This window comes from Bos javanicus, chromosome X, assembly GCF_032452875.1.
Source record: "Bos javanicus breed banteng chromosome X, ARS-OSU_banteng_1.0, whole genome shotgun sequence".
In the NCBI taxonomy this organism is placed as follows: domain Eukaryota; kingdom Metazoa; phylum Chordata; class Mammalia; order Artiodactyla; family Bovidae; genus Bos; species Bos javanicus.
This window is the reverse complement of record NC_083897.1, coordinates 18,374,829-18,446,917: the sequence shown is the minus strand read 5'-3', so window position 1 is coordinate 18,446,917 and position 72,089 is coordinate 18,374,829. Positions and strand designations below refer to the sequence as shown.

At 42.3% G+C, this 72,089-nt stretch overlaps 1 protein-coding gene and 1 non-coding gene across 3 annotated transcripts; both read left to right on the top strand.

Moving 5' to 3' along the window:
• Positions 1-34,515: 34,515 nt before the first annotated feature.
• Positions 34,516-71,224, top strand: PLAC1 (placenta enriched 1). 2 transcript variants are annotated; one of them, XM_061409533.1, is made up of 3 exons: positions 34,516-34,652; positions 36,740-36,811; positions 70,485-71,224. In XM_061409533.1, exon 3 carries the CDS (start codon positions 70,543-70,545, stop codon positions 71,080-71,082), a length of 540 nt encoding a protein of 179 aa, XP_061265517.1. In that variant the 5' UTR covers positions 34,516-34,652; positions 36,740-36,811; positions 70,485-70,542; the 3' UTR covers positions 71,083-71,224. The 2 variants fall into 2 exon arrangements, with proteins under 2 accessions (XP_061265517.1, XP_061265516.1); XM_061409532.1 differs by lacking the exon at positions 36,740-36,811.
• On the top strand, positions 56,166-56,239 carry TRNAE-UUC (transfer RNA glutamic acid (anticodon UUC)). The gene has a single exon. It is a non-coding gene; the product is annotated as a tRNA-Glu (tRNA).
• Positions 71,225-72,089: the final 865 nt, after the last annotated feature.

The window sequence follows — 72,089 nt, the reverse complement described above, 5'->3', positions numbered from 1 at the left end:
CACTCTCCCCTGGCTCCCCCAAAGCCCTTCACTTTCAGAATCAGAATCCTTTGAACCCAAACTTTGTCTCTTACAAAAGTCTCTTCTTTTACCTCCAACTTTATTCCAACCTAGACTCCTAAATTCTCTTGAGGCTTCCAACACTTGAATTCGGGGGAATTTGGTCTTTCCAGGGGAAACAGAAGTGTTCCTTATTTATTTATTAACATCCAGGGGCTGCTATCATATATAGATGATCCACAGGAGATAGCAACCTGAGTGTGTTTTTCCCTCATCACTTGCTCTTGACCTTGGAGAGAGGTTTGAAAGCTAAATGTAAACCATTAGCAAAATACTGTCTTTTCAATGCACCAAAAGGAGGGAAAGTTAGCTTATCTTTCAGAAGCCCCCAGAGTATTGTGGACTAGCTGAGTAAGTGTAATTAGAAAAAGGAAAAGGGAAGTCAAGGATAAATTCACATGGAGCTGAAGGAGCCTCATGATAAAGTGGATTTTCCCAAGAATTGCCGGAAAGCAAAGCTGTTCAGCCTTTGGGAAATGGTGAGTCCAAGAATTTCTGAAGCGCCCCCACCCTTCACCTGGCCATGGCCTTGATATCACCAAAGAGTTCTGCTTGCTCTGCTCCAGGCTCAAGCAGCAAGCTGTTTTCATTGCTACTTTCCAAACTGTGCTCATATCCATTATCTCACTTGATTCTTGCCAGGACCCTGTGAGGTAGGTAGGACAACTATTAGTTTTCCCTGGGCTCACTTTTGGAAGATGCCCAGGACTCAGATTTTGCACAATTGTAACTTGACAGATTTGGCTCCATTTTCACATGCTAACAAAACCTGGCCCAGCCTAATCCTTATGTAAAGGGGAGATTTTTCCTGCAACATTGAACTAAACTAGGCAGAGAGATTCCTGACCATCAGGGGTGACATGATGGGGCGGGGGGCAATCTCAAAAAAATTTAGTAATTCTACCCCTCCCCTCCCTTTCTAGAGCACAGGCTTTTGAATGGGGAGGGCTTGTGTTATCCTCAAGCTACTCAAACCTTCTTTCTTGAAGACTCGATGCTAGCTATATTTGATCAAACAATTGATCAAGTGCCGATTGTGGAGGCACAGAGAAGTATGAGATGTGGACCCCGACTTCCAGGAACTTACAGTTTGCTGGGAGCTAAACTTGTATGCTGGAGAAGGCAATGGCACCCCACTCCAGTACTCTTGCCTGGAAAACCCCATGGACCGAGGAGCCTGGTAGGCTGCAGCCCATGGGGTCGCTAAGAGTTGGACACGACTCAGCGACTTCACTTTCACTTTTCACTTTCATGCATTGGAGAAGGAAGTGGCAACCCACTCCAGTGTTCTTGCCTGGAGAATCGCAGGGACGAGGTAGCCTGGTGGGCTGTCATCTCTGGGGTCGCACAGAGTCAGACATGACTGAAGCAACTTAGCAGCAGCAGCAAACTTGTACACACGAGACAACAGTACATATCAGGCAAAACAGTGAATGTCAGGGAGAGTTGATGCAGCCAGGGGAGGCATCTCAGAGAGTCAGAACACAGGAGGGTGGTTAAAAGCATGAGCTCTGGGGTTGTGCAATGAACATGGCTTTGCAGTCCAGATCCACCATTACTAATGGAAACTTTGAACAAATCACTATACCCTATCTGTAAAATGGGATGAAAATTAATAAACAGCTATCACATTAAGTTGCTGAGATTAAATGAACACAGTACCCAGCACATAGTTAAGTGTTTAACAAATGGCATCATTCAGGCACTATTTAAGCTGATCGCTGAATGGGTGGTTTGGAGACACTCATAGAGAGAGTCAGAACAATACAAGGCATGGAATTAAACAAAGTCACTGAATTTAAAAATAAAGGAGGTGTGTGAGGATGCTGAGGATAATGGTCTTACCAAAGCAGAGGATACACGTTAAAGGACTAGGAAAAAAATACACTTTGTTAAGTTAGGTGCAGCTAGATGGTGAAAAGCCTTGACAACCAAGCAGAGGAGACAGACTGGATATAACAGGAAGTGAGAAGCCAGCAGAGACTCTGAAGCAAGAGGATGATTTGGGGATAGTGGTCTTAGAGTAAGATTGGCCTGGAGGTGTGTTTAGTGACTTAGGCAGGGACTGAGGGATATCTACTATATCAGGTGTGTGTTCATATGGACTTGAACTAGAGACTTGAGAGTGAGATTACAAAGCATTTGAAAATATTGGGAGGGGGTTAGCTGGATAGAATTGGCAATTGGATATGGGAAATGAAAGAGAAGGAAAAGACCAAAAGAGTTCCAAAGTTTTGAGTCTAGATGACTTGGAAAGCGGTGGTGCAATTGACAGAAAAACGGGAGTCAAAAGGAAAAGCAGGCATGGAGGAAAGGAAATGGATTCAATGTTCAATGTTCAATTTGAGATGATGGTAACACTTGCAAATAGAAATGTCTAGCAGAAAATAGTGACTGATGCAAAGAGCCAACTCATTAGAAAAGACCCTGATGCTGGGAAAGATTGAAGGCAGGAGGAGGGGGGATGGCAAAGGATGAGATGGTTGCATGGCATCACCAACTCAATGGACATGAGTTTGTGCAAACTCTGGCAGATAGTGAAGGACAGGGAAGCCTGGCATGCTGTCCATGGGGTTTCAAATAGTCAGACATGACTGAGCGACTGAACTGAACTGAGCAAAGTTATGAGATAGGTATTATTATTATTTCCCTTTTATAGATGAGGAAACTGAAGCGCAAAGAAGGTAAATAGCTTACCCCAGGCCACACAGTTAGTAAGTGGCAGAACGGAGAGTCAAACCTCCACTCTAGCTTCAGAGACTGTTTTGAATAACTGCTATGTTTGTTACCTCTTTAAGAAAGGAATTTTCTGTAGGTTTCTGGTAGATAGCCTTCATCAAATTAAAGTTTCTTTTTATTTCTAGTTTTCTTAGAGCTTTCTAAGAGCAAATGAGTGCTGTGTTTGTCAAATATTCTAGCTGTATCTATTGAAATGATCATATCATTTTTTCATTTAACATGCAAATATAATGAATTACATTGATATTATTTCTAATGTGAAACAACCTTGCATTTCTGGGATTAAACCCTAATTGATTCTATTATATTCTTCTTTTTCAAAAGTGCAGGATTTGATTTGCTAATAATTTATTTAGGGCTTTTGTATAGTGTCATTTTTCTGTCTTCGTACAGTTTGGTATTTGTATAATGATAGTTGGGCTTCCCTGATAGCTCAGTTGGTGAAGAATCCACCTGCAATGCAGGAGACCCTGGTTCAATTCCTGTGTCAGGAAAATCCACTGGAGAAGGGACAGGCTACCCACTCCAGTATTCTTGAGCTTCCCTTGTGGCTCAGCTGGTAAAGAATCCACCTGCAATGTGGGAGACCTGGGTTCGTTCGATCCCTGGGTTGGGGAGATCCCCTGGAGAAGGGAAAGGTTACCCACTCCAGTTTCCTGGCCTGGAGAATTCCAGGCACTGTATAGACCATGGGGTCACAAAGAGTCAGACACAGCTAAGCGAGCCACTTACTATAATGATAGTTTGGGGAAATAAATTGGAAGCTTTCCATCTTTTTCAATGTTCTGAAGCAGTTTGTTTATTGATAAGAGGATGTCCCGTCAAAGTTTGGTACAATTTACCTTTAAAATCTTTGTGTGTCAAGAAGGTTGAGGTGTATGCTTTTTTTTTTTTTTTTTGGCATTTTTTATTCTATTTCAATTTCTTCTCTAGTTTATTGGCACAGTCTGATTTTCACCTTCTCAAACCAAGTTTGGTCATTTATATTCCCCTAGAAAACAATCCATTTCATCTAGGTTCCACATTTATTGCCATAAATATTAATACAAAATGCCAATTATTTATAACTTTATACATATACCAAGACTGACACAATTACTAAGAATATTTAAGTTTTCCTACAGTTTTTAATGCATTTGAAATGTAGTTCTCTTTTTTGTTTCCCCGTCTTTTTTTCTTTCCCTCTCCCTCTATCTCTTTTTTACTCCTGAGTGGTTTATTTTTTTTTTAACAAACTTGCTAACGTTGCCTATTTTAATGGTGTTTTCAAAGAGCCAGCTTTTGTTTGTATAGATCAACTTTCCATTTTTTGTGATTGTGTATTTTGTAAATTTTTACTTTAATCTCTATTAACAAGCCTTATTCCTGTCAAGCCCATCTGTCTGGACTATCTTTCCTCCTTCCCTTCACTTGGCTGACTCCTACTCATTCTTCAGTTTATGCATCATTTCTTTCAAGAAACCTTCCCTGACCCTGCAGCATGATTTAAATGCTCATCCTCTGTCCTCCCCCAGAAACTTCCAGCGCTCATCATTCTACATTATAATTAGCTGTCTGCTTATGTCTCTTCCCTATTAGACTGCAAATTCCTTGAGGGCAGGGACCGTATCTGGTTCATAATTGTACCTCCAAGTGCTTAACACAGTACTTGGCTTCCCTGGTAGGAATTCAAATGGAAGGTTTATTGGAGGTACCACTCCATGAGTCTGCAGGCAGATCTAACAGAGAGGTTCCCCCCAGTCTGGTACATGAGGTCTGGGATCTTTGTTTGTTTTGATTGAAATATAATTGATATACAATGTCCTGTTAGTTTCAGATGTACTGCATAGTGATTTGGCATTTGCATGCATTATTAAATGATCACCACAATAAGTCTACTAACTCTCAGCCCCATACAAAGTTATTAGAATGTTATTGACTATATTCCTTATGCTGATGATATATATTGCCTCCCCATGGCTTATTTATTTTATAACTAGAGGTTTGTACATCTTCATCCCCTGCACCTTCTTCACCTACCCTCTCAGGTATTAAAAAAAGGAAAAACAATTAATTTTGATAGAACTTCCTTTCCTGATTTTTGAAGAATCAAAACCCTTCAAATGTGTAATTCCAATGGTCATCACCTAGGAAGGAGTCTTCCCCCCAACCCACCCTCCCCTTTCAGCCCTGCATTCCAGCATGGATATAGAAGGTTTAACCCCAAAGGAGACAAGGCCAAGAGTTACCCATTAAAGGAGCTGAGGCTAACTGAAGTTAAAGGTCTACAGGCTGCCCCAGGGCTTTTCCATTTAAAAGCAGTTTTCCTGCACAGGGTCCCTTTCCTTCTCCGCAGTGAGTATGGGTGGGGGGGATCTCATCCCACACTTCCATTTTCTTGTTTCCAATCTGGTTTGAAATACCTTTCCCTCTTTTTCTTCTTTCCCCTCGATTCCCTCCTTTTATTTAGCATTGATCTTGCAGTTTTTTAATTACTTGTGTCCAGGAGGTGTTTCGACAATATGCACTGAAGTAGTAGTTTATGAAATTGGCAACATCCATGCATTGCTGCCCTAGGTTTTCTTCTGGAAACTTCTGTGGTTAGCAGTCAGATCCAAAGAAAGCAGAACATAAGCCGAACTGAAAGAGATGCATACCAAAATTATGGAATACCGTGAACATGAGAGCCAGCTCTTGCCCACCTCTCAGCCCCCACTTCCACCCTAAGCTACAGTCTGATAGAAGACGATTTCTAGAAACAAAAATCAAAGTGGTGATACAGCGTGTTCCTGCTCACCGTGAATTTACTCCCTGAGAAAGATGGTCTCACTTCCTTGCATAATCTGGGTTCCTCTTCGAAGAAGGGATCATGAAGCTAAAAATATACAGACATTTTTGAAACAGAACTCATTCTGAAATTGAAGGGAAGTCAGAGGAAGCAGGACTCAAAGTACACCCACTCTGTGCCACCTATCAAAGATAGAACTCAATGAAGAGAGATATCCCACAGGGCACAATGTGGGACCTGGGCTGCTGAGAAAAGGTTGCCAGGCAGGCTACTTCAGACCTTTCTGAGGTGGCTTTGCTGACAGCACATGTGTTACAGGCACCATGTTAGGCTCTAGGAATGTAGCAAAGAACAGGACACAGCTCTGCCCTTGAGGAGCTTCTAGGCTGATGTCTATATGGGACACTCTGTCCGCATTTGGAACTCTCCTGGCTATGACACATGGCACCTTGACCTGAACATGCCCCATCTCCTCAGCATTTTCAGTGGCCTCAAAGACAGGAACTGCATGTCTTTTATCTCTGTACCCCCAATATCTAGAACACTACTTCAAAGATGGTAGGCATTCAAGTAATATTTGTTAAATGAATGAATGAAGGAAGGAAGGAGAGGAGGAATGATGAAAGAAAAGAGGATTAGGTGTCAACATTAGTAACAGTACTTTAGAATCCTGAGGCAGCCCCCAGAATCATGGGCCAAAAACCCAGAGATCCTTAGGTCAGCTTCACAGATGCTGGTGACTTTGAATTGGTCGCTTTTATTGTTGTGTTTACTCATCCTTGAAGGTATTAAAATAATAGAGCAGGAAAACAGTTTGGTGGCTCCTCAAAAAGTTAAACATTACCTTTTTAGTAACAAAGTTACCATATGACCCCACAACTCCATTCCTAGATATACACTGAAAAGAACTGGAAACAAGGATTCAAACTAGTACATGTACACACATATTCAGAGGCTTTGGCCTCACTACTCATGATCGCTAGAAGGTGAAAACAACCCAAAGTCCATCAATCGATGAATGAATTTTAAAAGTGTGATGTACCCATACAATAGAATGTCATTCAACCATAAAAAGGAATGAGGTATTGATACACGCTACAACTTGGATGAATCTTGAAAACATTGTGCTAGGTGAAAGAAGACATAGGTCAGTTTAAGAAGATGGCCTTTTGAAGAAAGTCTTGAGAAAATGTTGGTGTAGCTAAGGAGATGGGTGAGCACAAAGTGTTGGGTACCTGGGTGGGGCAGTGCTAGGAAATGCTTATTGACTGATTTCTTGATTGAATAAAAAAAAAGATATTTACATAAAGGATCTCACTTCAGGGATGCCCTATCTTGGGTCTTGTCTTCAGGCCACATTTTGTGTCAATGCTCTCATTCCTCCATTCTTTCACTCAACAAACATCTATTGAGCACTTCCTGTGCTCTAGGAAGCACAGTGCTAGGGATTCATAATCATACACATGGACAAGAAAAATTCACATACAATTGCAAACATTATTTTTAAACCGAGTTTCAACCTTTTACTTCTCCAAACTTTGAGCTTGATTAAACAGATTGGCAAGAGCAGGACAAGTTATGGTGACAGTGATGGTGTTTCCACAACTGGACTATGTGGTGCAAGAAGCATGGTTAAGGAGCAGAGTACTTGAAAATGAGGCCAGCTCAGGAAATGGCCCTGTGACAAAGGAAGTAGAAGAGACTGTCTTCCCGTGTGTCCTGTCCTCTCTATCCCCTGCCTGGACCACCTGGAGACAGTGGATTGAAGCAGTGTTCTCACCCTGTGTGCAGCAAACGTTTTCTCTCACCCCCAGCATAACTCACGAGGGGCCGTGTGTGAGCACTAGGTCGCCCAAAATTGAGGGGAGGCAATCTGATCAGAATGAAGAAGGGTCTGCTTCTTGCTGCCTATGCTACAGTTAATCCATTGCCATCTGTCTTTATTTTGCTGACTCACTGCTTTCATTTGGGTTGGCAGTTCTTTTGCTGTTGGCTGCAGTCTTTAACTGTTTACAGAGGGCTGAGATGGATGGAGAATTAGGGGCTTTGCATTCATTCCCTGGATGAAATCCTACCCAGGTACTGTGGGCCTCTTGTCGAGGGCTGAGGCCAAGGCCTCTGGATTTTGATGGATGGTGGAGATTAAGTGTAGGGTAACACATCATTTAGTCTGATTGCAAGGCCAGATTTCTCCCAAGTGCTGCCAAATGAGCTGGGAGGTCATGTGAATTGTCTGCCCAAGCACAAGGGAGCACGGCGCCTTTTAATTAGAACAAGGATGAAGGCTATTCGGGACCTTGGTCTGTCAGGGAACTTGGAGCACCCACATCCTATACCTCATTCAAGGTTCTCTTTAAGCTTCACCTCATCCATGGACACCTCCGCTATATTAACTTCCATCCCCACCAAACATCCCACCCCTCCTCCAAAATGCACTTTTCTACACTTTGAATCTCATCAGCATTTGTTTTTTATTGTGTACAGTCCTGGCTCACTCTGTCATTTTGGAGCCTACCTTCAGCCTAGTGAGAGACTCTTTATCATTGTGAGATATAAGCTCATCAAGATGTGAAATTCTAGCCGTTATAACTCTGAATGTGATTCTGGGCATTACATGTTTGTGATCTAAACCTGAGGTGACATACAGCTTATTGTCACACTTTGAAGGGTGAAGCACAGTGCTATTCATAATACTGGGATACCAGGTGTAAACTGGGACCACCCTGGGCAAGCCAGTGCATATCTTCACTCCACCTAAAGCACTGGGCTCCTGTTTGACTTATTTGGTTCCTGCCCCAACTCCCAGGTAGGATAGGTTGACACTGAAACTGAGTAGGCAGATAGACCAAAAGTCCCTCAACTCCCTCTACCCTCAAATGATCTAACACAGAAAGTATCCTTTAAAGGGTTAAAACTGATATAAGCCCACTGCAAACCCATGGCGTCTTATTACAAGTCATTCTATCAGATATCCTGGAAGTGTTTCCACTGAATTCCTATAGATTTCAAAGGCCAACAATGGCTTCCCCAAAATCATCTTCTCCTAGGATCCAGCTACCATATAACAAAATGGAGGTGACTTGCTTATTGGAATTATCCCTTTGAAAGCTTAACATTACATGGTCTAACTATCCCAGGGTCATCTGTGTTGGAAGGTATTCTCTACCAATAGGTCAAGATTAAAAAGTAGCCTCCAGAAATTGGAGCCCTCATACACAGCTGGTGGGATTGTAAAATGGTACAGCCACTTTGCAAAACAGTCTGGGAATTCTCAAGCAATTAAACACAGAGTCACCATATGACCCAACGGTTCTACTCCTAAGTATATTATATACCCAAAACAATTGAAAACAAATGTCTACACAAAAACTTGTGCATGAAGGTTCATAGCAGTCCAATAATATTGGACTTTGCATAATAACCAAGAAGTGGAAACCATTCAAATGTCCATCAGCTGACGAATAGATAAACAAAATGTGGTATATCCTTACAATGGAATATTATTCAGCCATAAAACTAATGAAGGACTGACATGCTACAACACAGATGAACCTTGAAAACATTTTGCTAAGTGAAAGAAGCCAGACACAAAAGACTACATCATATGATTTCATGTCTATAAAGTATCCAGAACAGATTAATCCATAGAAACATAAATATTAGTGGTTGCCTAGGACTGGACAAGGTGGGGCATTTGAGATGGGAAGTGACAACTAAAGGTTACAGGGCTTCTGGTATCAGGGGCTGTTGAAAATGTTCTAAAACTGATTGCGGTGATGTTTGTATAATTCTGTGACTATACTAAAAAATCAGTGAATGATACATTGTACATGGGTGAATTGTATGGTATGTGAATTATATCTCAATAAAGCTGTTTTAAAAAGTAGCCAGGACTCAGTACCAGCTATCCAGGCTAGACTTGGCGTTGCTTTAGTAAGAACATGGGTGCCTTCTTCCAGATCATTCTTCTCAGTCTTCTCAGGTTGCCCAAGCACCAGCTTTGGCAAATGCCTCCTACGGGCAGACCCGATTGGGGATAGGGGGAGAGAAGCCTTGTTAATACCCACAAGGCCTTGGCATTTTCTTACTAGGCTTTACAGTAGCATCCATCACAAAGTCACAGGATCCAATAATATTGGACAGGAAAGAACTTTGGAGCTTATCCACTCCAACCCTCCCCATGGAGACGCTCAAAAGGGGGAAGTGATTTGCCCGAACCACACATTTAGTCAGTGGTAGAGCAGGAACCAGAACCGGACACTCCAGACTCCTTCTCCAGTGCTCTTTCTCCTGCCCAGCTTCTCCACTGCCTCTCTTGTCCCTGTCCTACCCAAAGCAGCCCCTTGGACACTTCCTGCTGAAATCCAGGAGAAGTCAGTCTGAGAATCCAAGCTCAAAATCAGGGTGAATTTACAATTTTGGAAACATAGTTCAAGTCTGGAAATGTGGTTGACTAAAGAGCGGGTCAGGAAATGTGCAGTATAGGTCTCCCAACATCAGGATGTGGATAGAGTACAGGATTTGACCCCTGGTGCAGCTAAATTTGTGGAATGATCACATGCTTCTCTTTATACTGTATTTGGCAGTATTAGAAGAGAAAAATAATATTCATCTTAGGAAAACCTTGGTAACTGCAAATTTTCTGGCAACCTTATTTCCTCTCGCTTTCTTGGAAGAAACCAAACGAAAAAGCAGCTGTACAAATTAGCCCTGACCAACAGGCCCGGGACCAAAACAAAAAAAAAAAAATGAAGCCCAAAACAAATCAGGCTAAATATTTAAATCAGAATAGAAAATACATCCAACTCTACGCCTACTGAAGCTTTTCAAACTGCTAATCTCCACTTGATTATCGATAACATTCTCTTTTCTAGGAGGTCAAGACAAAGCTGGGGACAGTGTGACCGAAACTTATCAGCAGTTTTCTAAACCCCTTCATCTGCATTCACAGATTTTTCTGATAGCCCTGTTTAATAGAGGTCAAATCATGTATCCTGCTTGTGAGAATCAGATTAGTACCCTGGTGAAAAGAAAGTGTGCTTAGTAAGTCACCAGTCATCAGACACTGTGGGCCAGGCACCGTGATATTGCTGGAGGGAAGACGAAGACACAATGCCAGTTCAACAGGAGCCATCCAGCCCCAAATAAGACAAATCATAGCCAAGGGCAGGGGCAAAGCTAAGGAGGTAGCAGAGTTTATATATGTTGAATAACAGTCAGGGAACCAGCCTTTCTGGAATAGAGATTTCTTTTAAGGGAGTCATGGCATATTTGATTGACAAAGGAAGTTGGAGACAGATTGTGACAGCAGTGCAGGGTTTTGAGGAGGTGAGTGGCCAAATGAAAACCAGGTCAGGGATGTCTTCTCTTCACCCTCCCCTCAATGCTGGTTGAAGTGTGCTCCTCTAGGCTCCCATAATCCCCTGGGCCCTATCCTAACACTTTTCACACTTTCCTATGATTCCCTGCTTCCTTAGAGTTCTCCCCTTCAAACTGATTTTCTTGTGGGAAGAGCTTATGTCTGGTTGATGTGTTTTTCCCTAAGGCCCAGCAAAGAGTTTAACCCATGGTCGGCACTCAGGAAATGTTTCTTGATGGAATGAGATGGGAACTGGACAAGATAGGCTGGGATACAAGGCTAGATATTTGGAAGAGCCATCAGGAGAAGGCTGGGGAGAGATTTGTTTAGAAAGATGTTGCCCTGGTGCAGACATGAGGAAATATGGCCCTGACCCCAAACAGTAGCAATGGTGACTGAAAAGGGAGGATGTCAGATGTATTTCAAAGGAAGAATGCACAGGACTTGGAAATCTTAACAATGATGGAGGAAATAAAACAAAATGGCTATTGAGTTGAATTGGACTAGTTTCCTCACGAGGTGGTGTGGTAGGTCCTATAGACCCCCGTAGTATTAACCAGCCCCTGCTCCCATTCTGTGGGCAATTGGTCATGGATCCAGCTGTTTATAGAGACCCTGGTCTTCTGCTCTTTTCATAGTTAGAATGAAGAGGACTAGACCATTGCTGAGGGGACTTTGCCCAGCTGTCTCCATGCCAGCTGTGCTGAGTCCCTAGGGAGCTCGTGCTGACCCAATAAGACTATGCTGCAGAGTGATGGCCTGACTTTTGGTCATCTTAATCCTACGGTCTCAACTCAGCCCCCACCACCTGGAGGTGTCAAACAAAGAAGTCCCAAACAAAGAAAAGCGTTAGCCTGAGAAACAAGAGTCCTCTTTTCCTAGCTGTGCCTGTTTCGTTCCACCTCAGTCTTTCTGCAGTCCAGGAAGGGAGGGGCAAGAGAAAACCACGGAACTTTTTAAAATCCCATTTTCCAAAAGCTAAATCAGATTCATTCTGTGTCTCCTACACAGACTGCATTCGTCTGGGTAATGTAAACACTGTGAGGCCACAGCTGTCTGCCAGCTGCAACGTTGAAGCCCATTTTGGGGGGCATGAAAAAACCTGTCTGTAACTATCACAGATGAGAAGTGTTAGCTAATGAATGGTCCCTGCTGAGTCCAGAGCCCAGCTGAGTTATTTCAGTCCTGGGCTTTAGCAGAGATTTTTATTGGGTAACAAATCTCAAATGCAACCGGTCACCCTCTAGACCCTGAATTGGAACTGGTCCCTCAATCCCCCCCCAGATGAACTCACTCCAGGGACATTCCTGGTAGTAGCTCAAGGATCTTGGCATTCAGAGCATTGGATGACTGCTCAAGGAGGGTACAGTGCAGGCTTAATAATCCCATGACCCCCTTGGGCTCCCCACAGCCGTGTGGACAGTGGTCTTTTCCGAGAGCAGAGTTGCCAATGGCTCCCACCGGGGCTGCTCAGCTTTGAGTGGCCTGAGAAACAGTTGGCTTTGAGTTGGACACCACTATTTCTGCTGGGCCTCAGCCTAATCCTCTGGTTCTTGCTGGCACCTTTCCTACTGTTCTTACTCCTCTTACATGGGCTCAGGTCAGGGGCAGGCAAGGCCAACAGAGCCACCAGACCAACCAGCTGGCATGAGATGAGTGCAAGGGCCCAGCACCTTGTGGGATGTCTGCCTAGAGTGTGTGCACACCAGAGCCATGCCTCCAGCCTGCTGTGGGGTAGAAGCAGGTACTGATGATCAGCCTCTGTGTGTGTACTGGCTCAGAGCTGTCTTCGAATTAGAGACCCACAAAAGAGAGGAAAGTGCTAAATCCAAGCCAGTGAATTTTTTGTGGTAAAATCCAAATAACAGAAAATGTAACCATTTTAATGTGCACGATTCAGTGGCATTGAGTGCATTCACAATGTTGTGCAATCATCACCTCTGTCTAGTTCTGGAACATTTTCATGACCCCCAAAGGTGACCCCATACCCACTAAGTAAGTAGTCACTCCCCATCCCCCCACCCCCAGCTCCTGGAAACCACTAATCTGCTTTCTGTCTCTATGGATTTACCTATTCTGGCTATTTCATAGAAGTGGACTCATACAATACGTGGCCCTTTGTGTCAAGCCATCATTTTTTTAGTACCTCCATGTGCTAGTTGCTATAATAGGCATGAGCCTCCAACCTCAGATGCATGCCAGGTAGCAGCAGCTGCTATATTTTTTGGAATACAGTACTTAGCTCACTCAAGTCACACACTGGGTGATTTATTTGCACCACCCTGTGTAATCCTCACAACTTCCTGAAGTAGATAATAGTTATGTCCCATTTTAAAGGTGAGTAGTCTGGAGCACAGAGAAATTAAGTGACTTAGGCAAGGTCATACTAGTAGATTAAAGTTAAGATTCCAACTTAAGTCCTCCCATTATTCATCATGAATTTAGCCCGACTTTGAGCCAATCTGCTTAGTTAGAGCCAGCCTACTGCCTTTGTGGTATGTGCTGCCTGCCCCATCTTGCTTGCCTTTAAGACCCCATAGGCAAGGGAATAATCTCATGAGGCCCTTGTTAAAATACCCTTGTGCTGCCAGGGATAGGAGCCTGGCATGAGCGCCCCTTATGTTCACATGCCCTTGGGCATACCCAGAGTTTTCTCAGAATATGACCCCACCCCTTTCTCTCCTACTCATGACAGCATATGGGAATGTTAGTGACAGTTATTTATAAAGAAACTCTTGAATCCGCTTGAGTTTATTTTCTTAAGTAAATCAGATACAAGCTTTGGTATGTGATTATTAGAAACAAATACTAACTGATTATCAGACACCAGAGTGCCCTGACATCAAAGATGCGAACCTGTGGTCCAAAGACTTTCTCCTTCATGACCCATCTGGAGGTGTCAGAGAGGTGTAACTCAGCTCAATCAAGCTTCCCCTGGGACTGAAGATCAGATTACTGTAAACAAAGGTCTTGGGTGGCCTTCATGAGGCAGCCTCGAAGGCTGTGCACCTGATGTCTGGACTTTTGAACATGACTCTGGCTACATTTGACACAGACTCCCATGCCCAATCACATATGTAAGAGATAGTCAGGGCCTGACTCAAGTTCACTAGCCAAAGTTGGGGGAAAGGGAAAGGAAAACGGGTATTGTCCCACTGTTTTCTAGACTCCAGGATGTATGTTTCAAAGCTCCACCAATGGGAGTGGCACTCCAGAAAGTTCAATGGAACTGAAAGAGACAAATATTGATACTCGACAGTCAGCTTCTATAATAATAACGGTGCCGCCTGAATGCAAATAAGCAGAACAGATGTTCCTCATGTGTTATGAGTTGAAAATCATTCCTTCATGTGGGATCAGTTAAAATCAAGCTTGAGACTTAGTGTATGTTTAATATAAAAATTCTCAATAAAAAGACTTTGGAGGCAAAATCCGAGTGAGGGCATACTAAAATCATCTGGGCAAATAATCAACCATTCAGCATTCGCCTGGAAAATATCAAGGGATGTAAGCATAGGAGGATGGCAATCCTGGGAACAGAGGTGTTGATGAGAGAAATGTCCTTTGTAATCAGATCTAATCAGAGGTCAGTGTGTTCAGTTCTTCTCAGCGTAAGTGTGGGTTAGAGCTTGCTGTTCCAAGGTGAGGCCTGGAGGAAAGGAAAACCCAATTCTTTTGACATTTAATATACAATAGAAAAATTTTCAAAAGCTGGGTTCTTAGAAGAGCTAACTTCAACTTGAACCGTCTCAGCCCAGTCACTGGCATGGGAATTAATGAGAGAACTTCAGCCTTGTTCACTGCCTTCAGGACCCCATCCACACCGTAGAAGAACTTCATATCTGAGCTGGCAGACACACTAGGAACCATGATCCAACACTCTCAGCTCACTGACGAGACAGGTACAGGAGTGTTTTTGATATGCCCAAGGTCAGCAGTGAAATGAAACCCTGGCAGAGCTGAGACATGACTCTGCTCTGGGAGCCCAGCTGAAAGAGGCAGAAGTCAAAATGGAATATAAAAGCATGACTGCCCTTTCACAATAACAGCATAAAACTAGCATTCTACAAGAAAAAAAAAAAAAAACAGAACTGGCATGCTCTTTCATTCCATAGCAACAGCTAACAGACCTTTTGGTTTTAAAGAATTTGCATGGTGTAAAATAGTCACCTGATCCCAAGGAAGAGAAACAAAACAGGCAACCATTAAGAAAATCTTAAAGAAGCCGAGAAAGGGCCAAAGGCACTGAGAGGCTGCCCTATGAGGCCAGGCAGGAAATATTAGAGCAAAATAGCTAGGGAAGATGAAGGCATAGAAGGGATGTCATATGATCAAAGTTTATAGAGAAACTCCAGAAGGCCATGGATCCAAAGGACTTAAACATGTCCTCCAGATTCTAGAGTACGAGATGGGCAGCCTTTTTAGTGCATATCAGGAAAAATGGATGAAAGGCAGCCTTACTGTACACAGTGAGTACTAGTGTTAGCTGTGTCCAACTCCTTGTGACCCCATGGACTGTAGCCCACCAGGCTCCTTGAGTACTAGATGCCCAGTAAACATGAAGGAAATGCACAAACCTTCTCCACCTGAAAGGTGTTACACAGTTACAAAGCATTTCTCAGAGAACTTCAAATAACCCAATTTTTGGTGTAACAATAATAACAGGTACCATCTATTGAGTGCTTACTATGTGCCAGGCACCATGCTGAGCTCTTCACATGATTTTCTCATTTCATCCTCACAACTACCCTGTCACTACTTTTCAGATGAGAAAACTGAGGCTCAGAGAGGTTGATTCATTTACTCTAAGTCACACAGCTAGTCAGCAGTGAAACCTACCCTCAAATCCAGGTCTCCCTTCATTCCAGAGCGTGGAAACACTCCACCATCCTGCCTCTGACATCATAAGGGTTTGGTTTCTTGGGACTCTCCCTCTGGCAGTAGAGAGCTGACAAAAGTGATGTTCTAGAACACTCATTCCAGTTGGTGGGAAAGATGAACTGGAAAGAGAAACCCTGGGATTAGGGATCCAATTAGGAGCCTAAACCAGTAAGAGGAGATGAAAAGCAAAGACTTGGTGAAATAACTGGGAGGAGGGACTGACAGACTCTAAAGACAGACATATGGATCCTACTGCACTGAACTTTGCTGGTTTCCTTTAGGACATCCTGGAGATCTCTCCGTGACCATACATGTAGATCTGTCTTACCCTTTTGGTGACTGCTCAGGGTTCCATTCTATTGGAGCACCACTATTACAAACAGTTTCAGTGAACACTCTGGATGTGCATACATCTTTGCATCCTGGTATATGCTGCTGCTGCTGCTGCTGCTAAGTCGCTTCAGTCGTGTCCGACTCTGTGCGACTCCATAGACAGCAGCCCACCAGGCTCCCCCATCCCTGGGATTCTCCAGGCAAGAACACTGGAGTGGGTTGCCATTTCCTTCTCCAATGCATGAAAGTGAGAAGTGAAAGTGAAGTCACTCAATCATGTCCGACTCTTAGCGACCCCATGGACTGCAGCCTACCAGGCTCCTCCATCCATGGGATTTTCCAGGCAAGAGTACTGGAGTGGGGTGCCATTGCCTTCTCCGATCCTGGCATATATGTGGGATCAATTCCAAGCAATAGAATTTCCAGGCTAAAAGAAACACATTTGAAATTGTGATAGACTTTTTTGAAAAGACTTCCAGCGTTGAGATGATTAATATTTTAAACTAGGGATAAGGGAAAACCTTTCTTGGTACCATTAGGGAATGGTATATTACAGCAGAAATAAGTGGATTGGTCACCATTCAATCATATAATCAAAAAGCACAGGGCCTTCCATTCCTTTCTAAAACAAATGAACACCCATATTGTCACATCTAGTGACAGGTAGAAAGGGAACTGAAGGCCTGGAAACCCTTTGGGAATCATTTTCAAATGTTGGAAAACTGGTAACTCATCTCTCTTCATTACTTAATTTCAAAGGAGGAGGAACTTAGCTGGAGTGTGTAACAACAGGACAGCTGTGGCCATTATTTAATAAAGGATACATTGGCTCCCAGAAGGAAGGCTGGCAAACTGAAATGAGGGAAGTCTTCAGACATCATAGGAATTTGACTTTATTTGTAGCTTCGAGAACATTGGCCATTGTTTTCAGACTTCTTAAAAGTAACACCCAAAGGGAAGGGAGGGTAAACTCAAGTATTATTATTAAGCATCATAGTCTGGTCCCCAGGTGACATTTTGTTACACTGCTATTAGAGTCAGTTCCACCTGCAAATCCCCAGCCTCTGACCAAAAAACTACCTGATCGTGGGCATCAATCAGTCAACAAAAATGGAGGAAGCGGACAGGGAAAGGAGGTAGCTGAGAGATAGCTAGCTGTCTCTCCCCAGAGAGACAAGTGGTCAAATGTAAGAAATTTTAGCAAGAGACCTGTGCATGAAGACAGTAGGTGTGTTTTTTTAAATTTCCACCGAATGGACTAGTGAGCAGAATCCCAGCGTTCTTTTCATTCACGCAACAAGTATTTATTGAGCATCTACTATGTGCCAGGCACTGTGGGAGGCATTTGGGAAGTACAGCATTGAACAAAATGAAGGTGGCCCCTGCCTTCATGGAGCTTACTGTGTCAGAGGATAGATAAGCATTAAGCAAGCAAACACACAAATAAATCCATAGTTATAAACAGTCATAAGTGCTGTGAGCAGGTAAAAAAAATAGATCCTCGGAAAGAGAACATTCAAATGGGGCCCAGCCTGAGGAGTCAGGATGGTCTTGCCAAGGTAGCCTAGCGTTTAGAACGAGTCCTGAGTGGCTTAAAAAGCCAGGCAGAGAGCCTTTAAGGCTGAGGGAAACGTGTGAAAGGATTTTGTGCAATCAGACCCGTAGAGTTGCTGAGCAGGCAGGAGGCTACCTGGGAGCTGCTCCCTCTCTGGACAAACCAAAGTGCTCTAGGCCTTACGGTGGCTCCAGGACCCAAGTGAGTTCCAGAGACCAACCTGGAAGTTACCCAGTGAGGATCCATAGTGACAGGCTGCTTGGAGGTTCAGCCAATTCGATATGGTGAGCTTCCAAAGGATTCCTAGTCTCCCCGACCTCAGAGAATCACGTCCCAGTGATTTCCATCTCTGCTCATTGCTTGCCATGGGCGGGAAATGGCTGCTTGCCAAAGCACTGAGCCTCACCTTGGTTAGGGTTAACGATGGATTGAGGCAGCTCTGGCCTTCAGGAAAAGCGCAAGCAGCAATGGGGAGTGAGAGCAACAGCCGGAGCCAAGGAGGCAGCCCCTGCCAACAACTTCCACTCCTTCCCTTCCCTCCGGCATGGCTGCCCAAGGAGCCCCGGTGACTGTGTATGGTGATCTGTTTGTTTTGCAACTGACAAAGAAGGAGGGAGCCCTTTCTGACATTTTTGCCCAGAGGCCCCAGATTTCTCAAGTATGAAACTGCCAAATACGCAACTTTGGGTGGATATTTGGCTGAATCACTTTGAAGGGCCTGTCAGTGCCTAAAATGGAAATTGTTAGAAAGCAGAGGAGAGTGGTTGCCAGCAACCATGAAATGGTAATGACCAAATCATTTATTTTTGCAATGAAATGTCATCCCCTAACACTACAAAGGCCGGGTTTTTTTTTTCCCCCCATCTTAGAAGTACTGAATACCTATAAGAAATCTTCAAAAGTGACTCTGTGTGCCATGTACACGTCCACATGTGCCCTATCCCTCCCTCTCCCACCCTCTGCCTTCCCTCCTGAACCAAAGCTCCTCCATGCTTCTGAAGCCCAACTGCAACCTGGGATGAATTAAGAAGTTGGCTGATTGTGAAAGGTAATCAGGCTTTAGCTACCCTATAAAATGAAGGGGAGTTCATTTGGTTATTTATAAGATGGTGTGTGGCCAACTTTACCACGTGGGAAAGTCAGTGGGTAGTACTAGACTATACCCCAAAGCATGACGTGGGTCTTTGAAAGATCTGTTCCAGTGCGGCTGTAGTCGCACCTGGGAGACAAGACACTTCAGAAGGTTTTACCAGACGTAAGATTCAGTAGCAGGCAAATTAGGCCAAATCTCCAATTCTGTGCCTTTTATTTTTAAACTCTGGTACTTTTTTTTTTCTTTTTTGAGTTTACGAGGAAGAAACTGGAAAGTACATTGTGGGTTAACACTGGGGAATGGAAGAAGATCTACTATTTCTTTGAAAACAGCTATTAAGATACCATTCCCTCTGGCCAATTCCTGGGCGGCTTAACCAAAGACAAAGCCTCAGGTCCTTTCTGTTTTTCCACATTGACTCCCAGTTAGGATCAGTGAAATTTTATATGGCCATAAAATTCATTTTAAAATAATACTTTACAAGCCTTTTGGCCTGAAAAATATTTCAATAATGTCTGCACATTCAATACGGAAAAGTAAGCTAGTTCTCTTGAGCTCTCATTATGATAAGCTTTGAGAGGGATCCTTGGATCACAATCATCACTCTAAACTCTTTGATCACCTGTTTTTTTCAACAGGGGTGGTTTTCCCCAAAGTTGTTTGTGACTGTCACTATGAGATCCATTTTGTAAGCAGGTCTGGTGTTAAGACAGGTAACAGAGACATTACAATTTAGCTGTGGCCCATGGCCAACTGAATGTGGCAGTGGCATGATGTCTCGCTGCATTTGAAGCCCACACTGCATGGAATCCCCGTTATGCCAGGGGTTGGGGCAGCACACAGGAAGAAGTGGCTCTGTTGTGGGTGAATCCCTCCTTCTGATTCCCTTGGAGGGTTGATTCAAAGAGGAATTATAAACTAGGCCAACTCTGTCATTTCGGTCACTTTCCCAACCTTTGAAGAACCCTCTAACCCTCAGTCCCCGTGAGTCTAATCCCACTCTCTCAGCTTTGGCTTCCTTACCTATAACATGAAGGACTTTGACCAGACAAGCTGTCAGTTCTTCCCAAACTCTGACACTTGACAAATCTAATGGACTTACCAGCACAGAGCAATGTGGCCATTTTCCAGCACTTTCTGTAGTTTGGGAATATCCATTTTCTATAGTGTTCTTTCCCTCTGTGACCCTTTTAAGAGGGAAACACAACCCATATCCAGTGTCATAAAGTCAACATTTGGCATCACTGCCTGAGAAAGCTTTATTCTCTGTAGAAGGGACACAGAATGCTATAGAAGCCAGGGCAAGCCCCTGTGACTGACAAGGGATGCAGGCATATAAGGAAGGTGGGGCGGGCAGCCCTCACAAAAGCCAGAAACATAGTTACCAGCTTAGTCCTCTCATGGTGCTTGTCGCACTCAGAAGTACGATGGCTCAGGGCAGACCCCCAGGCTAGCAGTCCTGGGTTAGAATGTGTGTCTGCGTGCTCAGCTGCTTTAGTCGTGTCTGACTCTGTGCGACCCTATGGACTGTAGCCTGCCAGGCTCCTCTGTCCATGGGATTCTCCAAGGCAAGAATACTGGAGTGGGTTGCCATGCCCTCCTCCAGGGGATCTACCCGACCCAAGGATCGAACCCATGGCATCTCCTGCATCTTCTGCATCACAGGCAGGTTCTTTACCACTGAGCCACCCAGGAAGCACCATGGGTTAGAATAGCAGCTACTTAACCTTGAGCTGGCTGATGAACCTCTTTGTGGTTCAGTTTCCTAGTCTGTAAAATATTAATAATCATACTGTTGTGAGGATTAAATGAGATCAGAGGAGCATGTTAAAGTGCTTAGAACAATGTACAACACATTGTTCATTGAACATTATTAAGTTCAGTAAATGCCAACCATTTTCATCATCCGGCATCCATGTCCAGGTATGGAGCCAGGAGTGGCAAGGGTCACACTACACAGAGCTACCCTTTCTCATGTGTCATGTGTCTCTGGGGTCTAGGTCACCTTTTGTGACGTGTCTGCTCTGGATGAGGTGAATTTCTTCCATCCGCAGAGCTAACTGCTCACTGGATAGTTCATCTACCCCAGTCTTAGTCTCTCTAGATTCACAAGCCAGTGATAGTGACCCCAAAAAAGGGTGAGAATCTATTCCATGAGAGGGAAACTGTGGTCATTTAAACCAAGCAATTGTCTCCCCAGTTTGTAGAGGACTTAACAGAACTCTGACTTGAAGGCTCTTGGAGTTGACAAAGCATCTTTAGAAAAGAATGTTCCCTGGGGGTACTCCATGTCCACAGAGGTCCAAACAAGAGAAAACAGATTGTGGTTAGACCCAGGGAAGATATTTTTACCACAGATGGATAAAATACTGGGCTAGATTCCCAAAACAGGTTATATAGTGTCTTTCCCTGGTAAATTGCGCAAAGAGTAGCTGGCCATCTGTCCTAGATTGTGTTATAGACCATCCAAGCAGGAAAAGCCCTTAGAGGCCATTTTATCCAAGGCTTGATTATAAGAATGAGAATGCTAAGATCCAGAGAGAGGGGACAATTGCCCTATAGCCAGAGAGCTACTTACTAGCAGACCCAGGATTTAAATCCTAGGCCAGAAGCTTAGGCCATTACACCACGTTGTTGTTGTTCAACTGCTAAGTGGTGCCCAACTCTTTGCCACCCCATGGACTGCAGCGCACCAGGCTTCCCTGTCCTTCACCATCTCCTGGAGCTTGTTCAAACCCATGTCCATTGAGTCAGTGATGCCATCCAACCGTCTCGTCCTCTGCCGTCCCCTTCTCCTCCTGCCCTCAATCTTTCCCAGCATCAGGGTCTTTTCTAATGAGTCAGCTCTCCACATCAGGTGGCCAAAGTATTAGAGCTTCAGCTTCAGCACCAGTCCTTCCAAAGAATATTCACGGTTGATTTCCTTTAGGATGGACTGGTTTGATCTCCTTGCAATCCAAGAGACTCTCTGGTTCTGTAGTACCAACATACTAAAAAGTAATTGAGGCCCACCCAGAAGGACTCAAAGGTAATGAGCAGGGCCAAACTTGCCAGTCCACCCATGTATCCATCTGATTTTGAAGCTCCGGCTGTCCAAGTGTTTCAGCCAAGCCTCCTCACCCGGCTAACTGGTCTTCTTAGCTTACTATTTGAAAGCAGCTGTGGTTAAAGCAGAGCTTGCTGACTCAGCCCATGTAGTAAGGATGACTAAACACAAGAATTTCCTGTGGGGGGGTAAGGGGGATGGAAAATATCTTTCGAACGCATTTGTTTCAGGGAACCATTCTGATCAGTCAGGAGCTGGCCCACCATGGGCCCATGAGGAAAAGCCGCAGGCTGTCCCCGCTCAGCACCAAGGCAGGGTTTACAGATGTTTCCTTTCTTTTCTGCTAAACAACACTGTGGCTGTCTCGGCACCATTTTGGTCTGGCCAGCATTTGCACAGAGTTTCATCTGCCAACCGGTACATTCCAAAGCCAAGGGGAGCAGATGTCTCCCCTGACCAGAGGGCCCTTTCACATCCCCCTGCATAGAGGCCTTCCCCCAGGGGTGAATGAGCCTGGTCTGCTTTCTCTCAAGGCAGCTTCAATCCTGAGCCCACCTTGAACTCGAGAGGATCATTTTTGCTGACTGATCAGAAAGCAATGTGGGCTGCCTTCCATCTCCAGGGTGCACTCGGGGGAGTTTGCAATCTGGAGTCGAGTCATCATTTTCAGGTCTGAATACCACACAGACCTTGGACAACTTTAGGAAACGAACATTGACTTCAGCTGGATTGCTCACCAGCTTAAGGCATTAATTCAGTGAAACTAAAATGCGGATAAATATTTCAAGGCTCTCGGCTGGAAAGGAGTCTGCCTTGCTCAATTAGAAAGTTGGAGACACCTGGTGCGTTTGGGGTCGACACATTTTTATAACTCGCAAATTAGAAAAGGGGGGCCAGGAGAGAGGGAGAGGGAACACACAGCCATCTTCCGAAAGCCATCGACCACGGCAAAGGTTCCCACACAGAGGAGTCAAGTCCGAGGGGCCTGCCTCAGCCCCTCCCCATGCCCCCTATCCCCACCCACTTAGTCGCAAGGAGGAAACAGGACCAACTGCCTTACGGGTCTCTAAGAGTGTCGAGGATTTATTTTTCAGAAGTGAGTAACAATTTCTTATTCCAATGAAGGGGAGCGTTTTGGGTCAGCCAATGTGGTCTTGGCAGAGGGGATGGGGTAGAAGGAGGGTGTCCCAGTTCCTTATACACCTAGCAGTGTGAGCTTGGAAGTGTAATTCCACTTTTCTCAGCCTGTTTCTGATTCTGTAAGCACTTACTTGAGCTACACATTGTGCCTGATAATAATCCAGCCTCTAAATATTCAGTGAATGAAAGGGAGGGAGAGGGCAAAAGAGTCAAGAATGTAAGACAGGACAATAAGGATCTGTACAGCCCACAGATTTGGTTTGAAACTTAAATGAAATAGTTATGAATTCTTCTGCTTATCTAACACTTTACAGTTAATGAAGTATACACCCACTATCTTATTTGAATCTCACAAGACGCCTGTGAGAGAAGCAGAGTAAAGATTATGTGTCTGATAGAGGGAGGTGAGGCTCAGAGAGGTGGGAAGGAATACATGAAGGAACTAGGCTCCAGATCTAGTGCACCTTCAAACATTGGGCTGGCCAAAAAGTTCATTCGGATTTTTTTTCCATAGGCACATATGGAAAACCCAAACAAAGTTTCTGGCCAACCCAATAACTACACACCCTCTTATTTTCAAAGAAAGGGTTTTTAAAGGAGAAAGTGCTACTGGATCAATGCCTTGTAACTAAGCACACTTTGTATGAGGGTTCAAACACTGGATTTGAGTGCAGAAGAAGAAATATCAGTCCATGACGAGCAATGCTATTCAAGATCACAGTTAAGACCTGTCCACTCAAAACACAAGAAGCCAGGGGGAAATGGCCTTGGAATGACTTGGGCTGGGATTATCTGATATTTTTGTAAAAGAACAATGGGGCCTCTGGTTGGCAGGGAACTAATGGTTGCTATTTGCAACAGCTTGGGCCAGTGTAAGGAGATTGACTGTGGCTTCAGGTGAGCGAGCCAATATATACTTAGTTCACCCCCATCAGGTATCGCTTATGAAGCCATTTGCAGCTGAGCGGGAGCGGGCTTGTGGTCTGAAACTTCTCCAGGTTTATGTGGGTCTTAGAACCTTTGACATATCCTGAATGGGGCTATTCAAGTTATGAGTCCAATCCCCATCTGATGAAGACACTTCTCTCTGCTGAGTGGCTGCCCAGCTTCCAGTGACAAAAAATCTTACTACCACTCTATGTAGTTTCTAGCTCTGGGTTCTGGCCAGCTCTACTGATGGCTGTCTGTGCCACTGATATTTCTGACTGCATTTCTATGGGAATACAGAGATGTTGATTGCAAATGCACCTCATGGAGGCCATCAGTCATGTTCCTAAAATGTTATATGAAAACAAAATTTTCACAAAGCACATCCTGGTTTTTGTGCCCTAGGTTGGTTTGTGATTTAAAAGAATCATTGTATCTGAATTTATCACTTTTTAAAATATAGAATTAGGTTTGCTTAAAGCAGGAGTTTTTAACTTGGGCTCTGTAGTTCTCAAAGGAGATACAGAAATTTGCATGGATTTTTCTGAAACTATCTGCAAAATTGTGTATTTGCGGTTATACATATTTCTGAGAAGAGAAGTTTTTCTCAGATTCTCAAAGAGCTCTACCCTCAAAAAGGTTAAGAATGATGGGTTTAGAGGAAGGTGGAAATGTAATTGTGTTATGAATCATGCAACTTCAACTGCAATTTATTAGGAAAGTGACTTCATCTGTGTCAATGTCCGCGGTCAGATTCTCTTCCCTTGTGCGACCTCTGAAGGATGATCTCCCATGGGACATGCTGCCATGCTTTGATCTTCTCCCTGACCTATTTGCAGGGTAATGGCCACACTAATAGGATGTGAGTGGTGCTTGCTGTAGACTGGAATAAGATACCTGATAACACTTGCCGTCATTGAGTGGGCCAAAAATTTCATTTGAGTTTCTCCGTAAGATAATACAAAATACCCGAATGAACTTTTTGGCCCACCCAGTACTTGTGTTCACTCTTCAATCCCAGAGTGCAGCCTATAAGGCAGACACGTGTGCTTCACATTTTGAGATTTGGAGGCTGATAGTTCTGATTGTGAGCAAGTCACTTAATCTATCTGAGCCTCAGTTTCCTCACCCAATAGACGGGGGTAGTATCATGGTTGCCTGAGGACTGTTAAGTGAGATGGTGGATGTATTGTACTTAACATATAGTAAGTGCTCAATAAATAACAATGCCAACAGTATCTATGCCAGATGACCAAGTCTTTCAGTCTAGTTCAGTTCAGTTCAGTTGCTCAGTCGTGTCTGACTCTTTGCGACCCAATGGACTGCAGCACACCAGGCCTCCCTGTTCATCACCAACTCCCGGAGTTCACTCAATCTCATGTGCATTGAGTCGGTGATGCCATCCAACCATCTCATCCTCTGTCGACCCCTTCTCCTCCCACCTTCAATCCCTCCCAGCATCAGGGTCTTTTCCAATGAGTCAACTCTTCACATGAGGTGGCCAAAGTATTGGAGTTTCAGCTTCAGCATCAGTCCCTCCAATGAACACCCAGGACTGATTTCCTTTATGATAGACTGGTTGGATCTCCTTGCAGTCCAGGGGACTCTCAAGAGTCTTCTCCAACACCACAGCTCAAAAGCATCAATTCTTCAGTGCTCAGCTTTCTTTATGGTCCAACTCTCACATCCATACACAACTACTGGGAAAACCATAGCTTTGATTAGATGGACCTTTGTTGGCCAAGTAATGTCTCTGCTTTTTAATATGCTGTCTAGGTTGGTCATAGCTTTTCTTCCAAGGAGCAAGCAACTTCTAATTTCATGGCTGCAGTCACCATCTGCAGTGATTTTGGAGCCCAGAAAAATAAAGTCTCTCACTGTTTACATTGCTTCCCCATCTATTTGCCATGAAGTGATGGGACAGGATGCCATGATCTAGTTTTATGAATATTGAGTTTTAAGCCAGTTTTTTTCACTCTCCTCTTTCACTTTGATCAAGAGGCTTTTTAGTTCCTCTTCACTTTCTTCCATAAGGGTGGTGTCATCTGCATATCTGAGGTTATTGATATTTCTCCCAGCAATCTTGATTCCAGCTTGTGCTTCTTCCAGCCCAGCATTTCTCATAATGTACTCTGCATATAAGTTAAATAAGCAGGGTGACAATGTACAGCCTTGACGTACTTTCCAATTTGGAACCAGTCTGTTGTTCCATGTCCAGTTCTAACTATTGCTTTCTGATCTGCAAACAGATTTCTCACAAGGCAGGTAAGGTGATCTGGTATTCCCATCTCTTGAAGAATTTTCCACAGTTTGTTGTGATCCACACAGTTAAAGGCTTTGGCATAGTCAACAAAGCAGAAATAGATGTTTTTCTGGAATTCTCTTGCTTTTTCGATGATCCAATGGATGTTGGCAATTTGATCTCTGGTTCCTCAGCCTTTTCTAAATCCAGCTTGAACATCTGGAAATTCATGGTTCATGTACTATTTAAGCCTGGCTTGGAGAATTTTGAGCATTATTTTGCTAGCATGTGAGATGAGTGCAATTGTGCGGTAGTTTGAGCATTCTTTGGCATTGCCTTTCTTTGGGATTGGAATGAAAACTGACCTTTTCCAGTCCTGTAGCCACTGCTGAGTTTTCCAAATTTGCTGGCATATTGAGGGCAGCACTTTTACAGCATAACCTCTTAGGATTTGAAATAGCTGAATTGGAATTCCATCACCTACACTAGCTTTGTTCGTAGTGATGCTTTCTAAGGCCCACTTGACTTCACATTCCAGGATGTCTGGCTCTAGGTGCATGATCACACCATCATGATTATCTGGGTCATGAAGATCTTTTTTGTATAGTTCTGTGTATTCTTGCCACCTCTTCTTAATATCTTCTGCTTCTGTTAGGTCCATACCATTTCTGTCCTTTATTGAGCCCATCTTTGCATGAAATGTTCCTTTGGTATCTCTAATTTTCTTGAAGAGATCTCTAGTCTTTCTCATTCTATTGTTTTCCTCTATTTCTTTGCATTGATCACTGAGGAAGGCTTTCTGATCTCTCCTTGCTATTCTTTGGAACTCTGCCTTCAAATGGGTATATCTTTCCTTTTCTCCTTTGCTTTTGGCTTCTCTTCTCTTCACAGCTATTTGTAAGGCCTCCTCAGACAGCCATTTTGCTTTTTTGCATTTCTTTTCCATGGGGATGGTCTTGATCCCTCTCTCCTGTACAATGTCATGAACCTCCATCCATAGTTCACCAGGCACTCTATCAGATCTAGTCCCTTAAATCTATTTCTCACTTCCACTGTATAATCATAAGATATTTGATATAGGTCATACCTGAATGGTCTAGTGATTTTCCCCACTTTCTTCAATTTCAGTCTGAATTTGGCAATAAGGAGTTCATGGTCTGAGCCACAGTCAGCTCCTGGTCTTGTTTTTGCTGACTGTATAGAGCTTCTCCATCTTTGGCTGCAAAGAATATAATCAATCTGATTTTGGTGTTGACCATCTGGTGATGTCCATGTGTAGAGTCTTCTCTTGTGTTGTTGGAGAGGGTGTTTGCTATGACCAGTGCGTTCTCTTGGTGGAACTCGATTAGCCTTTGCCCTGCTTCATTCTGTACTCCAAGGCCAAATTTGCCTATTACTCCAGGTGTTTCTTGACTTCCCACTTTTGCAACCATCCCCTATAATGAAAAGGACAGTTTTTGGGGGGTGTTAGTTCTAGAAGGTCTTGTAGGTCTTCATAGAACTGTTCAGCTTCAGCTTCTTCAGCATTACTGATCGGGGCATAGTCTTGGATCACTGTGATACCGAATGGTTTGCCTTGGAAACAGAGATCATTCTGTCGTTTTTTTTAGATTGCATCCAAGTACTGCATTTTGGACTCTTGTTGACGATGATGGCTACTCCATTTCTTCTAAGGGATTCTTGCCTGTAGTAGTAGATATAATGGTCATCTGAGTTAAATTCACCCATTCCAGTCCATCTTAGTTTACTGATTACTGAAATGTCAGTGTTCACTCTTGCCATCTCCTGTTTGACCACTTCCAATCTGCCTTGATTCATGGACCTCTCCTGTTTGACCACTTCCAATCTGCCTTGATTCATGGACCTAACATTCCAGGTTCCTACGCAGTATTTGTCTTTACAGCTTCGGACTTTACTTTCATCACCACTCACACCCACAACTGGGTGCTGTTGTTTGGATCTTCAAGTCTTTATGAAGAGCCAAAGCTCTTTTTGTAGGACATGAGGACATGGATCACTCTAGGGCCCACCTTGCTCTCTGGGGCCATGCTTAGTGACCCATTCATGGGCATAGAAACAAAACCCATTGGACCATTGTTATCTTGTCAAAATATAGGCTTTGGCCTGTTCAGCACTTGTCCTCTGCTAAAAGCTGCGAAGGAACCCTGATACCACATTTGATTATTGAATGGAGTTCTATGTAGAGATTCAGGCAGTGAGTATAGGAGGCTGGAGCAACTGGTGCAGTCAAATCAGCTCAAAACCTTCATTCAGTGCTTTGGCCCAGCAGCAATCATAGTGTCCACAGGGTTTTCCCACCCCTCTTCCTATCTGAGCCTCAAAACATCTGGATGAGATCAGAAGGACAGATGTTGGAGAAGCCATTTATTACAGCAATAATATAAGCAAGTCTGGGAGTTTTGAGGACTTGGTGAAAATGCAGTGTTTTTCACAAAACAAACAAACAAAAATGAGTGTGTTAGCAAGAAATGGTAATTGAGTATTAGTTTGTGAGTATTGAGTCTATAAATGAGTATAGCACAGAGCTGGGCATGTGGAAAGACTTACCTACATTGGGGTGTCTAGAATTCCATAAAAGGAAAAAACACAGGAGAGTCTAACTGAACACTGGATGCTCTCATCCAATTAAGGGCAGTAAGTCTTTAGAGACAGGAAGTCCTAAGTCAGTTGCAGGACACCAGAAAGCCTTCCTCAAGGAGGCAGGTTTGGGGCTGTTCAGAGAGGCAGAGGGAAGAAGTAAAGGCTGGGAGGCAGATAAGCAAGAGCTGAGAAGCTGGGAAGAGCCTGCAGGAGAAGGGAGGAGCTCAAACAGGGTGATGAGCCAGGGTGCTGCCTTGGGAAGAGTTTTGGGTAAAGAGGTTCTGGAGACCACACCCAGTTGCCCAAATGAAAACAGAAGGCATCTGGAGCAGCTAAGTGTGGCAGCAGAGGGGCAAAATGAGGAAATGGAGCCAAAGTGTCCAGCTGGGAGCCGGGAATGAGAATCCAAACTTAAATGGTTAGAGTCTGGGCTGGGATAAAGCCACAGAAACCCAGGAAGGTGAACGATGCAAGGGAGGGTGTGCGGGTCCCTGGAGCCTTTACCTGGAGGAGCGCAAAGACTTTCCTCTCTGTATGGAGCAAACTGACTTGGGGTCTTTCTATTTCTCTGGCATGAGAAATTTCTATTTCTTCAGCATGCCTCCTTCAGGAGCACGTGGCTGCCTGGCTTTAAGACAATCAGCAAAATCACTTGCGAAAGAGAGAAACCGAGAGGTGATTCTTCATGTTGCGAAACGATTCTTTACCAAAGGATATACAAAGAGCGCCTTGACTTAAACCCTGCCTGAAGTGCCTTTTTGAATGTAGAATGAACCAATTCAGAAATTCTATCGAAAATGTTTGTTTAAATAGCTTTAAAAAGTAAAAGAAAAAAAAGCTGGGGGTGGGGAGCCAAATGTTTCCAGTTGTCTTTTCTTGTGATATATGGGAACTGTATAAAACTTACACTTTCTGAAATTAATACTAAGCTATGGTAATTTACTGAGATGAAATATATGAGGATTAACCAGTAATAATAATAGTAGTCAACGTGTATTGAAGGCTTGCTAAGTATGACATATTACTAAACAATTTAAAGTCGTTATCCAGTTTTATCTTCACAACAGTCTTTTGAGGTATTCTCCGCATTTCAGAGATGAGGGAAATGAAACTTTAAGAGGAGTCAGCTAAATTGTATGCTATCAAAAGAAAGAAAGAGAGGGATGGAGGGAAAGAGGAAGGAAGGAAGGGGGAAAGAAAAGCAAAGGAAAGGGAAAAAGGGAAGGAATGTAACTCCCTTAGGTTATGTGCAGGGTAGCACCCTGTGTCCTGAGAGGCTTTGGAGGGTAGGGTGACAAAACCCCTAGGCAGTCCCCCTCCTCAGCCTTTGCCCAGGTTTCTATTAATACTTAATGTAACAGGTCTTGTGAAACTTCTCTGATGGAAAGACACCTCTGTCAGCCTGCAGAGATTGGTCAAGGCCCTAGTCCAGCGGTGAAACAATTTTGTTGACATTTCAGCGTGAAAGGTACAGACGCAAGGTCTGCAAAGGGGGTTCGGGATTCAGTTCCCTGGGTTGTCCTGAGATTTTCTTCCTCAGATTTGAGCACTTCCCTCGGTTGAGAAAACCCAGGGCTGTGAAGCAGTTCTTCACTCCCGCTCTGGACACTGGGTGAGGAGTGGTGAGAGTTGACCCCTCCAAGCATCACGTTGGCTGGAGCTCTGAAGCACTGCTTCTACCTGCCTCGCGTGCCTGAGAGGCCAAGCCTGGATCAGCCCCAGAAACCCCCAGAGGGCAGGGGCCGTGCACTTGATCAAGGCTGCCGACAGTGACTGGATTCATTCCGGGTTCAGCTCCTCAGCGGGGTAGGTGAAGGTGCCATACATTCATGCTCAAGGGAAGAAGAGAATCTTGTTTTTACAAACTTTAAAGGAATATAAAAATGACTTTGTGGTGTTTGAATTACCTTTGCTGGATAAATAGAGCCCTGTGGCCCAAGGGCTTAGGGAGCATTGTGGGGAGATCACGTATTTCATTATGCACATTTCTATATACATGTTTCCTTATATGCATGTGCCTGAGAGCTTGTCACTGGTTCTCACTGAAACTGGTTGTTTCCTGTGGGTGACTTCTGTCTGTCCATCTAGGCGGTAAGTCCTTAGTTCAATATCTGAGCCTGTGTACTCTGAGGGGTCCTAGGCAGTTGTGTTTGGGGTCCCAGGCTGAAACTAAGACTAATATTTTTGAAACTTTCTTGGATGGAAGACAAGGGTCTTGTTTGTCATTGGTTAGTCACTAACTTGCGTCTGACTCTTATTGCGACCTCTTGGACTGTAGCCCACTACACTTCTCTGTCCATGGGATTTCCCAGGCAAGAATATTGGTGTGGGTTGCCATTTCCTTCTCTAGGGGTCTGGAAACCCTATTTAATTGCTGCTAGCAGTCTGTAGCTTACAAGAGATGAAACCTTTGATTTTGATTGTTGACAAACTATTCTTGTTTTAGTGGTGACAGCAGCTCCTATATATTGAGATCTTCCCATGTGCCTGACTCTACTAAACCCTTTACATACATAAACTCATTTAAGCTTCACCATCTCCCTAAAAGTGAAGATCACTTTTAGGATCACTTATCCCCCATTTTGCAGATAAGGAAAGTGGTAGAGAACTGAAGGGATTTGACTAAAGTAAGGCTCCTAGTGAGTGGAGAGGTGGGATTTGAACCTGTAATCTTTTTTTTTTTTTTTTGAAGATCTAATTGGCTTTATTTATTTTATTTTAAATTGAGTAATAGCTTTACAATCGGAGAAGGCAATGGCACCCCACTCCAGTACTCTTGCCTGGAAAATCCCATGAACAGAGGAGCCTGGTGGGCTACAGTCTATTGGGTCACGAAGAGTCAGACACAACTGAGCAATTTCACTTTCACTTTTCACTGTCATGCATTGGAGAAGGAAATGGCAACCCACTCCAGTGTTCTTGCCTGAAGAATCCCAGGGATGGTGGAGCCTGGTGGGCTGCCGTCTACGGCGTCCCACAGAGTCGGACACAACTGACGCGACTTAGCAGCAGCAGCAGCAGCTTTACAATATTGTGCTGGCTTCTGCCATCTGCCATACATTAATACGAATCAGCCATATGTATACATATGTCCCCTCCCTCATGAAACTCCCTTCCACCTCCCATCCCATCCCACCCCTCTAAGTTGTCACAGAGCACCAGATTTGGGTTCCCTGTGTTGTATAGCAAATTTCTATTGACTATCTATTTTACATACGGTAATATACATGTTTCAATGCTAGTGTCTCAATTCATCCCACCCTCTCCTTCCTCCACTGTGTCCAAAAGTCTGTTCTTTATGTCTTCATCTCCTTTGCTGCCTTGCAAATAGGATCCTCAGTACCATCTTTCTAGATTTCATATATGTGTGTTAATATATGATATTTGTTTTTCTCTTTCTGACTTACTTCACTCTGTATAATAGGCTCTAAGTTCATCGACCTCATTACAACTGACTCAAATGTGTTCCTTTTTATGGCTGAGTAATATTCCATTGTGTATATGTAGCACAATTTGTTTATCCGTTCATCTGTTGATGGACATCTAGGTTGTTTTCGTGTCCTAGCTATTGTAAATAGTGCTGCGATGAACAATGAGGTACGTGTGTCCTTTTCAATTATGGTTTCCTTGGGGTATTTGCCTAGTAGTGAGATTGTTGAATCATATAGTACTTTTCCTAGTTTTTTTTTTTAAAGGAATCTCCATACTTGAACCCACAATCTTAATGACCACACAAATCTTCCCTGGGAAAATTGCTCAGAATTCTTCTTCTTGCAAATTTCAAGCAGGTACTCTTTAAGGGAATTAATATGTGGTTCAAGAAGAAGTGGCTTTGGGAGGAGAAAGATACATAGTTGTCTATGAGTGAGGCTGGGAACCATTTGTGCAAGCTAGTCTGCTATGGGAGCAATTGTATCTTGACTGGGGAGAGAACAAGGAAGTTGATGGGACCACCTGGAGCTGGACAGCCAGTCCCTGAACTGGGCTTGAGCCTCAAGAGGGAGAAGGCCAAGGCCAAGGCCAAGGCCAGAGGCCAATAGGCCTGGGAAACTGGCACCATGGCACTGCTTCTAGCCCCGGGTGTCCTAGAATCATATAGAGGAGATGCCCAGCTCTTTGTACTGGGTAATATTCCCATGTACACCTCTGTTATGACTTGTGTCTTTTTTGCATATTTTCTAACTGGTTATTGCTGGTATATACGAAAGTTTTTATTTCTGCATGTTCACTGTACATTTAACTACCCTCCTGAACGCTCGTTAACTTTTGATGTAAAATTATAATTCACTCACATCTCAGTGAGTGAATGATGTAGTGATATCCTTGCATATCAGTTTTTTAGATATGCAAGGATATCATTACAAAAATAGAGAGAGAGAAAGAAAAAAGTTAGTCACTCAGTCATGTCCAACTCTTTGAGACCCCAAGGACTGTAACCCACCAGGCTCCTCTGTCTATGGGACTTCTCCAGGCAAGAATACTGGAGTGGGTTGCCATTTCCTTTCCCAGGGGATCTTCCTGACCCCAGGATTGAACCCAGGTCTTTTGCATTGCAGGCAAATTCTTTATCATTTGTGCCACCAGAAGATATATGTGTATATATGTATGTATGTGTATATAAATATATACACACAGTATGTATAAATATACATCTACATATTGGGACTTCCCTGGTGCTCAGGTGGTTAAGACTCAGTGTTTCCACTACAGTCAACATTTGTTGGTGGAAGGAAGAAAGGAATGCCATGCAGCCCCCCAGGAGAGATGGTCTTGGATAGAGCGTCTCTTTGCCATCCCGCCACAGGGCATGAACCACCCCTCCTCTCACATCAACCTCCTTGCCATCATCCATCACTTTGGGTGGCACCAGCACAATCACTCAGTGACAAGCAAGCCAGGTTACAGCACTTTTCACATCAACAAATTGGCAAGTCACAGAGACCAGTGTTTGTCATTACCAGGTATCCTGATTTTTGTTTTGAACACTACGATCATCGTTCCCTTGGGTAAATCCCTAGTGTCCCGGTGTTTGCCTTTCCACACTGTAAAAGGAGAATCTTATTACTGGTTTCTAGTCACCTCAGAGCATTGTGGGGAGAGTCGAAGCCAGTCTGGAAGCTGGATGTCTAAACATCCCTGGGCTTGTGGAGTTCTCACCAAGCCTGTCACTGCTGTTGACATTGAGAATACTGGTGTGGGAACAAGTGCTGTCTTTGTCACAGGCTCAACTCCAGGGGCCTCTCCTTCCCTAAGCTGGCAGCTGAGGCTAAGTACTCGATATCCCTGGGCCAGCTGTTGTGAAGTAAACGCCAGGCAGTAGGTAAGGCAAGATTCAGAACTGGGCAGACAGCCAGGCTTGAGTGGGAGCCCTGATTCAGGAGTGGAGGGGGGCACAAAAGTTGGCAAACAAGTGTTTTCCAAGGGAGGAAGACTAAAAAAAATACAATCTTGTTTCTAAGGTAGACAGAGTACCAACGGGCTGTGGGGGAGCAGCCTAAAAATTCCTTCTTTAACTCACTTATCAGCTGAAGAAGATTCTAGTACTAGAAGGACACTGTGAGCGATGTTTCCCAAGGAGGCTTCCCTGGGAGCACAGAGAGATAGCCACACCCTTTGAAGTTCGCTGGGAGCTTACAAAGGGCAGCGTTGTTTCCACCAGGGAAGAATGATAGCCCCACATAATGGTGTCCTTATTCTCTAAATCTCAGACCTTGTGCGATGAGGGGCCAGTGAGCCTTCAGGCTCAGGCGAAGGGGGGGGGGGGGCATGGGCAAGACACTTGGCACAACGCACATGCTCACAGCTTGCTTGCTAGCCAACATGGAAGATCTTTCCTAAGAAGATAGTGTGGTCAAAGTCTGGGGCCTGTTTCAACTCGCTTTCTAGGAGGATTGCTAAGCCATACCCAGGTATTGTTTTAATTTGATGATGGTTGATAAATGTTTCCAAGTAGACGTATCTATCATACTTCATAGATTTCGGTGAAATATATCATGCGCTTAGAGGCTGTAGAGATAAAAGACCGATGAGAAAAATATTGTTTTAAATCAGAATGAAAAGGGTAGTATTTCTGAGTGGTGGGATTCCTATCGCACAAAGAAGAAAGTGAGTGGGCTGGCAAGAGCTGTCTAAGGTGGTCGATTCTCCAGTCATTAGTCAAGTGAAGTCCTCAGATGGGGCTGTAACATAGCCTTAATCAACTTGGGGATGCCTATGGTACTGCATCATCCATTCTTATGTCAGGGACCACTTCCAAAATTCTGACTCATTTCCCAGGCCAGTGGAACCATGTAAGCATATGAGTTTCACGTCTGGTGTCATCTCCAGGAATTTCTGTCAGCCTTGGTGCCTGGGAATAACTCCATTAGACCCAGTAGAAGTTGGGTGGTGCAATGGCAAGAGTTCAGGCGGAGACCTAAGCTCCAGTCCTAGCTCTGTGCCAATTAACTGTCATTTCAAGTGGGTCTTTTAACAATTCTGTGTCTTGGTTTCTTCAGTGGTTAAAAAAAGTCTTTAATTTGATGATTGAGTCCCTTCCAGGTTTAAAAATAAGAATGTCTGTTTCTTAGCTTTGGGTTCAATAAAGAATTGTTGTAGGTATGCCAGTCATCTGGTGTTATAAATTCTTTTAGGTCTGAAAGGGATCTTAAAGGTCATCTAGTTCAACCCCTTTATATTATGGATATATCAATAGAAACCAAGACTCAGAGAGAAGGGAGTCATTCAATTAGTGCAGACTGAAGGTTAAAGATCAGGTTCCATGATTCCCAGTCCAATGCATTTTCCACTGCCTTTATTTTTAAATCAAAGTAATACATGAGAATGATTTTTTAAAATCAAGTAATATAGGAACGCTTGTAATTAAAAAAAAAAAGTTTTCTGCCCTACCCTTAGTGTCACTCCTCAGAAGCAGCCATTGTTAAGAGATTCTGTTTTCAATTCATCTGGTAGTTATTTCAATATTTCTAAATATGTCTCTACTCCTACTTCTTAATTTATCCATTTGAAGCCTTATCTATTGACTCCTTGCTGTAAAAACTATGGATTTAGGTCACTTAGCATTACTCTCAACCTCCTTTCTTTCTCCACCTCCCCACGTTTGATAGTATTATCTTTATGAGGTTTTTAAATTCACCTTTTAAAATAGTATTCAGTATAATTTCCTATTTGGGTTATACAGTTTAATGAGTTTAGACAAATACAAAAAGTCATATAACTACCACCACAATCAATATATATCACCCCCCAAAACTTCCTTATGCTGCTCTTTGTAATCAACCCCATCCTTCACTCCCAACCCCTGGTAACCACTGATCTGTTTTATGTTCCTATACTTTTGCCTTTTCCAGAATGTCATAGAAATGGAACCAGCAAATATGAGAACTTTTTATACTGCTTCTTTCACTCATTTTAATTATTTTGAGATTTATGTCTCAGTAGTTCATTGTTTTTATTGCTGAGTAGTATTCCATCGCTTGAATGTACCAGTGTACTCACTCACCAGTTGAAAGACATTTGCATTGTTTCCAGTTGGATAGTATTATTTTTAGTGAATTCCACTGGTTACCTTTTAACTTGAAATCATATACTAAAACCTCTATTTCTATATCTCTAGACAATATATAGTGGACAATGTCCACTATATATTAAGTAGGTCTTCCTTTTCAGAATAGTAAATGCTTTTGACTAGATTTTAAAACATGATACTTTCATTCATTTCATCTCTGCTTTAAATGGATTACATTTGAGGGTATAATTTTTCATGTGGGTAGAGGGCTTGTTTAAATGCTATCCAGCAGCCCCATTCAGGGCTACTACTATTCTCAGTGGGTCCTGTAGCACAGGGGCCTTCTCTAGCTCGGGACATGCTTGTTGCTGGGAACATATACATGTACTTTCTGTTCTGACCGTTGCTAACTCAGGCAGTAATTTGGGGGAAAAAGACCTTTCTTCATGTGGATTTCAGCTTTTGTCTGTCATGCTTTTGCTGTTCCAGCTGCCTTCACCAGTGAGCACAAAGCCACATTTCAAAGGAGACTGACAAATTATCCCCAGCTGCCAGAAGGAGGTTAGCTTTCTGTGTGTTCTGTGTCCCCCTTCTCTGATAACTAACAGGTTAACTTTCTAAAGGGAATTGACAAAAGCAGAAATTGTCCTTTCACCCAAATAGGGTTTTTGCTTTTTGAAAAGTTGTGGATTTGTCATATTCCTCTCCATTGTGACCTTAATTTACATCAGGAAATACAGTGTAAATTATTACAACTGAACCCCTGTTGTTTGCAAGGTTCACATTAGTGCATTTTTTTAAAAAGCACGTATGAGATTGCAATTCTGTTTGAAAATTTGCTAGCACAGTGTCTTTCCTCAAAAAGTAGCTATTTGAAGGCTGAATGATACCAACCCTGGCCATAGAGAGTGATATATGATACCAACCCTGGCCATAGAGAGTGATATATGATTGCACTTACTTGTATTTTTAACCATCTTTGTATGTGTGTTATCTGCCTAGCACTTACACTGCATAATGGGGGGTGAGTCTCATACCTAGCCCGGTACGCTACACATAGTAGGTGCTCAGTAAATGCCTTTTGAATGGAAATGATCCATAATATTGTCTTGCACAAATATGGTGAAGTATTCTGCATCAATGTAGTGAGTCAGGCATTCTCAAATACTACTGGGCATGCAAATTGATACAACTTTCTCACAGGGTCATTTGCCAAAATGTGCCAAAGCCTTAATGGTGTTCTTATCTTTTCACCCAGAAACTCTCTAAGGACTACCCTAAAAAAAAAAAAAAAAAAACAGAAATGCACAAAAGATATAAATACTAAGAAACTCATTGTAGTATCATTTAAATTAGAGAAAAAGTGAAATCAACTTCAATGTCTAAATTATAAAATCTTATGTAGTAACATTTATACTATAAATGCTTTGTAGTTATTTAAAATCATGTTTAAGAGAGTCTATAACATCATGAGAAAATGCTTGCAGCCTAAATTAAGTGGAGAAAGGGAGGATACAGATGAACATACAATATGATCTCCTGCGTGTGTGTGTGTGTGTGCACATGTGCAAAAAGAAAGAAGACAGAAAGGAAATAAACAAAATATTAACAATGATTCTAATAGTAGAATTATGAATTATTTTCATATTCTAATATTTGTAAATTCCAAATTCTTTACACTGAGCTTGTATTACTTTACAAACCTGAAAAATATCTTTAATTAAAAAGATTTTAATTAATTAAATTAAATTAAAATTTCTTTAATTAATTTTTCCAATTAAGGAAAGAAAGAAATACTATCCTAGTCACAAAATATGAAACAATTTCTCAAACCAGAGTCTACTCTTCAGATGCCACGTGGAAAGTCAAGGCAGCGTTGTTTTCAGAAAAGCAAAATTATGCCTACAAGTCTTTTCGAGGTTTATTAAGAGCCTCAGTTTGATATTGAAAGGCAAAACTGTTCATCCTTTTCTCTAGGCCTAGTTAGGTTTCATCCTTCTCTCTCCCCATCCCCACCCATTTTAAAACTGTCCAGATCTGTGGAACAAATGTTGAACAAACTGGAAATAAATAAAATCCAATAGCTTTAAGATATCACAAAGCCCTCCCTTCCTGTGTATTAATGGCTACCAGCCCATTGTACTCCCCAGAGTGGAGGGCTGGAGTCAGCGAAATGGAGGCTTTTCTGATTCAAGCATGAAAGCTGCAAATGCTCAAAATTTAGGAAGTCTGAGAAGACTGAGACACAACATGTACAACCTTCCCTCCCTCACATTCTGACCTTTACATAATAAAAACTGGTGGGCTCTGCTGGGGGGAAAAGCTACTAAGTGAAAACTCAGTCGTAGAAGGCAGATACAGTAAGTATTCTTCACATTTCAAAGAAATCTCAGAATCCTAGAACTTTACAGCTAAAAGGAAAATATTCCAACAAGTCCAGAGTTCTTTCCAAATCCCAGATACTGTGCTGGTTGCTGATCAAATGTTATCTCATTAAAAACCACATAGCAATGCACTCCATTTTACAGATAAGGAAATCAAAACCCAGGGAGGCATTGTAAATTGCCTTGGATTACATAGTTTTTTTGGCTGCAAAGCTGGAGCTAGGGCCTACATCTTCTGGAGACTCTCAGGTGAAAAAATGAGTTTTTCTAATATTGTCTTGTCCCTCAGTTCCAGATAGTCCAAAAACTGTGCAGTTGTGCTTGGATCTTTTGCTAACAACTTAAGCTAATCAGGTCCAAGATCAAACATATAGTCTTCTGCTTGGCTCCCAGTGACCCAGGATCTGAACTAGTCTGGCTTTTTACTCTCTTTCATGCCCCAGCCCCCACATAAACAGTCTGTTAACAAGTCCTGTCCATTTTTCCTTCAAAAAAATACCTTCAAAAAGGCACAACCTTCCAGTTACAAAATAAATAAGTCATGAGGATGTGACGTACAGCATGGACACTATAATTAATAAAGCCATATTATTATATTTGCAAGTTGCTAAAAAGTAGATCTTAAAAATGCTCATCACAAGAAAGAAACATTTGTAACTATGTATGGTGACAGATGTTAACTAGACTTATTGTAGTGATCACTTCACAGTATATACAAATATTGAATCACTATGCAGTATACCTGAAACTAATATCATGTTATATGTCAATTATACCTCAATAAAAAAAAAATACTTCTATATCCAACCCAACCTACAAAACAACCCAACCTCTACCTCCTTCTTGACTACTCCCAAACCACACCACTGCCTGTCTTCTGGCTCAGACAACAATTCTAGTCTGCATCACACAATTATTTTAGCACCTGTCATTCAGGGACAGTTAACATTTGTTCAGCAGCACTCATCCTAGCATCAAGCAAGTATTGATTGTCTACTATATGCCAAGTGCTGAGATGGAGAATTCATTTGTCTTTTCTCCTCAACTAGACATTAAACATCCTGAGAGTGAAGGCTACAGCTTTCTCCATAACCTCTTAAACACCCGTTGCAGCTCTGGGCACATACTGAAGACTTGTTTATTCAAGAGCAGAACAGATTTAAGGAATCTGTTACCAGCTCAGCAGCTGGAGAACTCTGGGGACGCCTTAATCTATGGATCTGCCTCAATATCTCACAGGCTACATGAGCATGATCCACTCACTCAATGAAGACCGCATATCAAACTGACTTTTTAACACCACACCTTCAGGGATAAGTGAAGAGGTTTAGCTAATAAGAGGTGTGGAGTCCAAAGCATCAAATGGGGATTTCTGCCTCCAAGAAAAGAAGCTGGAATAGATGTACTCGTCCCTATTTTTGTCACTAAATACAGCTAAAAACCCTGGGTGTTATATATAAAACAAATATAAGAGGACCAAGAAAGGTGGAAAGAAGAAGGCAGAGTGGCTAAAGACCTCAGTAACCAATGAATGACGTGATGGTGAGTTCCCTGGATTTTCTTTTTGCCTCATTGATTCCAGACTGGATGCTGGAGACACCAGCAGTTAAGAAAAAACCAAGTGGGAGCAAACAAACAAGAAAGGCCTGCTCTCTTTAGCCGAAGGACCAAGAAAGGGGCAGCCTAGCAAAGTAGGCAACTTTTAGACAAGTACTACTCTACTGTAGCCAAACACCACAGGAAAAACTATGACTTCCACACACACCCATGCCAATGAATGATGAGTGGAGAGCCTGAACTTCTACCCCAATGTGCCACTAACAAGGCAGCAACTCTCTTTTCCGTGCCAGAGTAGGGGAAACTTGTCCAAATAGGAAAAACAAAAGGCTTAAATAAGAGCCTCATTACATGATACCCAAAATGAACAGTATTCAACTGAAAATCATTCATTACACCAAGACCAAGGAAGATCTCAAATTGAATGAAAAAAAGAATCAACAGATGCCCAAATCAAAATAAGAGATGTTACAGTTATCTGACAAAGATTTTGAAGCATCTACCATAAAAATGCTTCAGTGAACAATTACAAACATGCTTGAAACAAATGAAAAGACTAGAAAGTCTCAGCAAAGAAATATAATATCTCAGCAAACAAATACGAAGATACAAATAAGAACTAAATGAAAAATTTAGAAATGAAAAACTCAGTGGATGAGCTCAACAGAATAGAGCAGACAAAAGAATTAATGAACTTGAAGGTATAACAATAGAAATTACATAGTGAGAACTGGAAAAAAATGAAAAGAGCCTCAGGAACTTATGGGACTATAACAAAACATAATAACATTGATATCACTGAAGTCTCAGGAAGAGGGAAGAAAGAGAAAGGGGCTGAAGACCATTTGAAAAAATAAAATCTCAAAGTTTCCAAGTTTGGGAAAAAAAGATAAACCTACATATTCAAAGAGCTGAAAGAACCCTAAGCAGGATAGATGCAAAGAAATTCACGCTAAGACCCATCATAGTCAAACTTCTGAAAACTAAAAACAAAGAAAGTCTTAAAGGCAAAAAGAAAATAGAACAAGGAGACAATGTTCTAATAAGGAATTGGCACATTTTTCAAGCACTAAAAGAAAAGGACTGCTAACCCAGAATCCTACATCCCTCAAAAATGTCCATCAGGAATGAAAGGGAAATGGAGACATTCTCAGATGAGGAAAACTTAAGAGAATTTGTCACCATCACACCTACCCTAAAAGAATAGCTAGAAGAACTTCTCCAAACAGAAAGAAAATAATAAAAGAAGGACTCTTGGAATATAAGGAAGAAAGAACACAATAAACAAAAATATGAAGAAATCCAGTAGACTTTCCTTCCCCTCTTGAGTCTATGAGGAAAGTAAATGAATATAAATGGAGGTAAGGTTTCCACTTCACCTGAAATGGTAAAAAAATCCATCACTAGAGTGTGGTAAGTTATTTTTATATATATATATATATATAAATACCTAAAGGAACCACTAAAAATCTATACAAAGATATACACTCAAAACCATGACAGATAAATCAAAATGATATTCCAAAAAATATTCAAGTAACCCACAGGAAGGCAGAAAAAAGAAATCTGAGAAATAAAAGGCAGAAAACAAAAAATAAAATGGCAGATTTAGATTCTAATTTATAAAAAATTGCATTAAGTATAAATGGTCTAAGTATATCAATTAGAAGACAAAGATTGGTGGAGTGGATAAGAAAAATATGACCCAATTATATGCATTCTACTAGAAACTTACTTCAAATATAATGATATAGAGAAACTGAAAGTAAAAGGATGTAAAGAGATATATCATGCAAACATTAATAAAAAGAAAGTATGTGTCTATCAAAGCAGAGCAAAATAAGCACAAAGCAAGAAGGAAGGAAATTATAAGGAGCAGAAATCAATGGAATTGAATAAAGGAAAACAATGAAGAAAATAAATGAAACAAAAGCTGTTCCTTTGTAAAGATCAATAGACTTGACAATCTCTAGCAAGACAGACAAAGGAAAAAGAGAAGAAGCAAATTACCAATATCAGGAACAAAACAGGAGATATCACTACAGATCCTACAGATAAGGGTGGGGTACAATAAGGTAGTACCATGAACAACTCTACACACTTGTATTTAAAAACTTAAATGCAATGGACCAATTCCTTGAAAAACACAAACTAGCACAAGTCACCCAATATAAATAGAGTTCATAGCCCTATAACTATTAAGGAAATTAACTGCATAATTTTAAAACTCCCAACAAAGAACTCTCTAGTTCCAAAAGATTTCACTGGATAATTTTACCAAATATTTAAAGTATCAGCAATTCTACATTATCTCTTCCAGAAAATAGAAGTAATGGGAACATTTCCCTATTAATTTTATGAAGTTAGCATTACCTTGAAACCAAAACCACCTAGAGACAGTACAAGAAAACTACAGACCAATATCCCTCATGAATATAGATGCAAAAATCTTTAGCAAAATATTAGCAAGTAGAATTCAGCAATATAAAGGAATTATATGCCATGACCAAGTAGGGTTCATTATAAGTATCCAGTTCAGTTCAGTTCAGTCACTTAATTGTGTCCGACTCTTTGTGACCCCATGGACTGCAGCACTAACACCCAGAGCTTGCCCAAACCCATGTCCGTCGAGTTGGTGATGCCATCCAACCATCTTATCCTCTGTTGTCCCCTTCTCCTCCTGCCTTCAATCTTTCCCAGCATCAGGGTCCTTCCCAATGAGTCAGTTCCTCGCATCAGGTGGCCAAAGTATTGGAGCTTCAGTATCAGTCCTTCCAATGAATATTAAGGACTGATTTCCTTTAGGATTGACTGGTTGGCTCTCCTTCCAGTCCAAGGGACTCTCAAGAGTCTTCTCCAACACCACAGTTCAAAAGCATCACTTCTTCAGTGCTCAGCTTTCTTTATGGTCCAACTCTCACATCCATACATGACTACTGGAAAAACCATAGCTTTGACTAGATGGACTTTGTCAGCAAAGTAATGTCTCGGCTTTTTAATATGGTGTCTAAGTTGGTCATAGCTTTTCTTCTAAGGAGCAAGCATCTTTTAATTTCATGGCTGTACTCCTGGACACTCACAGGTAAGTCTGGCTCAATCTTTTATGGAGTCACTGCTCCTTTCTCCTGGGTCCTGGTGTGCACAAGGTTTTGTTTGAGCCCTCCAAGCATCTCTGGTGGGTAAAGGGTTTGATTCTAAGCACAGTTTTGTCCCTCCTACCATCAACTTCCCTGATAGGTCAGTTGGCAAAGAATCCGCCTGCAATATGGGAGACCCCAGTTTGATTCCTGGCTCAGGGAGATCTGCTTGAGAAGGGATAGGCTACCCACTCCAGTATTCTTGGGCTTCCCTTGTGGCTCCGATGGTAAAGAATCTGTCTGCAATGCAGAAGACCTGGGTTCGATCCCTGAGTTGGGAAGATCCCCTGGAAAAGGGAAAGGCTATCCACTCCAGTATTCTGGCCTGGAGAATTCCATGGACTGTATAGTTCATGGGGTTGCAAAGAGTCAGATATGACTGAGCAACTTTCACTCTTCCTTTCACCATCTTTTTGGGGCTTCTCATTTGCCATTGGATGTGGAGTATCTTTTTCTGCTGGGATCATTCTCCTGTCAACGGCTATTCAGCAGTTAGTTGCAATTTTGAAGTTCTCACAAGATGAGCACACGTCCTTCTACTCCACCATCTTGTGGGACAGTGACAAGTATCCAAGTCTGGTTGAATATTAAAAACCAATAATGTATACCATCATATTAACAGGCTGAGAGAAGAAAAATCACATGAGCATATCCACTGATGCAGAAAAGACATTTGACAAAATTCAACATCCAATCATGACAAAATCTCTCAGCAAGCAAGGAATAGAAGGAAACTTCCTTAACTTGCTAAAGGGTACCTACCAAAAAAAAAAAAAAAAAAGCCTTACAACTAATATTATATTTAAGGGTGGAAAACTGAATGCTTTCACCCTAAAATCAGGTAGAAGGCAAGGATGTCCATTGCTACTATTCTTTTTTATCATCGTGCTAGAAGTTCTAGTTAGGACAATAATGACAGAAAAGACATATAGATTTGAAAGGAAGAAATGAAACTTTCTATTTGCAGGTGGCATGATAATCTACACAGATAATCTCAAGGAAGCTATTTTTTAATTCATTTTATTCAAGTATAGTTGACTTAAAGTGTTAATCTCTGCTATACAAAAAAGTGAGTTATATATATACATATATATATTTTGTATTCTTTTCCATTTATCACAGGATATTGAATATAGTTTCCTGTGCTATACAGTAAGGCCTTGTAGTTTATTCATTCTGTATATAATAGTTTACATCTGCTAATCCTAAACTCCCAATCCTTTCTTCCCCCTCCTAACTCCCCCTTGGCAGCCACAAGTCTGTTCTCTATATCTGTGAGTCTGTTTTATAGATAAGTTCAATTGTGTCATATTTTAGGAATCTTCTCTTTTTTTGGCTTCATTGGATCTTCATTGCAATGCACAGGCTTACTCTAATTGTGGTGAGCAGAGGCTCCTCTCTAGTTGTGGTACATAGGCTTCTCATTGTGATGGCTTCTCTTGTGGAGTATGAACTCTAGGGCATTCAGGCTTAGTATTTGCGGCATGTGGGCTCAGTAGCTGTAAAGTATGGACTTAGTTGTCCCAAGGCACATGGGATCTTCCTAGACCAGGGATTGAACCTGTGTCCCCTGCATTGGCAGGCAGATTCTTAACCACTGGACCACCAGGGAAGGCTAGGAATCTATTTTTTTAACTCTTAAAACTAATAAGTCAGTTCAGCAAGATCACGGAATAAATATTAAAAATCTATTATGTTTCTATATACTGACAATGAAACATGGGCACCAAAATAAAAAATATAATACCATTTAAAATTGCTAAAAAAAAAAAAGACTTTGACATATACCTAACAAATATGCATAAGACTTGTATGCTGAAAACTACAAAATGCTAATGAAAGAAAACAAAGAAGAGGGGAATTCCCTGGCGGTCCAGTGATTAGGATGCCATGCTTTCACAGCCAGGGGCCTGGGTTCAATCACTGTGGGGGGAACTAAGATCCCACAAGCTGCTAATGGCATGGCAAAAAAAGAAGAAAAGAAATTAAAGAAGATCTAAATAAATGGAGAGAAATGCCATGTTCCTGGATATGAAGACTCAACATAATAAAGATGCCATTTCCTTCTCCAGGGGATCTTCCCGACCCAGGAATCGAACCCGGGTCTCCTGCATTGCATGCAGACATTTTACCATGTGAGCCACCAGGGAAGCCCCCAATAAAGATGTCAGTTCTCCTCAAAATGATATACAAGTTGGTTCAGTTCAGTTCAGTTACTCAGTTGTGTCCAACTCTTTGCAACCCCATGAACCGCAGCACGCCAGGCCTCCCTGTCCATCACCAACTCCCAGAGTTTATTCAAACTCATGTCCATTGAGTCAATGATGCCATCCAACCATCTTATCCTCTGTTGGCCCCTTCTCCTTCTGCCTTCAGTCTTTCCCAGCATCAGGGTTTTTTCTAACGAGTCAGTTCTTTTCATCAGGTGGCCAAATATTGGAGTTTCAACTTCAGCATCAGTCCTTCCAATGAATATTCAGGACTGATTTCCTTTAGGATGGACTAGTTAGATCTCCTTGCATTCCAAGGGACTCTCAAGAGTCTTCTTCAACACCACAGTTCAAAAGCATCAATTCTTCAGCACTCAGCTTTCTTTATAGTCCAACTCTCACATCCATACATGACTACTGGAAAAAGCATAGCTTGACTAGATGGACCTTTGTTGGCAAAGTAATGTCTCTGCTTTTTAATATGCTGTCTAGGTCGGTCATAACTTTCCTTTCAAGGAGTAAGTGTCTTCTAATTTCATGGCTACAATCACCATCTGCAGTGATTTTGGAGCCCAAAAAAATAGTCAGCCACTGTTTCCCCATCCACTTGCCATGAAGTGATGGGACCAGATGCCATGGTCTTAGTTTTCTGAATGTTCAACTTTAAGCCAACTTTTTCACTCTCCTCTTTCACTTTCATCAAGAGGCTCTTTAGTTCTCCTTTGGTTTCTGCCATAAGGGTAGTGTCATCTGCATTACTGATATTTCTCCCAGTAATAGATTCCAGCTTGTGCTTCATCCAGACCGAAATTTCGCATGATGTACTCTGCATATAAGTTAAATAAGCAGGGTGACAATATACGACCTTGATATACTCCTTTCCCAATTTTGAACCAGTCCGTTGTTCCATGTCCGGTTCTAACTGTTGCTTCTTGACCTGCATACAGATTTCTCAGGAGGTAGGTAAGGTGGTCTGGTATTCCCATCTCTTTCAGAATTTTCCACAGTTTGTTGTTATCCACACAGTCAAAGCCTTTGGCATAGTCAGCAAAGCAGAAATAGATGTTTTTCTGGAACTCTCTTGCTTTTTCCATGATCCAGTGGATATTGGCAATTTGATCTCTGGTTTCTCTGTCTTTTCTAAAACCAGCTTGAACATCTGGAAGTTCATGGTTCATGCACTGTTGAAGCCTGGCTTGGAGAATTTTGAGCATTACTTTGCTAGTGTGTGAGATGAGTGCAACTGTGTGATAGTTTGAACATTCTTTGGCATTGCTCTTCTTTGGGATTGGAATGAAAACTGACATTTTCCAGTCCTGTGGCCACTGCTGAGTTTTCCAAATTTGCTGGCATGTTGAGTGCAGCACTTTCACAGCATCATCTTTTAGGATTTGAAATAGCTGAACTGGAATTCTATCACCTCCACTAGCTTTGTTCATAGTGATGCTGCATAAGGCCCACTTGACTTTGCATCCCAGGATGGCTGGCTCTAGGTGAGTGATCACACCATCATGATTATCTGGGTCATTAAGATCTTTTTTGTATATTTTTTCTGTGTATTCTTGCCACGTCTTCTTAATATCTTCTGCTTCTGTTAGTTCCATACTGTTTCTGTCCTTTATTGTGCCCATCTTTGCATGAAACATTCCCTTGGTGTCTTTAATTTTCTTGAAGAGATCTCTAGTCTTTCCCATCCTATTGTTTTCCTCTATTTCTTTACACTGATCACTGAGGAAGGCTTTCTTACCTCTCCTTGTTATTCATTGGAACTCTGCATTCAAATGGGTATATCTTCCCCCTTCTCCTTTGCCTTTCGCTTCTCTTCTTTTCTCAGCTATTTGTAAGGCCTTCTCAGACAACCACTTTTTGCCCTTTTGCATTTTGTTTTCTTGGGGATGGTCTTGATCACTGCCTCCTGTACAATGTCTTGAAAATCCGTCCATAGTTCTTCAGTTGGTAGTTCCTAATCAAGTTGGTAGCTCCTAATATACAAGTTGGTAGTTCCTAATAAAAATCTCAGCAAGACTTGTAGAATTTTGTCTAAAATTTATTCAAAAAGTCAAAGGAACTAGAATAGCTAAAACAATTTTGAAAAAAGCAAAAAAAAAGAGGAAAGAATCAGTTGGCCCTACTACGTATCTTTAATAATCAAGACTATGGTGGGAACTTCCCTGGTGGTCCAGTGGCTAAGACTCTGAGCTCCCAATGCAGGGGGCCTGGGTTCGATTCCTGGTCAGGGAACTAGCTCCCATATGCCACAACTAAGGCCCAGCACAAACAAATAAATATTTTTTCAGCCTGTGGTGTTGGCAGGAGGATATATAGACCAACAGATCTGAATAGAATCCAGAATACACCCACATAAATATGCTTAACTGATTTTTTTTTAACTGTAAATACAATTCAGTGAAGGAAAGATGGCATTTTCAATAAATGGTGCTGAAGAAGTTGGATATCTATGGGCAAAATAAAAGAACCTTGTATTAGAGTTCTTTAGTGAAACATAGCCAATAAACTGTGTGTGTCTGTGTAAAGACTGTGTGTGTATAGAAAGAATGTGGGAATGTGTGTATATATGTATGTATGTATGTGTATGTGTGTATATACATACATCCAATTTTTCCAGCACCATTTATTGAAAAGACTATCCACCTTTCCTTCTTTGAATTCCATTTGTACTTTAAATATATACAGAAAGAAAGAAAGAGATGTTTATTTTAAGAAATTGGCTCATGCAATTGTGGATACTGGCAAGTCCAAATCTGCAAGTCAGGCCAGCAGGCTGGAGACCCAGGAAAGAGTTGATATTGCAGCTCTAATCTGAAGGTAGTCTTCTAGAAAACTGCCTCTTCCTTGGGGGAGGTCAATCTTTTTCTTAAGGCCTTTGGCTGATTGTATCAAGCCCACCTATATTTTGGAGGGTAATCTGCCTTATAGTCTACTGAATTGAATGTTAATCTTTTCTAAAAATAAAAAATACCTTCACAGCAACATTCAGCTGTTTTACCAAACATCTGGGCACCATGGCCTAGCCAACTTAATACATAAAATTATTCATCAAAAACCTCATCCTAAGTCTCATCACATACAAAAATTAAGTTAAAAGTGTCACAGACTTACATGTAAAACTAAAATTTTTAAAAACAAACAGCAAATATTCAGGACCTAGGACTAGGGGGAAAGTGCATAGACTTGACATCAAAAGCACAATACAGAAAACGAAAAACCAGTAAATTGAACTTGATCAAAATTTAAAACTTTTGCTCCATGAAAGGTCCTGTTAAAGAGGATGAAAAGACAACCTATAAAATGGGAGAAAACATATGTAAACCACACATCTGACAAATGACTCATATCTACACTATATGAAGAACGTTTTAAAAACTCAACAGTGAATAAAACAGACAATCCAACCAGAAAATGGGTAAAGGACATAAAGACACATTTCACCAAAGAGGAAATACAGATGATAAATACACAAGATGTTCACCATCATTAACCATTAGGGAAATGCAAACTTAGACAATGAAATGTTATTAATACTACACACCTATTAGAACAATTGAATAAAAAGCAGTGACAATACCAGATGCTGGCGAGAATGTGGAAAAACCAGAACTCTCTGATACTGTGGGTGGGAAAGTGAAATGCTGTGGCCACTCTGGAAAATAGTTTGGCAGTTTCCTATAAAACTAAACATGCAATTATCATAGGACCCAGAAATCACACCCCTGGACGTTTATCCCAGAGAAATGAAAACTAATGCCCCCTACAGAGTCTTGTACATTAATGTTTACAGCTTATAGCTTTCCCTGTAATGGCCTCAAACTGAAAACAACCCAAATGTCCTTTGATAGATGAACAGTTAGGCAAACTCTGGGTGTGATGAAAAGGAAAGTACAACAACTTGGATGGACCTCAAGGGTATTATCCTGAGTGGCAAAACTCTTTGCATCAAGATCTCCACCCCTCACTCTGTAGTCCCAGTACCCCACCACTCCAATTGTAAACATTCTACATTCAGTTCCCTAAGATCCAAAAGATAAATTGATAAAAAGAAGCACCCTGGTGATTTCAATTTTGTGGCAGTGTATGAGGAATGGTAGTTTCTAAAGTAGTATATTTTATTTATTTATGGCTGCACTGGGTCTTTGTTGCTGTGTATGTGCTTTCTGTTTTTTCAATTAATTAAGTTATTTTAAGTGAAGGATAATTATTTTACCATATTGTGATGGTTTTTGGTATACATCAATGAGCTTTCTCTAGTTTTGGTGAGCAGGGGCTACTCTCTAGAGGCAGTGCACGGGCTTCTCATTGTGATGGCTTCTCTTGTTGCAGAGCATGGGCTTTAGGGCATGCAGGCTTCAGTAGCTGCAGCTCCAGTTTTCTAGGTCACAGGCTCAGTAGTTGTGGTGTACAGGTTTAGTTGCCCCACAGTATGTGGAATCTTCCAGGATCAGGGATCGAACCCATGTCCCCTGCATTCGCAGGCAGATTCTTAATCACCAGATAGCCAGGGAGATCCCTAAAGCAATGTTTCTTAAATATTATCATTATTTTCCCACATCTACATGACACACACTCATGCACGCATATACATAACCCGGATGTTGGGCTTTTCATGCTATCGGATTCTTATCTCTGTTGCCTCATTTTCAAAGATGAAAGATAGAAACCCACCTAAGCTGTATTCAGATGAAGGGAGAAAGTAATGGCTGGTGGCAGTGTAGGGGAAAGAGTAACCGGAAAGAGAGGAAGAGAAACCTGATAAGAGTTACAGGGGGTGGCTTGTGCTGACCTGTGCTGCAGCTCTGTAGCTTTGGTCTTGGTCATTCTGTTGACATGTGCTCACTATGTCCCCATCTGCAACCCCAGTTCAAAGTCTGAGAACTGGTGTGGAAATGGCCCTTCTTCAGGGAGGCCTTAAGCCAGACCCCAAGACTAGGTTAGATCCTTGTGTTACACACTCTCACAGCACTTGAATCTGACCTTGGAGTCATTTATCACAATTTTAGTTACATGTTTTTCAGGCTACTAAGTGTTAGATAATGATGTGTGAGTTTATCACATGTCTCCTATTTGGGACTGTAACTAGAATGAATGTTGGAACCTTGTCTTAGTTCATTTTTGTATATTCCCAAGCATCTAACAGGGTTTCCCGGGTGGCGCTAGTAGTAAAGAACCTGCCTCCAAATGCAGGAGACATAAGAGATGCGAGTTCGATCCCTGGGTCAGGAAGATCCCCTGGAGAAGAGCATGGCAAACCACTCCAGTATTCTTGTTTGGAGAATCCCATGGACAGAGGGGCCTTGCTGGCTATGGTCCATAGGGTTGCAAAGAGTTGAACCCGAATGAAGTGACTTATCATGCATGCATGCAAGCATCTGACACACTAGTGTTACTAAAAGGTGCTTGGTACGTATTTGTTAGATGAATGAAGAGGGAGAAGGTAGCAAGATTCTCATTGAATTAAACATAGTTACTGAAAACCTTTTTAAGAAAAATAAACTTTGATTTGTATTTATTTTCTCTATTATGAAAATAGGAAAAACATTACTTATCCCCCATGTCACATTGTGTGCTGTGCTAAGTCACTTCAGTCGTGTCTGACTTTGTGACCCCATGGACTGTAGCCTGCCAGGCTCCTCTGTCCATGGAATTCTCCAGGCAAGAATACTGGAGTGGGTTGCCATTTCCTTCTCCAGGGGACCTTCCCGACCCAGGGATTGAACCCGTGTCTCTTACGTCTCCTGCACTGGCAGGTGGGTTTTTATCACTAGCACCACCTGGGAAGTCACACTGGATAGACTGAATAGATACGGAGATACTCTGGAGTGAAAAGCACTATTCAAGTCCATGGGCTAATGGTAATAAAGCACAGGCTTCCTACCTATTGAGTTTGGGAAGCCATTGTACACTCTTGTCATGGAATCTAGGCCCTGGAGATGCTATGTATGACAATGTGTCCACCTCTAGGGGGCTTCTTTCCACCCACCAAGGATCTTTCCAAATCACCCAGCAGGAACCAGTGCTAGGTTAGGGTGCCTACCCAGGCTACATAAGGACTGTTAAGGATCAAAAATTATGGTTTCCGTTACCTTTATTTATTTCCCCCATGGGAATAACTGAGTTAAGTTGAGTGAGCACAAAAGATTTGAGAAGAGTTTCCTTTAGACTTTGACCCTAGAGCCCAAATACTGTTTCCCATGCTTCTCCAAGTTTCCATTCCCTGTCACTCACATAGGAGGCCCCCTCCCCACCAGTCAGCAAGGAAGCCAGATTTTTCCAGTGGGAGGAATTGCAAGGGGGGTGCAGATGTTCCATGTCAGTACATTTCACGGACAGGTCCAACCTGTTTAGCCTTTAACTCATAAACTTGCCTTTTCTTCTCAATATACCATGATCCAGCCCCAGGCCACCCAGGCTTCCCCCAACCCCCAGTCCCTTAGGGGAAACAAGGTCCTTGCTGGCTGAATTTCACATGAAATTCCCAAGTTACAATGAACAGTGCTCTCCTCATGGCCACCTGACACCAGAGCGGTTGCTCAACCCTCCCTCATTCCCGTGCCTGCAGGGCTGGAATTAACTTGGTTCCCTGGGCCCCCGACTAAATCAACTATTTCGCAAGGTGCCCTTCTGCTTTCTACTGCTCTTGAATGATTTCATCCCGAGTTTCTACTCCCTTCCTCCGGCTTGAGCTTTCTTGAGGATTCTCCCCTTGCCTATCATACTCAAGTCGACTGTTTTCTCATAATGCCCCTCCCCACACCTGGCCCAGGCTCTTGTTTGGATTCAGGAGTGGTCCTGTACCCATCAGCAACTGGCAATCACCAAACACACACAGTTTCCTGAAATCACCTCAGTGTCCCCTGCCAAGAGGATCTAATTCCAGTGCACACATAACAGGGCAGATGCCTATAGAAAAAAAAACAGGCAAGATACAAATATCACCAAGTTTTCCGATGAGAGTGGTTTTCAGCAAAATAGCTTGAACTGGGAATGACTAATCAAATCATAATCCATGAAAATCTACTCAAGGGCATTTTACAACACTTTCCTAGGAGCATTCTCTGAGAATACAAGTATCAGAACTTTATACATTGGGCTTATTTTTAGGCCTGACCACATTTTTTAAGCAGGGGAAAGTGTTACCAGTTCAGAAAACCAAGAAATGTGTTGGCATTTGATTTATTCTGCATGAAACTTGCTCGTTTTTCTAGTTTGGAGGTTAAGCAGGAGGACAGAAAGGACAACCACATTGATGTTAATACCTGTCCCCTTCCCTACCCCCACCTGCTACCTTGAAACCTAGTAGGTCTCCTAAATAAGCTGATGTGCCAGGCAGGGGCCATTGTAAGTAGCACACGAATGAAGTGAGAGAGAAAGGAAACTTAGGAAGGCTCAGAGAGCCCTTAGTAGGGTGTTGGGCATACTGTGAGCGCACAGTCAATGTTAGAGGTGTGGAGGAGGAAGGAGAAGTGATACGGAACCAATGGCCAGATGACCTTGGATTCTACTGGAAAGAAGGGGTCTGACAGCCAGTGTCTCTTTGCCCAGGCACTCTGCCTTTCCAGCCGTGGCCCCTCAGGTTGAACAGCTGAGACTTTGTTCCCAAACTCACAGGTGTTCAGTCCCGCACACCTGGATGGAATGTGGTTCTCACCTTCCTGCACTTACTGAGTTGCTCTGAGGGAAATGCTGTACATTTTTTCAAAGGGAGCCTGCACTTACATTTGCTCATGGTAAATTTTAAAATTCAGAAGATGATGAGCTCGTTGACTAACTAAATATGTCTGTTTGGATCCATTTGTGGCCCCTCCCAGGCAGATGCCTCCCCCTCCTGTGGCTGTGGGCTCCAGAAGCAGGGTGGGCAGTGGGGTATGAAAATGTGAGTCGTTGGTCTTCTTGGACCCAAAACTTATTTACAGAGCACAGGATTTACAGTCAAAAAGGGTGTTTTTGTTTTGTTTTTTTTTTTAAACAGAAGTGGGCAAATCATAGATACTCTCCATGTATGCAAACCTCCTTTCCAACAGTTATGAAAGGACATTCTAAACTTTAAATGAGAACCCTGTTGGCGAAGCTCCACCCAAACATCACGTTGAGAAGAAGATCACCTAAGAATTACCACCTTCAGGACCTGAAATCTCCTCAGTAATGCTGTGAATCCAGAAGTAGGCAAGGGTCCTTGTTATGGCCCTGGCTCACTTCCCCACCGCTGTTCATCTCACGTCAAAGCATAAGCTGGTAACGTACACCAAGGGATAGAATTTGACCCAGGGTCAGGTCAACTTGAACAGTTCTGCACAGAAGTCCAACTTTAAATCTACCCTCTGTGGAAGCAGTCCCCTCCTGCAGCTGCTCACTCCCAGCTGCCCAACCAGCTGCCACCAGGCCAAAATTACCCCTACCTCGGGGTCCTCTCCACACACTGCCTAGAGCTCATGTGCTGACACATTAGCTGGAATTGCCCACAGTGAAAGTCAGCTCTGATTTTCACTAATATATATATATATTTTTGTAACTATAAAAGGGCAACTTAGAGATACCCCTCACCCTCAGCATATGTGGAATGAGATAATACAAAAGCTTGCTGAGTCAAACCCCAAGAACCAAATCGAGCCAGAGATGATGTGAATGTGGAACCAATCAAAAGTTTCCTGGCTTAGAAAGGCCTGGCTTAATGGTTCTCTTTAAAATATTTTTAAAATTTTCAATCACGTAGGATGGAATCCTCACACTCTTTTTCCAGATCCTTGGTGGTGGTGGGTTTTTTTTCTTTTCAAGATGTTGAGCCTGTTTCTATGTGTCATTAGCAGAATTTGTAGGCAACAGGAGATTGGGTGTGACATTGAGGCTGGGAGTCCCGGGCAGCAAGAGGTCGAGAATCAAGGATTCAGGATCAAATCACTGTTGCTTCTGTAGTGAGAGGTTGTCACCCAGGCAATTAAGGGTATATTAATTTTCCAGCAATGTAGTTTGACAATCAGCACATCAAATAAAATATTTCACACCCAGGAAAGGCCAAATGCACATTCCTGCATGTGTGTCCTTAAGTGGTATTTTTATGGAAGGAAACTTTCTTTGAAACAAATGTCAGAACAGAAGTTGAGCTTATGAAAGGCACTGAGAAACTATGGCACAGAGGTTTTAAGACATTGCCGGTAAAAAGCACAATCCTCCACCTCGGTGCCTTACATGATTGTCATGCACGTTCGATGCTCGGATGGCCCACCTGTACGTACAGGTGTCCTCACTCACTTGCACATCGTTCACAGCAAAACTTGGTAGTCAGACTGCTTGTGTATGAGAAATCGAAGTGGCTGGCAGATCGGTCATCTGGCCCCTCAACTGCTCAGCCTCAGGACAAGAAGGGATCTCACAATACTGTATGGGATTCTATCTGCACATCCCTGGATGAGCAAGGAAATTAAGCTGTTTTCTTACACAGCGGAGAGATTCAGGTGCCCTGAACCCCAAGTGGAGAGCTTCGATCCACCACCGCACTTCTGTCTGGGTGTCTTGGAGGGGGTGTGATGAGTATGTGCCGGTAACCTGTGCCTGAGGAAGGAGAAGATTAGGGTTGGCCTTGGTCCCCTGCCTGGGGAGGCCCCTGCAACTGAGAGATGTTGTGGTACATCATCAGGAAAAGGTTGCCACAAATCTAATTTCTGTCTCTGCCTTCCCGGATGCCTGCCCACCGCCTCTTTTTTTTCATTCATTTGTACATACATTCCTCAAGTATTTACCGAACACCTATTTCAGGCATAAGCCTGGGCTCGCCAGGGCAGGAGTGTACAGAAGACGCTTGTTTTCTCCTCTCCCTCTCAATGGGTCTTCTCTCCTTCTCTCTCTCCCCATAATTCAAGTGGTAACAGGGGTGGATGGAGGAATATCCAAAATTCATCCCTGTTGGAGACATCCTTGCCAGGAATTTCCAGCAACCCCCTGGGGAGAGTTGCAGATTGATGAGAGTCCAGCCGGGACTCACAAGGGGGTGGAGGGAAGTGGGGGTGAAAGGAAACCCGCAGTCAGGCTGTCTGCCCAAGCCCAGGCTATAGGTCTCGTTTATCAGGCATTTGCTCTGTGTCAGGCTCTGGTTGTGCCATCTCTCCTACCTCATTCAACCTTCCAACCCAAGAGGTAGTTATTATACCTGGGCCTGTTTCTTTATGAGGAAACTAAGGCTGGGAGGGGGAAGTGACTTGCCCAAGGTCACCCAGCTAGGAAGCAACATAGCCCCAGTTCAAGCTTAGGTCTACTTCCAATGCCCAGGCATTTTAAAAACTCAGAATGTGGCTTAGACGTCAGCATTAAAATAGTTTGAAAATATAGTATTAGTCACTCAGTTGTACCCGACTCTTTGAGAGCCCATGGACTGTAGCTTTCCAGGCTGCTCTGTCCATGGAATTCTCCAGGCAAGAATACTGGAGTGGGTTGCCATTTCCTTCTCCAGGGGAACTTCCCGGCCTAGGGACTGAACCCAGGTCTCCTACATTACAGGCAGATTCTTTACCATCTGAGCCACCAGGGAAGTAGTTTAGGAGCTTCTAAAAGGTTCTATGAGCCCTGTTTCTCTGCCTAGTTTACTTTAGTTTTTGTATTCAAGAATTATGATTTTATGGGACTCCCTGGTGGTCCAGTGGTTAAGACTCAGCACTTTCACTGCTGTGGGCCTGGGTTCGATCCCTAGTCAGGAGACTAAAATCCTACAAAACTTGTGCCATGGCCAAAAAAAAAAAAAAAAAGGAATGGTTTTTAATAATAGCTCCCATTTATTGAGCACTTACATATCAGGAACTGTACTAAGCACTTTTACACTCCTTGGTTTCATTCACTCCTCACAACAACCCTAGGAAGTATTGTTGTTGTTGCTACTATCCTTATTTTACAAATGAGGAAAGCAACACTTAGAAAGCCCAGGGTTACTCAGCATGTAAAAACTGAGCACAGCTTTTTACCAGGTTTCTCTGACACATCAAAGCCACTTAGCTGCTAGAGTATTATCTCGCCTTGAGCCCTCTATGATATTATTTTGAAGAGTCTTTCCTCAGACTTTCTTCTCACCCTTTCCCTGTCCATATAAATCTCACCCATTTCTGTCCTGTAAGTGAGCTACGTCACTGTCTCCTCTATAATCTCCTCCCCAAGACCACTTATTATTCCCAATACCCAATCATCCTAGACATCCCAAGCATGTATCCATATAGGAGGAATCATAACTAGAACATTACTAGCACCAAATTTTTAGTCACCTTTATAGATAAGCTCATGGAATCTTCAGAAGACAAAGTAAAACCATAAATTCTTATATTTAGAAATAACAAATACTACTTAAAACTTGATTTTTTAAAAAAAATGCGTCCTAGTTTGATGATCGCTCACCAGCAAAATCTCTCAAATGAAGGGGAAAATCCCCCTTCCTGAAAATCAGTTTATTTTATAAACAATGATAAGGTGGCCCTTTTGAAAGTGTTGCTTAATTAGAGATTCAGAATTTAAACATACATTCTTAGTGATGTGTCCCAAATGACCATATCCCTTGAGAAGGACAATCCTTCCTATTTCTTTAATCTGCTCCTTCCCTCTGGTTTTGTAGCACAAACACCAGGGCAGCTGCCATTTTGTGCCGAGAATTTGTCTTTCCATTTTCCAAGGGAGCAAAGAACAAGGAATATCTCCCTTATCTCCCAATCCCCTGGATGGGGTCGTGCCCTTTGAGGACTTACTCTATTTCAGCCTCTACCTCTAGGCAGTCAGAAAAATAACTCTGAACCACCCAGAGAATGAGCACCTGCTTCAGTGACTGTCCCAACGTGAACACACTAATCCCCGGGTTTAGGAGAGGGTCACTTTCCATGCAAAATGGCCAGGCTCTTCTGCTGGGTTGGCCCTGCTGGTTTTAATAGCGCTGTCTTGATTTCTAACAGCTGGGGGCCACAGTTGTTCAGTTCTTATTGTGAGCTAGTGCATGGCTCAAACAATGTAGGATTCTTCATGAGGAGTCTGAGAGAATGCCAGATGGTAGTATTAGGGGAAACCAGGTCAGTTCCTTTCTCCAACATCTCAAGCTAGTGCCTTTGACCAGGAACCAAGAACATCCCAGCCCCACTGCTTTCTTAATGTTCACCACGTGGGATTTTTTTTAAAGTGAGTACTAAAATGTTTCTGGAAGCTCAACTTTTATGAGGGCACCAGGGTTGCCCAGCAAGTTATTTAGAACATGGAGCCAACGTGAAGACCCTTTCAGCGGTCTGTTCCCTTCCCCCTCCCATCCAAGCCCTGCGCATAGCTTCACAAACATCCAGGCCTGGTAAACATACCCCAGCATTCCTTTTAAAAACATGATGAAATCAGAAAGAGACACAATCTCTGTCCTCGGGGTGGAAGTAGGACCATGTGATTCCCCACTTCTGTAACAAATGAAAGAGTTTGAGAAAGTGCGGTACCTTTTTTCCAGTCATAGAGATCTTGAGGGTTGATCTAGCAGGCCATTCTTCAGAGTTGGGGTTGCCATATTTGGTGGCTTTTTACAGAAGCTTTGCCCATTTCCTTTGTCAAAAATAGATGGGGAAGGCCTGAATATACAGCGTGTCCTAAGGTGCATTATACTCTGGGTCACCATGCAGCTCATGGAATAAATGTGTTCCACTGAAATCAGGAATGACAGCTTGGTTTTAAGAAGTCAAAACTACAAGGAGTGATCAGTGACCTTGAATTATCTTCTCTGAGCACTTCTGAATTTCTGTCTCTCATTTATTGCTTTTTTTCTCGATTCCCTCTGTTTGAAAAGCTATTAATTTCCTCACCTTCCCATCTGTCATCACCCCATAAATAATCTATGCCTCTTTTTGTGATGTCCTCTTTATCAGACACGTGCCCTGTATTACTTTCCTAGCACCAGCAAATACTAGAGAGAAAACTCTGGGAGCTCCATGCTTATGGCAGATGCTTCCAATCCTGTTTTTGCCACTTACTAGCTTTGTGTCTTTAGTGAGTTCCCTAATGTATCTGATGCTCAACTTCTTCTGTAAAATGGGGCTATTACTAAGAGTACCTCCCACACGGGGTTGCTGTGAGGATTCAGTGAGATATTGCAAGTAAAGCCCCTTAGCACAGTGTCTCAGTAAATGTTTGTTTCCTTCCTTCCTTCTTCAGAGGAATTTCAGTTTCTCCACCAGATAGCTGCCTCTAATGAACAGCCTTGGGTGGACTCAGTTTCTTTGTTCCCATAAGTAAGGAATGCAAAGAAAACTTTAAAAAGTGACAGTGGAAACACAAATGACACCTTCAGCTGCTGTCTAACAGGTCTGCCATCTTCAGCCTGTGAATACTCTGTTGTTCCTCTTGTCATTTTCAAACCTCGAGCTGTTCTGGAGAGTTTGGTCTCTGCCCCTCACTGCCATTTGCCCTCTTAGAGCTTCTCTCAGCTTTTTGCAGCTGTGGGAAGTTGCTCCCAGAGGCCCTCTGTTCCTTTTGTTTGCTCTGCTCCCTTGGCTGAGTTTGAGAGTCATTTCTTCTCCCTCTCCTAAACAACGCGGCCGCCAGCACTGACGCAGAATTCACCACGTATCTTGAAGCAGTGGTCCATAGGTCAAGTCACTGCAGGACTTTCCCTTCCTTGCCACAATGATTTGCTCACTGTAGTATCTTCCAATTTTGTATCTGGTGTAAAGGCGGAGAGAAACCGGGCAGGCTCCTGGGAAGGCCCAAGGCCTAGAGTCTCCACCCTTCTGGGCCCCCATTTCCACAGTTTTAACATGTGATGTTTGCCTTTGAGGACCTTACAGGATTGCTGCAAGGATCAACGGAGATAACGAGAGAACACGCTCTATGGGAGGGGTGTCTCTATACACAGAAAAGATAGCCAAATTAAAGAAAAAAGCAGAGATTTATTGCCATATGTGACTCATATATATTGAAACAAACTTCCAAAAATCCTAGGATTCTGTACTTGCTTAGAACATTGCAAAGAAGCACCAAAAGGTGGGGGGAGGTTTTCCCCCAACTCCTTTCTAGGTTAAATAGAGAATATTTAGACTTTTGAGCACTTGTCCTATAGCTATGATGCTGGTTCCAAGGAGCAGAGCCCCAACCCTTCCATTCAGTGCAAAAGTTTGTAAAGAGAACCCCCAGTGTGAGACTTTCAGAGGTTATGCTGCTTGAAAGGGCCAAGTCAGCCCCCCGTCATTTAGAGCTGGACAGCAAGCCCCATTCTGATGGCTACATTGTGACTGACCCTCCCTTCTCTCCTAGCACCTTATCCTTGTCACTGCCACCAATATCAGCAAGGGCCAGTCACAACAAAAACCTGGCTAAAGACTCAGGTCCCTGTGAGGCCGTATTGTGTAGTCCTGTATATATCAGGAAGATGTATATAAATAACTGCATACTCGTGTGTGTGTGTGTGTGTGTGTGTTCTCTCCTGCCTATCTTCATAATATATGCACTAATTATGACCACATTATGATACATGATTAAGAACACATTATGAATTATGATCATATATTACAAACACACACATGGGAACACACACGCGGCATTTGGTGATAGAGCCTTCAAGACACTGTAGTCTAGCCTCCCACACAGGACAGGAATTCCCTTTCCAGCCATCCTAAGTGACCACCCAGACTCTACCGGAAGGCCTGCAGAGAACCAAGGAAGCTTAGTTCTACAGCAGACTTCTCTGTGCATTTTTGGCCAACTTTTAAAGTTAGAAAAAGCCTTCCTGATATTACACTAAAATCTCCCTCCCTCCTTCCACTCTCTTGCAGGCATCCAGTACCATCAGCAGCTTTAGACAGTACCTTTAGACAGGCTACTTTCTTTCTAACTTCCTGTCTCCATTCCTGGTTAGTTATCATCTTCCTAATCCCAAGTGGAATTTAATGTTGTAACAAGACAAAGAGTCAGAACGTTCATCCTTTCAAACTCTTATCTCAGGAAGGAGGCATGTGTGTCTGTTCAATTTGTTGGAAAAATATATTTATTAGTTTCCTAAGGCTGCTGAAGACTCTTGAGAGTCCCTTGGACTGCAAAGAGATCCAAACAGTCCATTCTAAAGGAGATCAGTCCTGGGTGTTCTTTGGAAGGAATGATGCTGAAGCTGAAACTCCATTACTTTGGCCACCTCATGCGAAGAGTTGACTCATTGGAAAAGACTGATGCTGGGAGGGATTGGGGGCAGGAGGAGAAGGGGACGACAGAGGATGAGATGGCTGGATGGCATCACCGACTCGATGGACGTGAGTCTGAGTGAACTCCGGGAGTTGGTGATGGACAGGGAGGCCTGGCATGCTGCGATTCATGGGGTCGCAAAGAGTCGGATACGACTGAGCGACTGAACTGAACTGAACTGAAGGCTGCTGTACAAAGTAGCCCAAACTGGGAGGCTTAAAACAATAAAAGTATATTCTCTCACAGTTCTGGAAGCTAGAAGTCCAAGATCAAAATGTCATCAGGGCCATGCTCTCTCTCTGATGGCTCTAGGAGATGATCCTTCATTGCCTCTTTTAGTTTCTGATGTTTGATGAAAATCCTAAGCCTTCTTTGGCTTGTAAATGATCGCTCCAGTCACATGGCTGTCTTCTCCCTGTGACTTCACATCATCTTCCCTCTGTGTCCAAATTTCCCCTTTTAGTAAGAGCATCAGTCATTGGATTAAAGCCCGCCCTAATGATCTCTTAATTTCATTATCTCTGTAAAGACCCTATTTCCAAATAAGGTTACATTCTGGGGTATCAAGGGTGAGGACTTCAACATATGTTTATGAGGGGACATAATTCCACATGTATATGTGTATATATATATACACACATATACATTTATAGCTAAATGATGTAAGTTCAACAGCTTGGCCCTTGAGAAATATTTTAGAAAAGAGGCCTTTGTTCTTAGTTAAGGGGAAGATAGATTTTCAGGAGTAGAGGCCCTCCTCTTTTTGTTGTTAATATATATTTTAATAGTATTATATATCACATATGTATATATTATCAGATATAATAATATAATAGGTTAGCCTAACATTATTTATATTCTATATATTTACTTTTAAATATATATACATTATAATAGACAGATGATGAACACAGGTTCAACGTATCATGTATCTATTTTAACAAAAGACTAATTGCATAGAGAAGGTACCAAGCCAACACTCTGCCTTAAGTATTTTGACATTGCGGGGATAAGGACCTATCATAGCAAAAGTCAAATTTTTGTTATAGAAAAGTTGCAGATGGCAGAGATGGAGAGTGATATCTACCAGGGAAATACAATAGCATATGCAGAGATGGGGTCAACTTCAAAGCATTCTAGGGGAGCACTCAGGCTGGGGGCACGAAACAAAACCTGGAGTTGGCCTGGATCTCTCTCAGTCTGGAGTTGGTGGAGTGGATTGAGCAAGTCTGGCCCAGAGTGAGCCAAGGGTCAGCTTGCACCAGGGGAGGCTTAATCCATCTTGCCTCTGATTTTTCAGGAACCTCTGGTGCATTTTGATTTCCACCTCTGTGCTCAGAACTGACAGTGGACACGTAGATGAGCTCTGAGCAGGAACAGACATCCAGCCCATGTTTTGGTTCCTCCTTGTAGCTAAGGGAATCCATCCACGGGCAACTTAGGAGATCTGTGTCCACTGGCTTCAGTCAACCCAGTGGTTCCAGGAAGCCCCTTCTAGGCACCCAGCACTCTTCAGTACCTTGTGGACCTGGGACTCTCGGTTCTGATGATACTGTGTCTCTCAGTTGCCTGACTTGGTCTGGGTGGTCTTAAGAATTTCTTCTCTCCTCCCATGTAAAGCCAAACCAGAGAAAGTTGTACCTATCTTCTGTGTAGAGGTTGACTTCATTCACTTATCTGATACCATCAGAGTGGGGGTAGCCTGTGAATCTCCCATTGCATCTAGGCATGCTGACACTTGTTGTGCTTGGTTGCTTGATAGCAGGAAGGAGGGTAGTGACCTGGGTTGGGGAGTTACTGCATGGAGTGCTGGCTCCGTTTCGAGTGGCTGTTTAGGAGCTAATTGAGAGGGCAGTGGGTACATTTGGCCTGAGCCGACATACAGTCCTTGGCATCAGTGAGCTCAGTATACAGGCAGGTGGGTTAGTGGGCAGGACTCTTGATGTGGGCCCTACACTTTCTACCAAGAAAATTTTCACTGTTGCCCCAGGACTTCAAGGAGGAGTTTGGGGAATGAGTGGAGGAGAGATTTAGCCAGTAACAAGGTTCAGGCCTTTAGGGGTTGGATAAGGAGGCACAGGGGAAAATGGTAATTTCTGGTGGTTCCTTCATTCTTTTATTCAATAACTATGTACTGAGTACTTACCATGTACCAAACACTATAGTAGATCAAGACTCAGCTCCCTAAGGAATTTACAGCCCAAGGATTAAGGGATGGGAAAAAATAGTAAGGATCATGGCAACAGCAGGAAATAGATTTGGGTTTTCCTTTCTTCTTAATGTGTGTGTCTGTGTATTCGTCCATCTGTCCATCTGTGTGTGCCTGTATATGTGTGTGAGAGAAAGATAGAGGGAGAGAAGGATTTGCTTTTCCAACAATGTCCTGGCCTCAGGGTAATGCCTCTACCTATTCCAATATGCAGGCAAGCCTCCCAAGCTATAGGCTCCCTAACAATGGGCAACAGCTTTCCTACCAAAGAAACCTTTTCTAAAACCTTTCTCCCTCTCGGGAGTCAAGGGATGGTGAATGGCCTCAGTCAGGGTGTACACATATGGACCAAGTGGCCACATTCTGGGTGGGGGCATACACAAGGTAGCTTTGGATTTGGGAGAGCCACACATTAGTCAAGTCAGGTAAAAATCAGCCAAACAGTCTGTAAAGTAAACTGTGGTTTGATTTGGACTTAAGCCATCCTTCAGCTGGGGCCGTAGACGTGCACCTCACTTTAAGAAACCTGTACCCAAAAATCCCAATTTTGAAAGGGAGAGAGGAATGTGCCTGACCATTTTTGAAAGCCACCTAGAGCCCTTGTTTATTGACACAGGTGTATCAAAGAGGTGGTGAAGCCCTTGAAGGAGCGTCTGATTCAGTCCTCTGCCTTCTGATGGTAACACCCGGAAGTCATCTTGGGCGAAGGAGCCTTTCTCTGGTTTGGGTAGCCTTCCAGAGATGACTAATGGGTTAAAAAGGCAGCCATGCTGCTGTGGACTTGCAACCTCTGCCCAGACACAAACTTACCTTGTCTTTTGAAATGAGAAGGGACTCTGGGGCTTTGTGGCAAAGGGTGTCATTTTCTGAAAAATCAAACTCAAATAAATTATTAAATTAACACATGAACTGGATTAAGGGCACGCATTTGGGATTTTCCTTACATTTTATGAAAATTATGAACTACATCCCTTCGTTCAACTCTAAAAACTGAACTAACTCAGCTTCTCTTCATGAAAGGGAACGGGTTCCCATAACCTGATATTTGCCATTTCCACCAAAGTACAGCTTTCTATATTTATTTGGAAATGCTTATGTTCAGTCAGGGTATGGTTTACCCTTATTATGACTTGATTTCACATCAGACTCTTCACCTTTTAGTAACCAAATTTATGACCCAGAGAAAACTTCTCTCTCTTACAAGGAGCTTGGATTCTTACTTATTTCGCAACCTTTATTTGTGCATGAGATGAACCATGACATTTAAACTATGCTTGATAGCTTAACAGATTATAAGAACAAAACCAGATGGCCCAAACAAAAATAATGCTTTGATTGCCTTCAAATTCAATGTCAAAAATTAAAAACAGCTTTCAAAAAGCCTTGCCTTTTTTTTTTTTTCCAGAAATGACTTTGGATCATATATATGTATATAGACTTTTCTGCTCCCCCCAAAACTAAAAGTATGAAACTAAAAATTTAACAATGATTATTTTGAGATCAAAGAGTACTTTCTGTTTTTTCTATATCTCCCAATTTTTCTACAGTTTTTTCCCTCCACTGTTTCCACCTCTAGAATCAGAGGGGGAAAAAACCACTTTTAATGATTAGTTTAATTTGAATGAAATCTTTCCTAGGGTTGAGTCAAGGTGTTTTCCTTGGTTGAGAGAATGGACATTGTTAAGCATTAGCAGTTCATAATTCTTATTCCTCACCAAACAATGAATAATGTGTGGTTACTTTAACAGCTTGTTTCATGAGGCTGAAAAACGAAACTGGGCCCAGATTTCTTTAGAATGAATGTAAATTCTACAAAAACAGTAATTTAATTTTCTAACTCACCTTAATGAGCCTTCAACATCATTAATATAATAACAATCCTCACTTTCTTTGAGAGCAGCAAACCAAGTAATTCTTTAAAACTAGGCCTCAATTTTAAAAGGCCCCCAAACTTTGACATAGTTGGCTGGGCAAAGTCAACAACATGTGACTATTTGAATTTCTAAGCTAAAGGGTCCACAGAGTGCTAGGATTCTTCTGTTTTTATTTTTTAGAAGGATTTTTATTCCAACTCAGATTCATTTTTCTTCAAATCAGCTGCAAGAGCGTGAACGAACTTTGCTGCAAATCAATGCCCTGACAGTTATATTTCCCTGAGATAATTGCATACTGCTTTGGAGTTTCCTTTTCCCCTCTGTTTCCTTTTGTTTTGACAACAAGATTCTGGGAAAACAATATACAAGCGATAACTCTGCTGTCATGAGCATACTGAATTTTAAAAATAAATAACTGTCGACCCCAAAAGCTTCCAGGAGCCTATGGAGTGAATTCTTTTTCCAAACTGTTCTCAAACCAGATGTGGAAATGTTTAGCTAATTCCCCTCCCCATTCCCCATGCAAAGAGTTCATATGTGTCTTTAATGACATCAGAGGCGATGGGGAGGCAAAAATCCTGTCTGCTTTCAAGGAGATTTGTGTTACACATCTCCATTTGCTCACCAACATCACAAGACTAAGTTGGACTTCAGCTTTTGTCTCTCTTAAAAAATATCTTCTTTTCCATGAGATTAAAAACGCTCTGTGTTTAGACCAATATTCAATCTCTTTCTTGTAAGACATTAAGAAACAGAGTTCATATTCCCAGAATGAAACGTTTCATGTGTTTTTTTTTAATAATGTAAAGGATGTATTAAGATTTAGGCTTATTAGGGAATTTTTTTAAAAGGGGAAAGGAGGAAAACTCTTTTAAAAGAACTGATGGAAACTGTGTATGCATAAACCACATTTAGAAAAACAGAAAGCTACTGTACTCTATAGCTGCAAGGAAAGCAAACATTTTGCATCCACGTGTCATTAGCAGCTCTGGATTTACTGGCCTCTCTATAGCTCAGTTCAGGACTGTAGGTACCAATAGCTGAGCCCTGTTTGGTTATACAAATGCATGGAAGCTCAGATTCTGGGATGTCACAGGGATAATCTTGCAGTTTTTCTAACAGTCCAACCTCCTCCAAGAAGCCAGGGTGAATGTTCCCCCCTCTGCAGTTATTTCTTCCCCAAATCTTAACTCCCTTAGCTCCTGGGATGCTGTGCACAGACCCAACTATGGCTAAAAATAGCTCTAATTTGGCAACTCCACACAGCCCTCTCTTCTTGCACCCCCTTCGCATCTTTAGCCCTTCAGCCCTCTTTTTCCTCTGCTCCCCCTCACCCTATAATCAAAGCCCACCCTCTCCCTCCCCAGTCAAGTCCAAGATCCCATTCTACCAGCACATCTCAGCTGGATATTAGAAAAGGCTGCTGACTTGATGAATTCACACTGTGTTGTGAATGAGTTATAACCTTCCCTTAACTCACACCCACACTCCCACACACACACCCTCTAACTTCCCTGGGAATTGCAGGCATTAGGGAAGGGAGGCTGCCCAGTTCTGATGACCTGTGCTCAGCAAAACGGAGCAACTCCCCAAGAGTGGCATTAAGCTAAGCCTTAGCAAGTTCATTAGCAAGTGCCTTCTGCTCTCTCCTGGTGTCCCAACTCCTCTCTCTCACCTTAGAGAGGCAGCCATTTTTTTCCTTTGGTCATGCATAGTTTATGGGATCTTAGTTCCCCAACCAGAGATTGAACCAGCACCCCCTGCATTGGAGGCACAGAGTCTTAATCTCTGGACCGCCAGGAAAGTCCCTAGAAATGCAGTCTTAAACACAGGTCCACTAACTTCATTTTTCAGTTTTATCTGAGCCCAAGCTATGTTGTCACACACATTTATTGCTCCAATCTTGTGGCAATCTTGTGGTTACAAGAAAATCAGAGGAAACAAATTCTGTCCTATGCTCAATAAGCTCCCAAACTCAGTGATGTTTACTAAACCCCTTCCTTCAAGACGGATTCAGTGAATGTAATTCAAAAAGTTAATGTTGGGGGTGAGAGTGAGGTAGTCTAAAATGATTGGTTGGGGGGCAACTGTAATGTTTCTCAGACAATCTGGGCTTTTTATAATTCTCTTTGGATTAACCATGAGAAGGAAGAGAAGGGAAGATAGAAAAGATGCTCGAGGGAAGGAGAAGAAGTGGATGGCTAACTCTCTGAATGAGAACACGGCCTTAAACCTGGTCTCAGTTTGGGGGTTTGAACAACAAAACTGGAGTGGAAGGATTGTTTCCCTGGCCTATTCCAGAAAGTACTTAAAAGGAAGGTTTTTGTTCAGGGCAAATAGGTCCAGACTGTGAGATGACATAGGAAGGAGGAAAGGAAGGAGGAAAGAGGGAGAGAGAGAGAGAGAGAAGGATACTCCTAAAGAGCTCAGGACAAGGTGGTCTTCCTGAGACCAAGACAGTAGTGCAGCAGTCATGGCGTGATGACCTCAGCTTCCAGAAGCAAACTCAGCAAATGCACACCATTCTGGAGCAAGTAGCTTGTTTATTTAGCTGTTGAGTCATTATCCAGGAGCAGCTGGCATCAGAATTTACTTGCTTTTTGTTGTTGCTGTGGTCATCACCATTGTATTTTGTTTGGTTGCTTTTTTGGAGGGGTAAGAGGGTTGAGTTTTCGGTTTGTTGCGGCTGTTTTTTTTTGTTCGTTTTTTTCTTTTTTTGCTTTGTGGAAAACAAACCAAAAAATAGTCTTAAGAGAGACATTTCAGAACAAAGAGGAAAGGAAGGAGCCGGGTAAACCTCTTAGGCTTCTCTTTACACCTCAATATCCTCAAGAGAATGAGGAGTCAGTAACAAGGGAGGGAAAGACAGGGGCACCAATCAGATCAAGTGCTGACATAAAAACAAAACTTCCCATCCAGGCCACAGCACCTGGCTAGTGGGCTCCTCTGCCATTAAAGAAAACAGCAAATTCATCAGCATCATAGGAAAAGAAAGAGCTGCATTTTTGCAACTGAGAAAGAGGGGAAGAAAGAACTGTCTTGGTATGCTTTCTATTTAGCACAGTGCTGGGCACATAGTAGACACTCAATAGATCAAATGAGTTCATTTACTCAAGGATTACTTAACTTACCAAGGAGCAAAAGTAAAACCCTGCATAGACATTTCCTTTGAAATTTTAGGCACTTTTCTATTTGATTTATTCTATTTTCACTTTTAAAATTAAAGCTGAGTTGAACAAAATGTGATGATATTCCTGTTCCTTCCTTCTTTCTTCATGTGTACCCCTTCTGAAGCAGAGCTTTAGACACTTGTTCTGAGCATGACTCCGTTTTGCTCTTTATTACTCTGCCTGTCACTCTTTAGGAGGTAAAGGCAATAGGACTGGGAAATGGCTACAAAGCTTCCTATTGGAAAAGAAAATAAATTTAAAAGACCAGTGAAAATAAAAGCATGTCAAGCAAAGCATATGACTCCATGAGGTGCAAGCCATGGCCACAAAGAACACCTTAAGAGATGCCTTGACAATCAATGGGTAAAGTGCAAACCCATGACTTGCTTTTTCAATACAGGACTTTTTGGTAGTTTTCATGTGTAATATGAATGGGGAAATGTCCAAATAAAAACCATAATGTTTTTATTTCTGCAATTTCACTATTTTATAAGGTGTCTTGAGGAATATATTAGGGAATCTGTTGGTTATAATGGCCTATGATGCTACTGCTGGCATTTTTATTTATATATATGCTGCTAAGTCACTTCAGTCGTGTCTAACTCTGTGCGACCCCAGAGACGGCAGCCCACAAGACTCCCCGTCCCTGGGATTCTCCAGGCAAGAACACTGGAGTGGGTTGCCATTTCCTTCTCCAAAGCATGAAAGTAAAAAGTGAAAGTGAAGTCGCTCAGTCATGTCCAACTCCCAGCGACCCTATGGACTGCAGCCTACCAGGCTCCTCCGTCCATGGGATTTTCCAGGCAAGAGTACTGGAGTGGGGTGCCGTTGCCTTCTCCGTTATATATATATATATATATATATATATATTTTATTGAAGTATAGTTGACTTGCAATGTTTCAGGTGCATAGCAAGGTGATTCAGTTATACAAATACACATATATTATTTTTGAAATTATTTTCCATCATAGGTTATTATAAGATATTGACTATAGTTGCCTAAGCTCTACAATAAGTGTTTGTTGCTTGTTGCATATCTATTTTTTAATTAGAAATCTAGCCTTCTATTCATATTAAGTCAAATAAGTGGAATCAAGATGGCATCATTTTTTTAGTTAGGCAATTCATAAGTTTTCTAAAATATATATATTGTACATACTTATACATATGTATAGAAAATTTTTTCTACTACACTTGATAAAGGCTTGAGAAAGAACATCAAAAAAAAGAAGAGATGCAGAAATTGGAGAATGTAAACTAAATGAAATGAGAGTACTGGATATGAAATAGAAAAAGTGAAACTAACTAGATAAAAGTAAAAGGTCATCATATGGCCCAGTTGTTTTTAAACATGGCTGCTGATTAGAAACATATCTGGAGCTCTGAAGAAAAAAGCAATACCTGAACATTTGTATTTTCAAAAAATTTCAAGATAATTCTGACATGCATCCAGACTTTAAAAAGTGACTATAGGTTTTTGTATTAGATCCCACTTTTGGTGATATAGAGTTATATTATTTTTCTGTTGACCAATCATGATACAATGGTATTAACTGAGTAATAGTTACATAATCACAAGAGTAAAAGATGTTTATTAATTTTCACAATCAATAGCCACTGCTGGCATTTTCAAAGCATTCATTTGATCACTTTACATAAGCCACTTGTTTGTCGGAAATAAACCACAATTTCTTGCTGGGTTTTCATTTAATTAAATTTGTTGCTAACCAAAAGAAGGCAATAGAGAAGAGTTCATTAGTATGGTATAGGGGAGGACATTGGGGCCTTCAGGAGGAAAGTGCTGTCAGCTTGAATTAAACTGTTATTTTCTGTCACCTTATTTAATGTTTGGCATGAAAACAATTTTGTTTTCTTTTTTGTTGGGGTTGCACACAAAGGAATGCCACTGCTAATCAGTGTAGACTTTCATTGTATATGTGAGGGAGTTTTATACCCAAACAACATGGTAAAGTCGTTTAAAGAAATCATTGTAGTTATCTAGAAACCCATGAGTTCCAACAATGAAATAAAAATTCAGTTCTCTTTCACAAAGATATTTTCCTTTGCTTCTTTTTTTTTTTCAGTTTTATTGAGGTATAATAGACAAATAAAATTGGAAGAGATTTAAAGTGTACAATGTGCTGATTTGACATACATTGACGTTGTGAAAGAATTCCCCCTATTGAGTTAATTAAACATGTCCCTCACCTCACATGTTTAACTTTTTTTCTTTTCAGTGAGAACGTTTAAGTTCTACTCTCTTCACATTTTTTTTTCAATGCTTTAGGAATGGCCTCTTTTTTTTTTTTTTTTGGCTGCACTGCGTGGCATACGGGATCTTAGTTCCTGGACCAGGAATAGAACCTGTGTCTCCTGCAGTGGATGCAAGGAGTCTTAACCACTGGACCACCAAGGAAGTCCTGGCCTTTTGTGTTTTTTTTTTTTTCAAATGGTCATGTTTGAACTTACCATAAGAAATATAATGATTTGCCTTTTGTGTTTTTGTGTGCTCTAGAACTCCTCACGGGATAGCTTCCTGTTTCCTGAGAGTCGTTACCTGATAAGCTGCCAGAATGAAAGTTTTCGAGCTGATAAGAGAGCTGATCATCCTCACCTCTGTGTTTTCAGCCTGTTCCGGACAAAATCCAGTGACTGTACTGTGCTCCACAGACTGGTTCATGGTCACGGTACACCCCTTCATGTTGAACAACGAAGTGTATGTCCACTTCCATGAGTTACACTTGGGCCTGGGTTGCCCTGCCAACCATGTTCAGCCACATGCCTACCAATTCACCTACCGTGTGACAGAATGTGGTATCAGGGCCAAGGCTGTCTCTCAGGACATGGTTCTCTACAGCTCCGAGATATACTACATTTCCAAGCATACCTCATCTAAGTATGTGATTCCAGTGTCATGTACTGCCCCGCTATGTTCCCCATGGCTCACGACGTCCTGCTCCAGGAACTTAGCCCCCAACGGAGGGGTCACAACCCGGAATGGCGAGACATGCTATGAAGTGTTCACCTTGTCACAGTCCAGCCAAAGGCCCAACTGCTATTGTCTGTCTTGTGTCTACAATGAAAGAGGGCAGAGTCGAGCCCCACGTCACTAAGTAGACAAATAGAAGCTCTTATGACCCTCCTATGTGTGTTTTTGAGGAAAAACAACTCATGGTGATTTCATGAATAAGCTTTAAAAAAAAATTCTTTTTGTATATTTTTAGGGAAAAATAAAATCCTGCTGGCATAGAAATATCAGTTGGGCATTTTTATTTCATAAACACATACAAAGCTTTTACTATGTGCCAGACACTCTTCTAAGTGCTTTACAAATCTGAGTGCCTGATCCCTTCTCTAAGATGACTTCTCTCTCCTTTAAGGGCCCCCAGTGAATCCCTCCATCTGTCTACGCATGTCCCTGAAACTACACCACCCAACTCAGCATTTAGCCACATTCCTTCTTAGTTCGATCTATCACTTTTCTGTATCACTTTTTGTCCATGGAAGGCAGAATTCATACTAGTGGTTTATAAACCACCAGTGGTTCTAGGAATCACTCAACTCACATCCCACCAACTAGAAGGCATACTCCTGAGGCCATACACTCATAGTACTCTGAAAAGTTGCCCAGCTTATGTGATCAGAAATTTTTCAGCCAAGCCTGGCTATCCATTACGGTTCTCAAAGACTTGCAAAGGGAAGGTACATCAGTTTATTCAACAGTGAGTTCTCTGGGTCTCTTTCATAAGTGCACTAATCCCATTCATGAAGACTCAATTCTCATGACCTAATTATCTTCCAAGGGCCCCACCTCCTAATACTATCACATTGGGGGTTAGGATTTCAGCATACAAATTAGGCAGGGGGAACAAATACCCAGTATATCGCAGTCATGGCCATCAAAGAAACACAGCTGTTCATTTAAAAATCTCCTGTCCCTTCTTGAGGAAAACTAGGTAACAACCCCTGAAAACAATGTGTTCATTCAACAAACATTTAGCACCCTCATCCTATGTTCCAGGTATTATGTTAGATGCTGAGCATGCATTGGTGAATAAGACTAACATGGTCTAATCAAGAGAAGACAAGTAAACAAGCCTAGGTAGCTAGAAGCTATTCT

Coding starts and splice junctions, on each gene's coding strand:
- PLAC1 (XM_061409532.1), top strand. CDS start 70,543: ATGAAAGTTTTCGAGCTGATAAGAGAGCTGATCATCCTCACCTCTGTG.